The sequence below is a fragment of the Salmo trutta genome, unplaced genomic scaffold (genome assembly GCF_901001165.1).
Source record: "Salmo trutta unplaced genomic scaffold, fSalTru1.1, whole genome shotgun sequence".
Taxonomy (NCBI): Eukaryota; Metazoa; Chordata; class Actinopteri; order Salmoniformes; family Salmonidae; genus Salmo; species Salmo trutta.
Genome location: NW_021822911.1, coordinates 4,512,998 through 4,576,873, shown reverse-complemented (window position 1 = coordinate 4,576,873; position 63,876 = coordinate 4,512,998). Strand labels below are relative to the sequence as shown.

General features: G+C 43.9%; 1 protein-coding gene, 1 long non-coding RNA gene and 1 pseudogene across 2 annotated transcripts; all 3 read left to right on the top strand.

Moving 5' to 3' along the window:
• Positions 1-3,909: 3,909 nt before the first annotated feature.
• On the top strand, positions 3,910-11,349 carry LOC115186587 (uncharacterized). The gene is made up of 2 exons (XM_029746175.1): positions 3,910-3,923; positions 10,108-11,349. Exon 2 carries the CDS (start codon positions 10,180-10,182, stop codon positions 11,245-11,247), a length of 1,068 nt encoding a protein of 355 aa, XP_029602035.1. The 5' UTR covers positions 3,910-3,923; positions 10,108-10,179; the 3' UTR covers positions 11,248-11,349.
• Positions 11,350-41,164: 29,815 nt separating this feature from the next.
• On the top strand, positions 41,165-48,470 carry LOC115186604 (uncharacterized). Its single transcript, XR_003875792.1, has 3 exons — positions 41,165-41,520; positions 42,200-42,298; positions 48,413-48,470. It is a non-coding gene; the product is annotated as an uncharacterized LOC115186604 (long non-coding RNA).
• A 544-nt stretch (positions 48,471-49,014) lies between these two features.
• On the top strand, positions 49,015-51,659 carry LOC115186585 (NLR family CARD domain-containing protein 3-like; annotated as a pseudogene).
• Positions 51,660-63,876: the final 12,217 nt, after the last annotated feature.

Genomic DNA, 63,876 nt, shown 5'->3' with positions numbered 1-63,876 from the left:
TGGTATCAAACACGTGGTTTCCATGTGTTCCATTTCATTCACTCTGTTCCAGACATTATTATGAGCCGTCCTCCCCTCAGCAGCCTCCTCTGGTATGTACTGTCCTGTATGTGAGAGAGATCCAACAAGGAATTACAATGTATGCATTACTTTTAATACCTGCAAATGGCAAATAAACTACTGGAACTCCTTATGAATGTCTGCAGCTGACAAGAGGTGAAAATATTACCGGAATATTCTGCAAAATGTTGATGAAGACGTCACTCAAATCCACCCAAAACAACATGCAGTCTTTCCACAAGACTCCCATGAAGTTATAGTGTGACGTTATGAGTCGACGTTAAAGTAACATTCTCACAACATACCGCACTTGTTTTATCCTGTTTTAGATGTATCCTCTGTTTAAACATTTAAACTCTTACAATAACACTGTTAAAATACCAATGTGATCATTTCTTGTCTTTTATGTTGGAAAAACAAATTGTACAATTATATGTGGACATACGCTCCATAGTTGTACAAGTATACATGGATATATTGTACTTTTCATAATAAAACATACTTGAAACAAGAAAAAGCATGTTAATTGTGAAAACAATTTCGTTATTGATTTTTACATTGCTTCTCCCTGTCTCATGTTGACGTTTGTCATGAATCTTGACCTGGAGGCAGAACTGTGCGATTTCCTCTAGATATGTCAGCTGCAAAGTCAGAATTGGCTGTGGAAAATGTTGTTTTATGGTCTTAATTTAAGGGAAGGATTAGCAGTGTGGTTAGGGTTGAGGTTAGGATTCAAATCTGATTGTATTACTTTGTGCCTGTGCCAGCTAGTGAATACTTTGCTGAACTGCCTCCAGGGCAAGATTCATGACAATAAATGCCAACCTGCCTCCAGGGCAAGATTCATGACAATAAATGCCAACCTGCCTCCCAGTCGTCCCCTCCTTATCTTTACAAGGCTGCAGAACATGCAAGCTAGTGATGTGGGGGTTCTCTCATAACCCTCAGTCCCCAGGTGGGTAGATGGCAGGTTGAATAAAGAGAAGCTAGTGATGTGGGGGTTCTCTCATAACCCTCAGTCCCCAGGTGGGTAGATGGCAGGTTGAATAAAGAGAAGCTAGTGATGTGGGGGTTCTCTCATAACCCTCAGTCCCCAGGTGGGTAGATGGCAGGTTGAATAAAGAGAAGCTAGTGATGTGGGGGTTCTCTCATAACCCTCAGTCCTCAGGTGGGTAGATGGCAGGTTGAATAAAGAGAAGCTAGTGATGTGGGGGTTCTCTCATAACCCTCAGTCCCCAGGTGGGTAGATGGCAGGTTGAATAAAGAGAAGCTAGTGATGTGGGGGTTCTCTCATAACCCTCAGTCCCCAGGTGGGTAGATGGCAGGTTGAATAAAGAGAAGCTAGTGATGTGGGGGTTCTCTCATAACCCTCAGTCCCCAGGTGGGTAGATGGCAGGTTGAATAAAGAGAAGCTAGTGATGTGGGGGTTCTCTCATAACCCTCAGTCCCCAGGTGGGTAGATGGCAGGTTGAATAAAGAGAAGCTAGTGATGTGGGGGTTCTCTCATAACCCTCAGTCCCCAGGTGGGTAGATGGCAGGTTGAATAAAGAGAAGCTAGTGATGTGGGGGTTCTCTCATAACCCTCAGTCCCCAGGTGGGTAGATGGCAGGTTGAATAAAGAGAAGCTAGTGATGTGGGGGTTCTCTCATAACCCTCAGTCCCCAGGTGGGTAGATGGCAGGTTGAATATAGAGAAGCTAGTGATGTGGGGGTTCTCTCATAACCCTCAGTCCCCAGGTGGGTAGATGGCAGGTTGAATAAAGAGAAAACAATAGGCTACATAAAACAATCCATAAATGTATAATTATTATGTAATTAACACAAAACATTAAGGACACCTTTCCATGACAAACTGACCAGGCGTAACTCAATATTAGGAAGGTATCCTTAATATTTTGTCCACTCAGTGGCTCTGACCCTTTACATAACAGTCAATCCTCTTTACCAGGAAACCTTCTTTAAATTTCCCCAAATGTTTCCACACTGATGCTCTCACACAGCTGCTCCAGGTTCTCTTGGGTTGAGGAGTCATTCTCTTCTAACCTGATCACAGCTGCTCCAGGGCCTCTTGGGTTGAGGAGTCATTCTCTTCTAACCTAATCACAGCTGCTCCAGGGCCTCTTGGGTTGAGGAGTCATTCTCTTCTAACCTGATCACAGCTGCTCCAGGGCCTCTTGGGTTGAGGAGTCATTATCTTCTAACCTGATCACAGCTGCTCCAGGGCCTCTTGGGTTGAGGAGTCATTCTCTTCTAACCTGATCACAGCTGCTCCAGGGCCTCTTTGGTTGAGGAGTCATTCTCTTCTAACCTGATCACAGCTGCTCCAGGGCCTCTTGGGTTGAGGAGTCATTCTCTTCTAACCTAATCACAGCTGCTCCAGGGCCTCTTGGGTTGAGGAGTCATTCTCTTCTAACCTGATCACAGCTGCTCCAGGGCCTCTTGGGTTGAGGAGTCATTCTCTTCTAACCTGATCACAGCTGCTCCAGGGCCTCTTGGGTTGAGGAGTCATTCTCTTCTAACCTGATCACAGCTGCTCCAGGGCCTCTTGGGTTGAGGAGTCATTCTCTTCTAACCTGATCACAGCTGCTCCAGGGCCTCTTGTGTTGAGGAGTCATTCTCTTCTAACCTGATCACAGCTGCTCCAGGGCCTCTTGGGTTGAGGAGTCATTCTCTTCTAACCTGATCACAGCTGCTCCAGGGCCTCTTGGGTTGAGGAGTCATTCTCTTCTAACCTGATCACAGCTGCTCCAGGGCCTCTTGGCTTGAGGGGTCATTCTCTTCTAACCTGATCACAGCTGCTCCAGGGCCTCTTGGGTTGAGGAGTCATTCTCTTCTAACCTGATCACAGCTGCTCCAGGGCCTCTTGGGTTGAGGAGTCATTCTCTTCTAACCTGATCACAAACAAAGACAAGATTCAAACAAATAAACATGATGGTCCAACATAATAGGGGGGGTATAGGGAAGGTAGGGGAGAGGAGGGGGTATAGGGAAGGTAGGGGAGAGGAGGGGGTATAGGGAAGGTAGGGGAGAGGAGGGGGGTATATGGAAGGTAGGGGAGAGGGGGGTATAGGGAAGGTAGGGGAGAGGAGGGGGGTATAGGGAAGGTAGGGGAGAGGAGGGGGTATATGGAAGGTAGGGGAGAGGGGGGTATAGGGAAGGTAGGGGAGAGGAGGGGGGTATAGGGAAGGTAGGGGAGAGGAGGGGGTATAGGGAAGGTAGGGGAGAGGAGGGTGGTATAGGGAAGGTAGGGGAGAGGAGGTGGGTATAGGGAAGATAGGGGAGAGGAGGGGGGTATAGGGAAGTTAGGGGAGAGGAGGTGGGTATAGGGAAGGTAGGGGAGAGGAGGGGGGTATAGGGAAGGTAGGGGAGAGGAGGGGGGACTGCCTCCATGTCAGGTAAGCATCCTCCAAGTCTACCCTCACCAACTAACCAGACTGAGTGAGTTCTGAACATCCCTCTCTGTCCTCTGATGCTGCGTCCAAGTCTTCTTGGGTCTTTCGGGTGTCTCTGTCTTGACTCTTCAGTCAGTTTTTTCAGTTCTTTTCAAGGGCTTGCCTGAAAAACACAAAAAGATTGCACATGCACAAGAGTAACAACAAATCCACATGTTAGCAAGCAATGACATTACGGCATTCCCCTTGCTTTACGAAAGTAGACACAGTCTATTGAAAGTAGCCTATTGTCGCGAACTTACCAACTGAGTGAGATATCTGATCCAGAGACTTGTCTTTGTGTGCATGTTGTCCCATTTCTATTGACTTGTCTTTGTAATGCATGTAGTCCCATTTCTATTGACTTGTCTTTGTAATGCATGTAGTCCCATTTCTATTGACTTGTCTTTGTAATGCATGTAGTCCCATTTCTGTTGCTATCAGCAATTTGATAACTTTGTCAAGCTGCATGGTATTCTCCAGATAGCCTATAATATTCACATTGGGATGCAAATATCATGACCCATGAACTTAGCGACATGTCTTGTAAATGTAACATCTGGCAGAGCGTCGTCTGTTTTGTAGGTTTATTTGACCTGAGGATATTACGCTCCGCAGACAGAGGCAAAGTGCTGTAGACAGTCAGAACCCCTGATGGGTGTGTTGAACCACAGTGCTGTAGACAGACAGAACCCCTGATGGGTGTGTTGGACCACAGTGCTGTAGACAGACAGAACCCCTGATGGGTGTGTTGGACCACAGTGCTGTAGACAGACAGAACCCCTGATGGGTGTGTTGGACCACAGTGCTGTAGACAGACAGAACCCCTGATGGGTGTGTTGGACCACAGTGCTGTAGACAGACAGAACCCCTGATGGGTGTGTTGGACCACAGTGCTGTAGACAGACAGAACCCCTGATGGGTGTGTTGGACCACAGTGCTGTAGACAGACAGAACCCCTGATGGGTGTGTTGGACCACAGTGCTGTAGACAGACAGAACCCCTGATGGGTGTGATGGAACACAGTGCTGTAGACAGTCAGATCCCCTGATGGGTGTATTGGACCACAATGCTGTAGTCAGAACCCCTGATGGGTGTATTGGACCACAGTGCTGTAGACAGAACCCCTGATGGGTGTATTGGACCACAGTGCTGTAGACAGAACCCCTGATGGGTGTGTTGGACCACAGTGCTGTAGACAGAACCCCTGATGGGTGTATTGGACCACAGTGCTGTAGACAGTCAGATCCCCTGATGGGTGTGTTGGACCACAGTGCTGTAGTCAGAACCCGTGATGGGTGTGTTGGACCACAATGCTGTAGACAGTCAGAACCCCTGATGGGTGTATTGGACCACAGTGCTGTAGACAGAACCCCTGATGGGTGTATTGGACCACAGTGCTGTAGACAGAACCCCTGATGGGTGTGTTGGACCACAGTGCTGTAGACAGTCAGAACCCCTGATGGGTGTGTTGGACCACAGTGCTGTAGTCAGAACCCCTGATGGGTGTATTGGACCACAGTGCTGTAGACAGAACCCCTGATGGGTGTATTGGACCACAGTGCTGTAGACAGTCAGAACCCCTGATGGGTGTGTTGGACCACAGTGCTGTAGACAGAACCCCTGATGGGTGTGTTGGACCACAGTGCTGTAGACAGAACCCCTGATGGGTGTATTGGACCACAGTGCTGTAGACAGAACCCCTGATGTGTGTATTGGACCACAGTGCTGTAGACAGTCAGAACCCCTGATGGGTGTGTTGGACCACAGTGCTGTAGTCATAACCCCTGATGGGTGTGTTGGACCACAGTGCTGTAGACAGTCAGAACCCCTGATGGGTGTATTGGACCACAGTGCTGTAGACAGAACCCCTGATGGGTGTGTTGGACCACAGTGCAATAGACAGAACCCCTGATGGGTGTATTGGACCACAGTCCTGTAGACATAACCCCTGATGAGTGTGATGGACCACAGTGCTGTAGACAGAACCCCTGATGGGTGTGTTGGACCACAGTGCTGTAGACAGAACCCCTGATGGGTGTGATGGACCACAGTGCTGTAGACATAACCCCTGATGGGTGTATTGGACCACAGTGCTGTACACAGTCAGAACCCCTGATGGGTGTGTTGGACCACAGTGCTGTAGACATAACCCCTGATGGGTGTATTGGACCACAGTGCTGTACACAGTCAGAACCCCTGATGGGTGTGTTGGACCACAGTGCTGTAGTCAGAACCCCTGATGGGTGTGTTGGACCACAGTGCTGTAGACAGAACCCCTGATGGGTGTATTGGACCACAGTGCTGTAGACAGAACCCCTGATGGGTGTATTGGACCACAGTGCTGTACACAGTCAGAACCCCTGATGGGTGTGTTGGACGACAGTCTGGCAAAGACATAAGGGTTTTCTTTGGGAACTCCCACCTGGCTCCTATGTAGTATGAGGATGTCAATAGATGATACCATACGGTCTGTGAGAAGCACAGGAACTTTGTTCTCCCGATTGCTTGGGATTTCTTGCCGGGTGAAGCTTTCGCTTAGGGACTGCTCTAGTTTAGACAGGCTAGGGTAGACGTCTGGGCTCTAGTCTAGACAGACTAGCGTAGACGTCTGGACTCTAGTTTAGACAGGCTAGCGTAGACATCTGGACTCTAGTTTAGACAGGCTAGCGTAGACGTCTGGACTCTAGTTTAGACAGGCTAGCGTAGACGTCTGGGCTCTAGTTTAGACAGGCTAACGTAGACGTCTGGACTCTAGTTTAGACAGGCTAGCGTAGACGTCTGGGCTCTAGTCTAGACAGGCTAGTGTAGACGTCTGGGCTCTAGTTTAGACGTCTGGGCTCTAGTCTAGACAGGCTAGCGTAGACGTCTGGACTCTAGTTTAGACAGGCTAGCGTAGACGTCTGGACTCTAGTTTAGACGTCTGGGCTCTAGTTTAGACAGGCTAGCGTAGACGTCTGGACTCTAGTTTAGACAGGCTAGCGTAGACGTCTGGGCTCTAGTTTAGACAGGCTAGTGTAGACGTCTGGGCTCTAGTTTATACAGGCTAGTGTAGACGTCTGGGCTCTAGTTTAGACAGGCTAGCGTAGACGTCTGGGCTCTAGTTTAGACAGGCTAGCGTAGACGTCTGGGCTCTAGTCTAGACAGGCTAGTGTCGACGTCTGGACTCTAGTTTAGACAGGCTAGCGTAGACGTCTGGGCTCTAGTTTAGACAGGCTAGCGTAGACGTCTGGGCTCTAGTTTAGACAGGCTAACGTAGACGTCTGGGCTCTAGTTTAGACAGGCTAGCGTAGACGTCTGGGCTCTAGTTTAGACAGGCTAGCGTAGACGTCTGGGCTCTATTTTAGACAGGCTAGGGTAGACGTCTGGGCTCTAGTTTAGACAGGCTAGCGTAGACGTCTGTGCTCTAGTTTAGACAGGCTAGCGTAGACGTCTGGACTCTAGTTTAGACAGGCTAGCGTAGACGTCTGGGCTCTAGTTTAGACAGGCTAGCGTAGACGTCTGGACTCTAGTTTAGACAGGCTAGCGTAGACGTCTGGGCTCTAGTTTAGACAGGCTAGCGTAGACGTCTGGACTGTAGTTTAGACAGGCTAGCGTAGACGTCTGGACTCTAGTTTAGACAGGCTAGCGTAGACGTCTGGGCTCTAGTTTAGACAGGCTAGCGTAGACGTCTGGGCTCTAGTTTAGACAGGCTAGCGTAGACGTCTGGGCTCTAGTTTAGACAGGCTAGCGTAGACGTCTGGGCTCTAGTTTAGACAGGCTAGCGTAGACGTCTGGGCTCTAGTTTAGACAGGCTAGCGTAGACGTCTGGGCTCTAGTTTAGACAGGCTAGCGTAGACGTCTGGACTCTAGTTTAGACAGGCTAGCGTAGACGTCTGGGCTCTAGTTTAGACAGGCTAGCGTAGACGTCTGGGCTCTAGTTTAGACAGGCTAGCGTAGACGTCTGGGCTCTAGTTTAGACAGGCTAGCGTAGACGTCTGGGCTCTAGTTTAGACAGGCTAGCGTAGACGTCTGGGCTCTAGTTTAGACAGGCTAGCGTAGACCTCTGGGCTCTAGTTTAGACGTCTGGGCTCTAGTTTAGACGTCTGGGCTCTAGTTTAGACGTCTGGGCTCTAGTCTAGACAGGTTAGCGTATACCTCTGGGCTCTAGTTTAGACAGGCTAGTGTGTGTGGGAGCTCTGTTCCTTGATGTGTATGTTTGTAGCAGTAGCCTTGATGCTTCTCCCTCCCTCCTCCTATTGAACAGCATAATGTCTGTGAGCAGGCTATGATTCAGCCTTATCCAGCTATAGGATTGTTTTATAGTTGTTGTATTCCATCATCTTCCACACCCCTGAGATGAGAAGTAGTTTCCTTGAGAAGTTTCTTTACATCTTTTGAAATGGGAATGAAATCATCTTTGTTCTGCTGAGTTTGTTTAACCTCTCTGGGCTAGGTCCCACCTACTCAACAGCCAGTGGAATCCCGTGGAGCGATATTCAAATACCTTAGAAATGCTATTACTTCAATTTCTCAAACATATTACTATTTTACACCATTTTAAAGACAAGACTCTCGTTAATCTAACCACACTGTCCGATTTCAAAAAGGCTTTACAACGAAAGCAAAACATTAGATTATGTCAGCAGAGTACCCAGCCAGAAATAATCAGACACCCATTTTTCAAGCTAGCATATAATGTCACAAAACCCAAAACCACAGCTAAATGCAGCACTAACCTTTGATGATCTTCATCAGATGACACTCCTAGGACATTATGTTATACAATACATGCATGTTTTGTTCAATCAAGTTCATATTTATATCATAAACCAGCTTTTTACATTAGCATGTGACTAGCATGTGACTAGCATTCCCACCGAACGCTTCCGGTGAATTTACTAAATTACTCACGATAAACGTTCATAAAAAACATAACAATCATTTTAAGAATTATAGATACAGACCTCCTTTATGCAATCGCTATGTCCGATTTTAAAATAGCTTTTCGGTGAAAGCACATTTTGCAATATTCTGAGGAAATATCCCGGACATCACAGGCTAGCTATTTTGACACCCACCAAGTTTGGTACTCACCAAACTCAGATTTACTATAAGAAAAATTGGATTACCTTTGCTGTTCTTCGTCAGAATGCACTCCCATGACTTCTACTTCAATAACAAATGTTGGTTTGGTTCCAAATAATCCATAGTTATATCCAAATAGCTGCGTTTGTTCTTGCGTTCAAGACACTATCCGAAGGGTGACGCACCGGCGCATATCATGACAAAAAAATTCAAAATATTCCATTACCGTACTTCGAAGCATGTCAAACGCTGTTTAAAATCAATTTGTATGTGATTTTTCTCATAAAATAGCGATAATATTCCAACCGGGCGACGTTGTTTTCGTTCAAAGACTGAAAATGTAAAATGGACTCTTCACGGGCATGCGCGCGCCCGTTTCATTGTTCTCAGATCGACCACTATCCAAATGCGCTACTGTTTTTCAGCCAGGGACTGCAGAGTCATCATTCAATGTTCTGGCACCTTCTGAGAGCCTATGGGAGTCTTAGAAAATGTCACGTTACAGCAGAGATCCTCTGTTTTCGATAAAGAGGCTATAGAAGACCAAGAAATGGTCAGAGAGGGCACTTCCTGTATAGAATCTTCTCAGGTTTTGGCCTGCCATATGAGTTCTGTTATACTCACAGACACCATTCAAACAGTTTTAGAAACTTTAGGATGTTTCCTATCCAAATCAAACAATTATATGCATATTCTAGTTTCTGGGCAGGACTAAAACCAGATTAAATCGGGTACGTTTTTTATCCGGCCGTGAAAATACTGCCCCCTATCCTAAACAGGTTAAACCGCAGCCGTCGACACAGCAGTTCTTAAAAGAGGAAGTAAACATAGACAAAGCTATATTAAAATTGTCAGTCTAGAGCACCAGTGAAAGGGATTTCGAAATGGGAGAAGTTAGGAGCAATTTAAATAAGGACGGTATTTGGTATCATGATAAGTTACCAATACTACCTAAGTCATTGTTTAGAGATGCGGCAAGATTGACACATGGGCAGAGCCATGTGTCAACAGGGGGGATAGTAGAGCAGGTTCGGAAACACTTTGTGGCCTATTGGATAACGAACTACTTAAAAATGTTTTTATAATAGATAAGTATATTAAATGGGAAGAAGCGGTCCCAACTTACTGGGTGGACATGATTAGGGTAGTTGGTTAACTAGGATCTATCTCTTTAAATAATGGATTACATTTTGGCTGATCAGGTAAACCATATAGAATGCCAGAGTTAGGGAGGCCAGAACAGGTAGACATAGAAGTTGAAGATATACTAACAGAACACATGGTTAACCAAACCCGTATGTCCGAGACTTTGTGTCCAACAGGTGAATTACAGGAGAAGATGATTCACTCAATCCAACCAGGAGACTGGGTGTGGATCCAGTCCCTGAGGAGAAAAGAACTGGAAGCAGCCACGGTGGGAGGGTCCATACCAAGTGTTCCTGGCAATAGCCTTCAAGGTGAGAATAGCTGAAAGAGCTACCTGGGTTCATATCACACATTGCGGGAGGGTAAGACACACTGACACTGTCGAACAATCACAGAGTTAGGAGAAGAACCGAATACCAATAAGGTTCAGGGGTTACCTCTCTAACGAAGATTCCCTAACCCGCCCAATCCTCACTATGTGCGTTCATAGAAGTGAAAGTGTGGGTTGGCCTCTAGCTAGTGATATATTCTCCGGGAGGGGGTGGGGCTTTACAGGGGTACTGGTCAGTCTGAGCTGTCTGATTGTGGGAGCCATATTCCTAATACACCATGAACCACTCGAGAAGTCAGAAAGTGGTAACTTGACCCATAGTGTAGAAGATGAGGAGTTTTTATGGCCTCGGTACAAAAGGTCACTCGATCTGGATAAAAAGGAAGTGAGAGTAGAGTTAGGGAAGGATGTCTCAATAATGTTCTATGCAGACCAAATGGGGTCCCTAACCTCCTGGCAGTCTAGGACTCGGACTTCATGGGGAAGATATCTGTGTAGATCCCGGTGTCACTCATGGAATCAGGTCATAGCTCACACAGAGAGAGAAGGCTATGTCAATCCACACACCCAATATAGAAACAGATGGAGTATAGTAAAGGCCAGGGTTTTTGACTGCAATCCAGAGCAATGGAAGTATTGCTTGAAGATAGGAATGACCATTAAAAGCATAAAGAAAGAGGATTTAGGGTTATGGTATGTTGGCCTTGACCAGACCATTGTCGACACTGCGGTACCATTCCGAGTAGTAGAGGTTAGGACAGGAGATAGTTCTACCGCCAGCCAGAATACCAGTAGTACCCCTGATAAAACAGACATTACCCATGTAGTCATCCAGAGCCAAGGACCGGTGAGGATAGTTCAGACGAAAGATCTTAAGGAAGTGATTGAGGTGGAGACTTGGTTTGGGGATTCCAACCTATGGCTAGAATGGATTCAGTATACAGCTAGATCAGTAGCTAAAGAAGAAGGTTATGCCTGCGCAACAGCCAAACTTCAGTTGACAACCATCCCCTTTCTACTCGATGGAATTAATTTACCAAGGGGAATGGCCTGTATGGTAAAGCTGTTCATGAAGGCAAGGAAGACAGACAGTTGCACTGATCTGCATTATCTGTATCCTATGTGCCCATTAGATCCAGACTTCCCCCTTTCACAGTGGCAGGAGGAGACTATTATTGTGTGGCTCGACACAACACACACGGATGGAACGTAGGGGAAGTAAGAACATGCAATAGGACAGAGAATGTTACAACTGACGAGACAATGAGGGACCTGACTGGGTGGTTGAGTTCCGAGGACTTTAGTAAGATAAAAAGGCTGAGAGCGGATGTCTGGTGGTTGTGTGGAGGTATGAAGCTGTGGCCAAACCTGCCTGCAAATTGGACTGGTATTTGTGCATTGGTACAGTGAGCCATGCCCTTCACCCGTACACAACACAAAGACCTAGTGCCAGGTGAAAGAGAGGGGAGGAGTGCTCCGTCAGGGTCCTTTGACGATAGAATTTACATTGATAGCATTGGGGTTCCAAGGGGGGTGCCTGATGAGTTTAAAGCTAGGAATCAGATATGGGTTGGATTGGAATTAAGTCTTTTTTGGTGGTCGACTCTCAATAAAAATGTGGATTGGATAAATTACATTTATTATAACCAACAGCGTTTCATCAACTATACCAGAGAGGCAATTCAAGGGTTAGCAGAACAGACAGCTGTGACCACTTTGATGGTATTGCAGAATAGAATAGCTTTGGATATGCTTCTGGCTGAAAAGGGTGGTGTGTGTGTGATGTTTGGATCTGAATGCTGTACTTTCATCCCTGAGAACACAGCTCCAGATGGATTAGTTACCAAGGCCCTGGCCGGTCTAAACAATTGAAAATATTACCGGAATATTCTGCAAAATTGTTACGGATACAGGTAGTGTGTATCCTGTATGTGTGTTTCTTTTCTCTCCTTCTCCCCTCACAGGTGACAATCATCACTCTCCCATCAGTCATCAACCAGTCCCCAATCAGAAGACACCTGCTCCCCTTTCCTCACCCAATCACAGCCCCTTTCCCTTGGTTTAAAACCCCAGTCAGTTGTTTTCTCCCCAGCTCATTCTCACTCTGTGATCAATCTTTGTGTTCATTCTCTCTCTCGCTCTGTCCCTAGCTCTACATCGCTGTGTTGATCTCTTTTGTTTTGAAACTACATGTCACTTTGTCCATCCCACCTGTGAGTATTATTTTGTAAAAGTGTTGACTGTTTGTTTGTTTGGTGGGAAAAGGGGGTACCAAGACAAGTCGCCCATGGGCATACATTACCCGTAGGAATACTGTGTCTAAGTACCCTAGTTAGAACTGGGCGGACCACCCCCTGTATTTTTGGTTAGTTAGCTAGCTGTTGTGGAAATAAGCTAGTCTAGCTTAGGGGTGGTTTTGGATTATTGTTTCTTTGCTTGGGTCCCGCTCAGACCCTTTTCTCACACCCCCCTTTACCGTGTGTTTAAACAATAAACCTTTTGAGTTTGACGGTAGATTTCAGTTGTCTGTGGTTTTTGGTTCTCACTGTTACTTGTCACGATTATAATTTGCATGATTTATGTTACGGGTCTCGTATCCATCTCCCCCTAGACCGCTGGGCCAAAGGGATTCGTAACAAAAATGTTGATGAAGACGTCACTCAATCCACCCAAAACAACATGCAGTCTTTCCTCAAGACTCCCATGAAGTTATAGTGTGACGTTATGAGTCGACGTTAAAGTAACATTCTCACAACATACTGCACTTGTTTTATCCTGTTTTAGATGTATCTTCTGTTTAAACATTTAAACTCTTACAATAACACTGTTAAAATACCAATGTGATCATTTCTTGTCTTTTATGTTGGAAAAACAAATTGTACAATTATATATGGATATACGCTCCATAGTTGTACAAGTATACATGGTTATATTGTACTTTTCATAATAAAACATACTTGAAACAAGAAAAAGCATGTTAATTGTGAAAACAATTTCGTTATTGATTTTTACATTGCTTCTCCCTGTCTCATGTTGACGTTTGTCATGAATCTTGACCTGGAGGCAGAACTGTGCGATTTACTCTAGATATGTCAGCTGCAAAGTCAGAATTGGCTGTGGAAAATAATGTTGTTTTATGGTCTTAATTTAAGGGAAGGATTAGCAGTGTGGTTAGGGTTGAGGTTAGGATTAAAATCGGATTATATTACTTTGTGCCTGTGCCAGCTAGTGAATACTTTGCTGAACTGCCTACAGGCCAAGATTCATGACAATAAATGCCAACCTGCCTCCAGGACAAGATTCATGACAATAAATGCCAACCTGCCTCCCAGTCGTCCCCTCCTTATCTTTACAAGGCTGCAGAACATGCAAGATAGTGATGTGGGGGTTCTCTCATAACCCTCAGTCCCCAGGTGGGTAGATGGCAGGTTGTATAAAGAGAAGCTAGTGATGTGGGGGTTCTCTCATAACCCTCAGTCCCCAGGTGGGTAGATGGTAGGTTGAATATAGAGAAGCTAGTGATGTGGGGGTTCTCTCATAACACTCAGTCCCCAGGTGGGTAGATGGCAGGTTGAATAAAGAGAAGCTAGTGATGTGGGGGTTCTCTCATAACCCTCATTCCCCAGGTGGGTAGATGGCAGGTTGAATAAAGAGAAGCTAGTGATGTGGGGGTTCTCTCATAACCCTCAGTCCCCAGGTGGGTAGATGGCAGGTTGAATAAAGAGAAGCTAGTGATGTGGGGGTTCTCTCATAACCCTCAGTCCCCAGGTGGGTAGATGGCAGGTTGAATAAAGAGAAGCTAGTGATGTGGGGGTTCTCTCATAACCCTCAGTCCCCAGGTGGGTAGATGGCAGGTTGAATAAAGAGAAGCTAGTGATGTGGGGGTTCTCTCATAACCCTCAGTCCCCAGGTGGGTAGATGGCAGGTTGAATAAAGAGAAGCTAGTGATGTGGGGGTTCTCTCATAACCCTCAGTCCCCAGGTGGGTAGATGGCAGGTTGAATAAAGAGAAGCTAGTGATGTGGGGGTTCTCATAACCCTCAGTCCCCAGGTGGGTAGATGGTAGGTTGAATAAAGAGAAAAGAAAAGGCAACATAAAACAATCCATAAATGTATAATTATTATGTAATTTACACAAAACATTAAGGACACCTTTCTTTCCATGACAAACTGACAAGGTGTAACTTAATATTAGGAAGGTATCCTTAATATTTTGTCCACTCAGTGGCTCTGACCCTTTACGTAACAGTCAATCCTCTTTTCCAGGAAACCTACTTTAAATTTCCCCAAATGTTTCCACACTGCTGCTCTCTCACAGCTGCTCCAGGGCCTCTTGGGTTGAGGAGTCATTCTCTTCTAACCTGATCACAGCTGCTCCAGGGCCTCTTGGGTTGAGGAGTCATTCTCTTCTAACCTGATCACAGCTGCTCCAGGGCCTCTTTGGTTGAGGAGTCATTCTCTTCTAACCTGATCACAGCTGCTCCAGGGCCTCTTGGGTTGAGGAGTCATTCTCTTCTAACCTGATCACAGCTGCTCCAGGGCCTCTTGGGTTGAGGAGTCATTCTCTTCTAACCTGATCACAGCTGCTCCAGGGCATCTTGGGTTGAGGAGTCATTCTCTTCTAACCTAATCACAGCTGCTCCAGGGCCTCTTGGGTTGAGGAGTCATTCTCTTCTAACCTGATCACAGCTGCTCCAGGGCCTCTTGGATTGAGGAGTCATTCTCTTCTAACCTGATCACAGCTGCTCCAGGGCCTCTTGGGTTGAGGAGTCATTCTCTTCTAACCTGATCACAAACAAAGACAAGATTCAAACAAATAAACATGATGGTCCAACATAATAGGGGGTGGGGGTATAGGGAAGGTAGGGGAGAGGAGGGGGGTATAGGGAAGGTAGGGGGGAGGAGGGGGTATAGGGAAGGTAGGGGAGAGGAGGGGGGAGTATAGGGAAGGTAGGGGAGAGGAGGGGGTATAGGGAAGGTAGGGGAGAGGAGGGGGGAGTATAGGGAAGGTAGGGGAGAGGAGGGGGGTATAGGGAAGGTAGTTTAGAGGAGGGGGGTATAGGGAAGGTAGGTGAGAGGAGGGGGTATAGGGAAGGTAGGGGAGAGGAGGGGGTATAGGGAAGGTAGGGAAGAGGAGGGGGGTATAGGGAAGGTAGGGGAGAGGAGGGGGGTATAGGGAAGGTAGGGGGGAGGAGGGGGTATAGGGAAGGTAGGGGAGAGGAGGGGGGAGTATAGGGAAGGTAGGGGAGAGGAGGGGGTATAGGGAAGGTAGGGGAGAGGAGGGGGGAGTATAGGGAAGGTAGGGGAGAGGAGGGGGGTATAGGGAAGGTAGTTTAGAGGAGGGGGGTATAGGGAAGGTAGGTGAGAGGAGGGGGTATAGGGAAGGTAGGGGAGAGGAGGGGGTATAGGGAAGGTAGGGAAGAGGAGGGGGGTATAGGGAAGGTAGGGGAGAGGAGGGGGTATAGGGAAGGTAGGGGAGAGGAGGGGGGTATAGGGAAGGTATCAGAGAGGAGGGGGTATAGGGAAGGCAGAGGAGAGGAGGGCATAGGGAAGGTAGGGGAGAGGGGAGGGCATAGGGAAGTTAGGGGAGAGGAGGGGGTATAGGGAAGGTAGGGGAGAGGAGGGGGGGCATAGGGAAGGTAGGGGAGAGGAGGGGGGTATAGGGAAGGTAGGGGAGAGGAGGGGGGGTATAGGGAAGGTAGGGGAGAGGAGGGGGGGTATAGGGAAGGTAGGGGAGAGGAGGGGGTATAGGGAAGGTAGGGGAGAGGGGGGGTATAGGGAAGGTAGGGGAGAGGAGGGGGGGGCATAGGGAAGGTAGGGGAGAGGAGGGGGGTATAGGGAAGGTAGGGGAGAGGGGGTATAGGGAAGGTTAGGGAGAGGAGGGGGAATAGGGAAGGTAGGAGAGAGGAGGGGGTATAGGGAAGGTAGGGGAGAGGAGGGGGGTATAGGGAAGGTAGGGGAGAGGAGGGGGGTATAGGGAAGGTAGAGGAGAGGAGGGGGTATAGGGAAGGCAGGGGAGAGGAGGGGGTATAGGGAAGGTAGGGGAGAGGAGGGGGTATAGGGAAGGTAGGGGAGAGGAGGGGGGCATAGGGAAGGTAGGGGAGAGGAGGGGGGTATAGGGAAGGCAGGGGAGAGGAGGGGGGACTTCCTCCATGTCAGGTAAGCAGCCTCCAAGTCTACCCTCACCAACTGACCAGACTGAGTGAGTTCTGAACATCCCTCTCTGTCCTCTGATGCTGCGTCCAAGTCTTCTTGGGTCTTTCTGGTCTCTCTGTCTTGACTCTTTAGTGAGTTTTTTCAGTTCTTTCCCAGGCTGCCTGAAAAACACAAAAAGATGGCACATATATAAGAGTTATAAACTATCAAAATAAAGAGAATCCCACACTCCGTATATAAACTCCCAGTAATTTATTGGGTATTTACCAACGGTTCAGCATCACTGTGCCTTCTTCAGGGTGATGTCATCAATACTTGAACCAGGTTATGTAGACAAACAGTGCAATTAGTGCAACCAATGACAATAGAGAGGGGTGTGTCATAATGATTAAGTTAATTAGCATGAATTAATGAAACTGTTAAAAAAAACAATAGTCTATGGCAAATTAAATATAGTAGGCTATATTGAATATATATCCCCCTCAATGTAATCTGATTCATTATAATCTAGGATCAGGTCCCCCCCCTCTCCATGTAATCTGATTCATTATGATCTAGGATCAGGTCCCCCTCACCATGTAATCTGATTCATTATGATCTAGGATCAGGTCCCCCCTCTCCATGTAATCTGATTCATTATGATATAGGATCAGGTCCCTCCTCTCCATGTAATCTGATTCATTATGATCTAGGATCAGGTCCCCCCTCTCCATGTAATCTGATTCATTAAGATATAGTATCAGGTCCCCCCTCTCCATGTAATCTGATTCATTATGATATAGGATCAGGTCCCCCTCTCCATGTAATCTGATTCATTATGATATAGGATCAGGTCCCCCTCTCCATGTAATCTGATTCATTATGATATAGGATCAGGTCCCCCCTCTCCATGTAATCTGATTCATTATGATCTAGGATCATGTCCCCCTCACCATGTAATCTGATTCATTATGATCTAGGATCAGGTCCTCCTCTCCATGTAATCTGATTCATTATGATCTAGGATCAGGTCCTCCTCTTCATGTAATCTGATTCATTATGATCTAGGATCAGGTCCCCCTCTCCATGTAATCTGATTAATTATGATCTAGGATCAGGTCCCCCCTCTCCATGTAATCTGATTCATTATGATCTAGGATCAGGTCCCCCCTCTCCATGTAACCTCCCAGTCGATGGACCCACACAGAACTTTATATATACAGACTAGTTAACCACCTCCCAGTAGATGGACCCACACAGATCTTTCGGCAATGACTTTTTCATTAACCGAGTATTCCAGACACTGATGATGCTGCTGCTCATCACTCTCCTTTGGCTTTGATTGGCTACTTTTTGTCCGTTGTCCGTTGTCTGAAGAAGCCTATTGTGGTGAAATGTCAGGAGCGCATTTATTCAATGAACTTTTCATCTTTTTAGAAACTTTTAAATGAACAACATGGATTCTAACTGGGGACTCAGCTAAAACAAATACACTTTTTTTGTATTTTTGGGACCATATAAATTGATACCAACAGTGGACAATTCCCAGCAAAAGCATGGTGCTACAACTGTCAAGAGGAGAACAGGGGGAGTATTCCCCTTGGAGAACCCAGAGTGCAACACTGAAGAAAAACATATTGGAGAATAACAACAATCTCAATCTGAAGCTCTAAAGAAAAAATAGGAATTGTGAAAATCAGGACCACCATTCTTCCTCCTGTCCCACCTATTGTCCCTGTATGAATCAGGAACACCATTCTTCCTCCTGTCCACCTATTGTCCCTGTATGAATCAGGACCACCATTCTTCCTCCTGTCCACCTATTGTCCCTGTATGAATCAGGACCACCATTCTTCCTCCTGTCCACCTATTGTCCCTGTATGAATCAGGACCACCATTCTTCCTCCTGTCCACCTATTGTCCCTGTATGAATCAGGAACACCATTCTTCCTCCTGTCCACCTATTGTCCCTGTATGAATATTAGTTGGCATCTAATTGAAGAACATACTGCTTTATAGATCCCAGCCTGAACAAACAATTGTCTGGACCTTACTTTGAGCACTTGCACTGGGCCTCCATTGAGTCTCCATGTGTCAAGCAGTACAGAGAAACCCCCTCTAGATGACAGTAGAGGCTCTTGGATCTACCCTGTCTATCCACCAGTTTAGTGACCTTGTTCCATCAATATGTCCATACTACTTCACAACCCATTTGAGGTCTTGACCAGCAATGTCCCATTGGGCTCAAGCAAGCCGAGAGTGAGGTTCTAGAAAGAGGACTGACTTTCATACCAACTCCTAAACAGGTGGACTGGCTTTCATACCAACTCCTAAACAGGTGGACTGACTTTCATACCAACTCCTAAACAGGTGGACTGACTTTCATACCAACTCCTAAACAGGTGGACTGACTTTCATACCAACTCCTAAACAGGTGGACTGACTTTCATACCAACTCCTATACAGGTGGACTGACTTTCATACCAACTCCTAAACAGGTGGACTGCCTTTCATGCCAACTCCTAAACAGGTGGACTGACTTTCATACCAACTCCTAAACAGGTGGACTGACTTTCATACCAACTCCTATACAGGTGGACTGACTTTCATACCAACTCCTAAACAGGTGGACTGACTTTCATACCAACTCCTATACAGGTGGACTGACTTTCATACCAACTCCTAAACAGGTGGACTGCCTTTCATGCCAACTCCTAAACAGGTGGACTGACTTTCATACCAACTCCTAAACAGGTGGACTGACTTTCATACCAACTCCTAAACAGGTGGACTGACTTTCATACCAACTCCTAAACAGGTGGACTGACTTTCATGCCAACTCCTAAACAGGTGGACTGACTTTCATACCAACTCCTAAACAGGTGGACTGGGAGGAGCTCCGGAGGGGATCTACACGTCTATCATAGAAGATTGAAGTTATCAGATCATTGTGAATATGAAACAGATTTTTCTCAGATACTATTTCCAAACCCCTCACATTGGGAACCTCAGTTGGAGTCAGAAACTATACAGACTCTGTAGGGATGTGGCTTCCTTTTCACAATTCAGAACCAGACCTTTTTTATCAGCTTAACCTTACAAATGGTTAAAAATCAAGCTCTAGAAATTTAGTGATTAAACCAGCAGATAAGGGGCTCAGATTGTTGTAATGGATAAAGTGAATATCTTCTTGAAGCCAATAGACAATAGGATCATGTTAAACACTATGTTCCATTGTCCCACTCAACACAACCGGAAAACACAAAGATTAATCCAGGAGATAAACTGTATGAGGATAAGTACATTACAGATAAACAGATGGTCTGTCTTTTTGGGCCAGATTCTCCAAGGCCCTGGCAGTTTTACTTACTGCCTAAAATACATATCTCCTGAGACGTGGGCGGTTCCCTGCGGCTGACCAATAGGAAGTGATTGTGTCTCAGAGACGTGGGCGGTTCCCTGCAGCTGACCAATAGGAAGTGATTGTGTCTCAGAATCTTACTGTATTGCTGAATATATAGACTTTTAATGCTGAATATATAGACTTTAATATCAACCCTCTATCCCAGAAACACCCAGCTATGTTCAGGATACTGATGAATGAAGGGTTTATTACTATTGTAGTACTGACTTTAATATCAACCCTCTATCCCAGAAACACCCAGCTATGTTCAGGATACTGATGAATGAAGGGTTTATTACTATTGTAGTACTGACTTTAATATCAACCCTCTATCCCAGAAACACCCAGCTATGTTCAGGATACTGATGAATGAAGGGTTTATTACTATTGTAGTACTGACTTTAATATCAACCCTCTATCCCAGAAACACCCAGCTATGTTCAGGGTACTGATGAATGAAGGGTTTATTACTATTGTATTACTGACTTTATTATCAACCCTCTATCCCAGAAACACCCAGCTATGTTCAGGATACTGATGAATGAAGGGTTTATTACTATTGTAGTACTGACTTTATTATCAACCCTCTATCCCAGAAACACCCAGCTATGTTCAGGATACTGATGAATGAAGGGTTTATTACTATTGTAGTACTGACTTTAATATCAACCCTCTATCCCAGAAACACCCAGCTATGTTCAGGATACTGATGAATGAAGGGTTTATTACTATTGTAGTACTGACTTTAATATCAACCCTCTATCCCAGAAACACCCAGCTATGTTCAGGATACTGATGAATGAAGGGTTTATTACTATTGTAGTACTGACTTTAATATCAACCCTCTATCCCAGAAACACCCAGCTATGTTCAGGGTACTGATGAATGAAGGGTTTATTACTATTGTAGTACTGACTTTAATATCAACCCTCTATCCCAGAAACACCCAGCTATGTTCAGGATACTGATGAATGAAGGGTTTATTACTATTGTAGTACTCTTTTTATTAACTTAACTACTGACTTGTTCTATTGTTATTGCATTGTCAAGAGGTTAACCTGCAAGGAAGCATTTTAGTACATAATACTTGTATTGTACTTTATATTATTATAGATATTTTAGGGTTGCCATGGATTTCAAGCAGGCAATGCCATCAGGTCCAAACCCAAAACAAGGAAATTGTAGGAGACAGGCGTGTTGGGGTTTCCTGCCAGCGTGACCACCCGCTTCACTTCCTGAACATGAAAAAGGGTGAAAGGTGGGATGCAGTAATAATATAACAGTCATATGGAGTTTTTTTCAGTTCCTTTTTCAGTATTTTATTTCAGTGTTGATTAATTTAGTTAATTTAGTAAATTGTATTTAGTTATTTAGTGCAGATAATTATGTACTTCTTCTGTAGTTTGTCAAATGCAGTGAACCTGCTGAGAGATGAAGGAGGGGATGAGAGCCTTCCCTGTAGCTCAGTTGTAGCCCTGTAGCTCAGCTGGTGTTTGCAACGCCAGGGTTGAGGGTTCGATTCCCATGGGGGGCCAGCACAGAAAAACTAAAAACAATGTAAAAAAATGTATGAAATGTATGCATTCACTACTGTAAGTTGCTCTGGATAAGAGTGTCTGCTAAATGACTAAAATGTAAATGTAAAATGAGAGGCCAGAACATCAATCTCATCTTCATGGAGGACATTGATGCCAGATGCAGTGAACCTGCTGAGAGATGGATGAGAGGCCAGAAGATCAGTCTCATCTTCATGGAGGACATTGATGCCAGATGCAGTGAACCTGCTGAGAGATGGATGAGAGGCCAGAACATCAGTCTCATCTTCATGGAGGACATTGATGCCAGATGCAGTGAACCTGCTGAGAGATGAAGGAGGGGATGAGAGGCCAGAACATCAACCTCATCTTCATGGAGAACATTGATTCCAGATTCAGCTACATGTGCAAGTAATTAACCTTTTTTATTCAAGATCTCATTGACTTTAACATTTGAAAAGCAGTTTCTCCAACAATAGTTTTAACATGAACATTTTGTCCATAACTTTTTAGAGAAACTTTCCTGAATTGAAGCATGGGACCAAATTGGTTGTTCCAGTTTTCCATGCTGATGGACATGACTTGCCATGTCAGGTACTTGAACAGGATCATTTATATTATCAAAGTATTTAGAACCTTTCTGATGACAGAAAACTGAAGACGATGGAGAGGAAGAACAGCATCCTCCATCGATGGTCCCCCACCAGCAGCCTCTTCCAGACTGCACTCCACAGACTGCAGAGTAACAGATAGATGGTCCCCCACCAGCAGTCTCTTCCAGACTGCACTCCACAGACTGCAGAGTAACAGATTGATGGTCCCCCACCAGCAGTCTCTTCCAGACTGCACTCCACAGACTGCAGAGGAACAGATTGATGGTCCCCCACCAGCAGTCTCTTCCAGACTGCACTCCACAGACTGCAGAGGAACAGATTGATGGTCCCCCACCAGCAGTCTCTTCCAGACTGCACTCCACAGACTGCAGAGGAACAGATTGATGGTCCCCCACCAGCAGTCTCTTCCAGACTGCACTCCACAGACTGCAGAGTAACAGATTGATGGTCCCCCACCAGCAGTCTCTTCCAGACTGCACTCCACAGACTGCAGAGTAACAGATTGATGGTCCCCCACCAGCAGTCTCTTCCAGACTGCACTCCACAGACTGCAGAGGAACAGATTGATGGTCCCCCACCAGCAGTCTCTTCCAGACTGCACTCCACAGACTGCAGAGTAACAGATTGATGGTCCCCCACCAGCAGTCTCACCCAGACTGCACTCCACAGACTGCAGAGGAACAGATTGATGGTCCCCCACCAGCAGTCTCTTCCAGACTGCACTCCACAGACTGCAGAGGAACAGATTGATGGTCCCCCACCAGCAGTCTCTTCCAGACTGCACTCCACAGACTGCAGAGGAACAGATTGATGGTCCCCCACCAGCAGTCTCTTCCAGACTGCACTCCACAGACTGCAGAGTAACAGATTGATGGTCCCCCACCAGCAGTCTCTTCCAGACTGCACTCCACAGACTGCAGAGGAAGAGATTGATGGTCCCCCACCAGCAGTCTCTTCCAGACTGCACTCCACAGACTGCAGAGGAACAGATTGATGGTCCCCCACCAGCAGTCTCTTCCAGACTGCACTCCACAGACTGCAGAGGAACAGATTGATGGTCCCCCACCAGCAGTCTCTTCCAGACTGCACTCCACAGACTGCAGAGTAACAGATTGATGGTCCCTCACCAGCAGTCTCTTCCAGACTGCACTCCACAGACTGCAGAGGAACAGATTGATGGTCCCCCACCAGCAGTCTCTTCCAGACTGCACTCCACAGACTGCAGAGGAACAGATTGATGGTCCCCCACCAGCAGTCTCTTCCAGACTGCACTCCACAGACTGCAGAGGAACAGATTGATGGTCCCCCACCAGCAGTCTCTTCCAGACTGCACTCCACAGACTGCAGAGTAACAGATTGATGGTCCCCCACCAGCAGTCTCTTCCAGACTGCACTCCACAGACTGCAGAGGAACAGATTGATGGTCCCCCACCAGCAGTCTCTTCCAGACTGCACTCCACAGACTGCAGAGTAACAGATTGATGGTCCCCCACCAGCAGTCTCTTCCAGACTGCACTCCACAGACTGCAGAGTAACAGATTGATGGTCCCCCACCAGCAGTCTCTTCCAGACTGCACTCCACAGACTGCAGAGGAACAGATTGATGAATGTGGCCTAAAAATATGCAGGTTGTAGATATATATTCAACAATAGGAAAAAGTAAACTCATATCAGTTCTATGATAATTCTGGGTGTTCAAACACAATAATAATGTTTTTTTGTATCTGTTTCTGAACTTGGTTTCTGTTGCTAATGATCTATTGTTGGATGGTAGTCAGAGTAATTTTATAGCAGCTTTAGGTAATTTTTTATTTATTTTTTGTTTAGATTGGATTACCTTTAACATATTTTCTGTCTGTATTATCTGTTATCAATCGATGGTCAAGGTATTGATTATGTCACACTCTGACCTAGGAGAGCTGTGTTTTCTCTGTTTAGCTAGGCCAGGGTGTGATAGGTGGGTGGGCAATCTATGTTTAATTTTCTATGTTTTGGCCGGGTATGGTTTCCAATCAGAGGCAGGTGTATTTCGTTGTCTCTGATTGGAAGCCATACTTAGGCAGCCTGTTTTTCCTTTGTCCTTGTGGGTAATTATTTTCTGTTTAGTTCGTGAAACCTGACAGAACTGTTTTGCTGTCGTTTTGTTTGATTGTCAGTGTTCTGAGTAAAATAAATACAAGATGAACATCTTCCACGCTGCACCTTGGTCTACTCCTTGCCACAGCTGTGACAGATTATCTGTTATCAATCGATGGTCAAGGTATTGATTATCTGTTATTAATTGATGGTCAAGGTATTGATTATCTGTTATCAATAGATGGTCAAGGTATTGATTATCTGTTATCAATAGATGGTCAAGGTATTGATTATCTGTTATCAATAGATGGTCAAGGTATTGATTATCTGTTATCAATAGATGGTCACGGTATTGATTATCTGTTATCAATAGATGGTCAAGGTATTGCCAACTGCCTGTCCAAAAGGCCACGGTCGGTAGTAGCATAAAAACACATGTGAAGGACTACAACCTGAGGAGACGAGGTTTGTCCTCACAGCTCCTACAGGCCCTGGTGTATGAGGATGCAGTGCAGGTGGACAGCACTGATTGGTCCTGGAGAGCAAGAGGAGCAGAGGATGATGGGGAGGTGCACCTCAAGATAAGGCTCTTGGTACTCTTTGTGAAGAGAAGCGGTAGATTGACGATGATGTCTTCACTGCCAAGATGTTCTACTCACATGAGCAGGAACTGATCGTGGAGGCCTTACAACATTACACAGAGCAGGAACTGATCGTGGAGGCCTTACACCATTACACAGAGCAGGAACTGATCGTGGAGGCCTTACAACATTACACAGAGCAAGATGGATGTTGTCTTGGGGAAAGAACTGTCCTTGCTGGAAAGCTTGATGAGCTCCAGCACGCAGAAGGACAATGTGAATCATTCAGAAGGGCTTTTATTGAGGGCAGAAACTATGAAGAGGAAGAGGATGACTATTATGATGTCGAAGATGGTGATGACAACGATGGTGATATTGATGGAGGAACAGATGAATGAGGCTGAGGGTGATATTGATGGAGGAACAGATGAATGAGGCTGATGGTGATAACTACAACAACGATGGTGATATTGATGGAGGAACAGATGAATGAGGCTGAGGGTGATGACTACAACAACGATGGTGATATTGATGGAGGAACAGATGAATGAGGCTGAGGGTGATGACTACAACAACGATGGTGATATTGATGGAGGAATAGATGAATGAGGCTGAGGGTGATGACTACAACAACGATGGTGATATTGATGGAGGAACAGATGAATGAGGCTGAGGGTGATGACTACAACAACGATGGTGTTATTGATGGAGGAATAGATTAATGAGGCTGAGGGTGATGACTACAACAACGATGGTGATATTGATGGAGGAATAGATGAATGAGGCTGAGGGTGATGACTACAACAACGATGGTGATATTGATGGAGGAACAGATGAATGAGGCTGAGGGTGATGACTACAACAACGATGGTGATATTGATGGAGGAATAGATTAATGAGGCTGAGGGTGATGACTACAACAACGATGGTGATATTGATGGAGGAACAGATGAATGAGGCTGAGGGTGATGACTCCAACAACGATGGTGATATTGATGGAGGAACAGATGAATGAGGCTGAGGGTGATGACTACAACAACGATGGTGATATTGATGGAGGAACAGATGAATGAGGCTGAGGGTGATGACTACAACAACCATGGTGATATTGATGGAGGAATAGATGAATGAGGCTGAGGGTGATGACTACAACAACGATGGTGATATTGATGGAGGAACAGATGAATGAGGCTGAGGGTGATGACTACAACAACGATGGTGATATTGATGGAGGAATAGATTAATGAGGCTGAGGGTGATGACTACAACAACGATGGTGATATTGATGGAGGAACAGATGAATGAGGCTGAGGGTGATGACTACAACAACGATGGTGATATTGATGGAGGAACAGATGAATGAGGCTGAGGGTGATGACTACAACAACGATGGTGATATTGATGGAGGAACAGATGAATGAGGCTGAGGGTGATGACTACAACAACGATGGTGATATTGATGGAGGAACAGATGAATGAGGCGGAGGGTGATGACTACAACAACGATGGTGATATTGATGGAGGAATAGATGAATGAGGCTGATGGTGATGACTACAACAACGATGTTTATATTGATGGAGGAACAGATGAATGAGGCTGAGGGTGATGACTACAACAACGATGGTGATATTGATGGAGGAACAGATGAATGAGGCTGAGGGTGATGACTACAACAACGATGGTGATATTGATGGAGGAATAGATGAATGAGGCTGATGGTGATGACTACAACAACGATGGTGATATTGATGGAGGAATAGATTAATGAGGCTGAGGGTGATGACTACAACAACGATGGTGATATTGATGGAGGAATAGATGAATGAGGCTGAGGGTGATGACTACAACAACGATGGTGATATTGATGGAGGAATAGATGAATGAGGCTGATGGTGATATTGATGGAGGAACAGATGAATGAGGCTGAGGGTGATGACTACAACAACGATGGTGATATTGATGGAGGAATAGATGAATGAGGCTGAGGGTGATGACTACAACAACGATGGTGATATTGATGGAGGAACAGATGAATGAGGCTGATGGTGATGACTACAACAACGATGGTGATATTGATGGAGGAATAGATGAATGAGGCTGAGGGTGATGACTACAACAACGATGGTGATATTGATGGAGGAACAGATGAATGGGGCTGAGGGTGATGTCTACAACAACGATGGTGATATTGATGGAGGAACAGATGAATGAGGCTGAGGGTGATGACTACAACAACGATGGTGATATTGATGGAGGAATAGATGAATGAGGCTGATGGTGATGACTACAACAACGATGGTGATATTGATGGAGGAACAGATGAATGAGGCTGATGGTGATGACTACAACAACGATGGTGATATTGATGGAGGAACAGATGAATGAGGCTGAGGGTGATGACTACAACAACGATGGTGATATTGATGGAGGAACAGATGAATGAGGCTGAGGGTGATGACTACAACAACGATGGTGATATTGATGGAGGAATAGATGAATGAGGCTGAGGGTGATAACTACAACAACGATGGTGATATTGATGGAGGAACAGATGAATGAGGCTGAGGGTGATGACTACAACAACGATGGTGATATTGATGGAGGAATAGATGAATGAGGCTGAGGGTGATGACTACAACAACGATGGTGATATTGATGGAGGAACAGATAAATGAGGCTGATGACTACAACAACGATGGTGATATTGATGGAGGAATAGATGAATGAGGCTGAGGGTGATGACTACAACAACGATGGTGATATTGATGGAGGAACAGATGAATGAGGCTGATGGTGATGACTACAACAACGATGGTGATATTGATGGAGGAATAGATGAATGAGGCTGAGGGTGATGACTACAACAACGATGGTGATATTGATGGAGGAATAGATGAATGAGGCTGAGGGTGATGACTACAACAACGATGGTGATATTGATGGAGGAACAGATGAATGAGGCTGAGGGTGATGAATACAACAACGATGGTGATATTGATGGAGTAACAGATTAATCAGGCTGAGGGTGATGACTACAACAACGATGGTGATATTGATGGAGGAATAGATGAATGAGGCTGAGGGTGATGACTACAACAACGATGGTGATATTGATGGAGGAATAGATGAATGAGGCTGATGGTGATGACTACAACAACGATGGTGATATTGATGGAGGAATAGATGAATGAGGCTGAGGGTGATGACTACAACAACGATGGTGATATTGATGGAGGAACAGATGAATGGGGCTGATGGTGATGACTACAACAACCATGGTGATATTGATGGAGGAACAGATTAATGAGGCTGAGGGTGATGACAACAACAACGATGGTGATATTGATGGAGGAATAGATGAATGAGACTGATGGTGATGACTACAACAACGATGGTGATATTGATGGAGGAACAGATGAATGAGGCTGAGGGTGATGACTACAACAACGATGGTGATATTGATGGAGGAACAGATGAATGAGGCTGAGGGTGATGACTACAACAACGATGGTGATAGTGATGGAGGAATAGGTTAATGAGGCTGATGGTGATGACTACAACAACGATGGTGATATTGATGGAGGAATAGGTTAATGAGGCTGATGGTGATGACTACAACAACGATGGTGATATTGATGGAGGAATAGATGAATGAGGCTGATGGTGATGACTACAACAACGATGGTGATATTGATGGAGGAATAGATGAATGAGGCTGATGACTACAACAACGATGGTGATATTGATGGAGGAATAGATTAATGAGGCTGAGGGTGATGACTACAACAACGATGGTGATATTGATGGAGGAACAGATGAATGAGGCTGAGGGTGATGACTACAACAACGATGGTGATATTGATGGAGGATAGATTAATGAGGCTGAGGGTGATGACTACAACAACGATGGTGATATTGATGGAGGAACAGATGAATGAGGCTGAGGGTGATGACTACAACAACGATGGTAATATTGATGGAGGAACAGATGAATGAGGCTGAGGGTGATGACTACAACAACGATGGTGATATTGATGGAGGAATAGATGAATGAGGCTGAGGGTGATGACTACAACAACGATGGTGATATTGATGGAGGAATAGATGAATGAGGCTGAGGGTGATGACTACAACAACGATGGTGATATTGATGGAGGAATAGATGAATGAGGCTGATGGTGATGACTACAACAACGATGGTGATATTGATGGAGGAATAGATGAATGAGGCTGATGACTACAACAACGATGGTGATATTGATGGAGGAATAGATTAATGAGGCTGAGGGTGATGACTACAACAACGATGGTGATATTGATGGAGGAACAGATGAATGAGGCTGAGGGTGATGACTACAACAACGATGGTGATATTGATGGAGGATAGATTAATGAGGCTGAGGGTGATGACTACAACAACGATGGTGATATTGATGGAGGAACAGATGAATGAGGCTGAGGGTGATGACTACAACAACGATGGTAATATTGATGGAGGAACAGATGAATGAGGCTGAGGGTGATGACTACAACAACGATGGTGATATTGATGGAGGAATAGATGAATGAGGCTGAGGGTGATGACTACAACAACGATGGTGATATTGATGGAGGAATAGATGAATGAGGCTGATGGTGATGACTACAACAACGATGGTGATATTGATGGAGGAATAGATGAATGAGGCTGATGACTACAACAACGATGGTTATATTGATGGAGGAACAGATGAATGAGGCTGAGGGTGATGACTACAACAACGATGGTGATATTGATGGAGGAATAGATGAATGAGGCTGAGGGTGATGACTACAACAACGATGGTGATATTGATGGAGGAACAGATGAATGAGGCTGAGGGTGATGACTACAACAACGATGGTGATATTGATGGAGGAACAGATGAATGAGGCTGATGGTGATGACTACAACAACGATGGTGATATTGATGGAGGAACAGATTAATGAGGCTGAGGGTGATGACTACAACAACGATGGTGATATTGATGGAGGAACAGATGAATGAGGCTGATGGTGATATTGATGGAGGAACAGATGAATGAGGCTGAGGGTGATGACTACAACAACGATGGTGATATTGATGGAGGAACAGATTAATGAGGCTGATGGTGATGACTACAACAACGATGGTGATATTGATGGAGGAACAGATGAATGAGACTGAGGGTGTGTTGTTTTTAACATGTCCATTCTGTTTTAATTGATGTCATTGTATTCCTACCCTTTGTTTATAATGGTATGTTTTATTGATCTTTTGGGGTTGAAAGAAGCACATTTCTGTTTAATTGTTAGATGTGATACAGGCCAGTGTTGCATGTCATTTACTATTTATGTCATGGTTAGGAGAACCTGACTTGAGCCTGATATTCCCCAAGAGTCTAATGGAATAGACAGGTTTGCTTCCTCTAAAGTATTGTCTTTTTATTGACCTGTTAGTTGTGGAGTTTGTAAATATATTTTATTTAACCTTTATTTAACTAGGCAAGTCCATTTAGATTAGTGTGTAAATATTTTCATGTGAATATCTAGATCACCATCATCAATGTAGATTAGTGTGTAAATATTGTCATGTGAATATCTAGATCACCATCATCAATGTAGATTATTGTGTAAATATTGTCATGTGAATATCTAGATCACCATCATCAATGTAGATTATTGTGTAAATATTGTCATGTGAATATCTAGATCACCATCATCAATGTAGATTATTGTGTAAATATTGTCATGTGAATATCTAGATCGACATTGTCATCTTTAAATAAATTAATAACTTCTGCAGCTGATCCTGCCTGGCACCAGCAAAATGTAACCGTCCAATAATGGAATTAGTAACTAAGGATTGTAGCTTTAAGGTTTCAGTATGTAGCCTACAGAGAAACACATTCAGAGATCAAGCCTTGTCATTTCAGATAAATTCACTTTGCAGGAGAGGGAGACTGGAGGCCATGGTGGGGTCAAAGTAGCACATTTAATAAATAATTAGTCTAAACAAAAACATTGTCTCTATTGAACATGCCATACTAATAAAGGCATTTTAATCAATTATATGAAGAGTGCCTTGGTCCTCCTTTCTGTTTGATGACCTACTCACCCCTTTTACCAAAGAGCACCTTCTGTCTACCAACATTTACTATTGTGGACCTTAGTAGCGCTTCCCTTCCTCCTCTTTCTACTAAACCACAAAGGGGTTAGAACTACAATTCCGGCGCCATTTCCGGTTGCCGTCGCTGGACGCGATGCAACGTGAAACAGGGAGTTGTAGTTCTTCACAGAAAGCCCAGGTGTATTCAAACCATTACAGTTTTACATTTACATTTTAGTAATTTAGCAGACGCTCTTATCCAGAGCGACTTACAGTAGTGAATGCAGACATTTCATACATTTTTATTTTCCCGTACTGCGGGCTAAGGCCCATATAAAATAGTTTAACTGTCTGAGCTAGGCTATGTGGGGGCGAAGGTCCATATAAAATAACTTAACTGGCTGAGCTAGGCTGTGTGGGGGCGCAGGCCCATATAAATAACTTAACTGTCTGAGCTAGGCTGTGTGGGGGCGCAGGCCCAAAAAAAATAACTTAACTGGCTGAGCTAGGCTGTGTGGGGGCGAAGGTCCATATAAAATAACTTAACTGGCTGAGCTAGGCTGTGTGGGGGCGAAGGCACATATAAATAACTTAACTGTCTGAGCTAGGCTGTGTGGGGGCGAAGGTCCATATAAAATAACTTAACTGGCTGAGCTAGGCTATGTGGGGGCGAAGGCACATATAAATAACTTAACTGTCTGAGCTAGGCTATGTGGCTTAACAGCATCTTTCACAAGAAAACAAAATGGCCTGATAGAAGTGGGATTTGTATTTATTTATTAGGCCGACTTACAACTGCATCATGGCCAAAAAGGCAGCATCCTACATAAAACAATATTTGAATGAAAAAAAGGCGATGTCTTTATCTGAATGTCTGTATCGGGATAGCCTGATCCTTTATTGACAGAACAAACAGATGGCTCAATGGATTTCAATCAGCTCATTTTGAATTACAGCCTTATCCAGCGAGGGGTACTGCTTTCTTAGCAAGGGAGGAGAATTATCCACCAGGGAGGACTGTGAGAATATCACATTAAAACGAAATGATATCCTTGGGCATGCTGTAGTCTTCAAATCTGGAGGAGAAGTTGTCTGGTCCCTCTGCCTGTCGTTTCTTCAGTGTGCTGAAGAGCAGTAGCCTTCCAGATGACAAGTCCAAATCCAACAACTCAAGCTTCCTAGTAAAGGCCTCAAGATTTATCACCGTGTCCACGACTGTTTTCCTCTTCCTTGTCACTGCAGATTTAATTTAAATTACAGACTGTCGCCAAAAAAGCAACATCTGAGAGGAATTCCTCAATTTCCAAAATACAAAGGTGATCAGCTGCTGCCCTCATTTGGATTTTTCTGACAAAATCCACAACCTGGTCATGAAGCTCACAGAATGGCTCTAGGGCTTTTCCTTTACTCAGCCAGCGCACGTTGTAGTGAAGCAGGAGATCATCCTGGATGGACTCCTCTGGTTCTGTCACCAGCTTGCTTTTCCTTTACTCAGCCAGCGAACGTTGTTGTGAAGCAGGACATCATCCTGGATGGCCTCCTCTGGTTCTGTCACCAGCTTGCTTTTCCTTTACTCAGCCAGCACACGTTGTTGTGAAGCAGGAGATCATCCTGGATGGCCTCCTCTGGTTCTGTCACCAGCTTGCTTTTCCGTTACTCAGCCAGCACACGTTGTTGTGAAGCAGGAGATCATCCTGGATGGATTCCTCTGGTTCTGTCACCAGCTTGCGGAAAATACGGTGTTGTGTTGCTTGATGTCTCCCTGACAAAGTTTATTATGAGCATTACTTTATCCATCACATCCTTTAGCTCAGTGTTTAGTCTGGTACACAGCACACTCTGATGGATGAGACAATGTAAACCATGTTTAGTCTGGTACACAACACACTCTGATGGATGAGACAATGTAAACCATGTTTAGTCTGGTACACAACACACTCTGATGGATGAGACAATGTAAAACAACCTGCTGACCAGGCCAGTGTGTCTGTCCACCATAGCAGGAGTCCATCAGAAACCTCTGTCCACCATAGCAGGAGTCCATCAGAAACCTCTGTCCACCATAGCAGGATTCCCATCAGAAACCTCTGTCCACCATAGCAGGAGACCTTCAGAAACCTCTGTCCACCATAGCAGGAGTCCATCAGAAACCTCTGTCCACCATAGCAGGAGTCCTGTCAGAAACCTCTGTCCACCATAGCAGGAGTCCATCAGAAACCTCTGCCCACCATAGCAGGAGTCCATCAGAAACCTCTGTCCACCATAGCAGGTGTCCCATCAGAAACCTCTGTCCACCAAAGCAGGAGTCCATCAGAAACCTCTGTCCACCATAGCAGTAGCCCCGTCAGAAACCTCTGTCCACCACAGCAGGAGTCCCATCAGAAACCTCTGTCCACCATAGCAGGAGTCCATCAGAAACCTCTGTCCACCATAGCAGGAGTCCATCAGAAACCACTGCCCACCATAGCAGGAGTCCATCAGAAACCTCTGTCCATCATAGCAGGAGTCCATCAGAAACCTCTGTCCACCATAGCAGGAGTACATCAGAAACCTCTGTCCACCATAGCAGGAGTCCATCAGAAACCTCTGTCCACCATAGCAGGAGTCCCATCAGAAACCTCTGTCCACCATAGCAGGAGCCCATTCAGAAACCTCTGTCCACCATAGCAGGAGTCCCATCAGAAACCTCTGTCCACCATAGCAGGAGTCCATCAGAAACCTCTGTCCACCATAGCAGGAGTCCATCAGAAACCTCTGTCCACCATAGCAGGAGTCCATCAGAAACCTCTGTCCACTATAGCAGAAGTCCATCAGAAACCTCTCTCCACCATATCAGGAGTCCATCAGAAACCTCTGTCCACCATAGCAGGAGTCCATCAGAAACCTCTGCCCAACATAGCAGGAGTCCATCAGAAACCTCTGTCCACCATAGCAGGAGTCCATCAGAAACCTCTGTCTAACCTTAGCAGGAGTCCATCAGAAACCTCTGTCATCATAGCAAGAGTCAATCAGAAACCTCTGTCCACCATAGCAGGAGTCCATCAGAAACCTCTGTCCACCATAGCAGGAGTCCATCAGAAACCTCTGTCCACCATAGCAGGAGTCCCATCAGAAACCTCTGTCCACCATAGCATGAGTCCCATCAGAAACCTCTGTCCACCATAGCAGGAGTCCCATCAGAAACCTCTGTCCACCATAGTAGGAGTCCATCAGAAACCTCTGTCCACCATAGCAGGATTCCCATCAGAAACCTCTGTCCACCATAGCAGGAGACCTTCAGAAACCTCTGTCCACCATAGCAGGAGTCCATCAGAAACCTCTGTCCACCATAGCAGGAGTCCTGTCAGAAACCTCTGTCCACCATAGCAGGAGTCCATCAGAAACCTCTGCCCACCATAGCAGGAGTCCATCAGAAACCTCTGTCCACCATAGCAGGTGTCCCATCAGAAACCTCTGTCCACCAAAGCAGGAGTCCATCAGAAACCTCTGTCCACCATAGCAGTAGCCCCGTCAGAAACCTCTGTCCACCACAGCAGGAGTCCCATCAGAAACCTCTGTCCACCATAGCAGGAGTCCATTAGAAACCTCTGTCCACCATAGCAGGAGTCCATCAGAAACCACTGCCCACCATAGCAGGAGTCCATCAGAAACCTCTGTCCATCATAGCAGGAGTCCATCAGAAACCTCTGTCCACCATAGCAGGAGTACATCAGAAACCTCTGTCCACCATAGCAGGAGTCCATCAGAAACCTCTGTCCACCATAGCAGGAGTCCCATCAGAAACCTCTGTCCACCATAGCAGGAGCCCATTCAGAAACCTCTGTCCACCATAGCAGGAGTCCCATCAGAAACCTCTGTCCACCATAGCAGGAGTCCATCAGAAACCTCTGTCCACCATAGCAGGAGTCCATCAGAAACCTCTGTCCACCATAGCAGGAGTCCATAAGAAACCTCTGTCCACTATAGCAGAAGTCCATCAGAAACCTCTCTCCACCATATCAGGAGTCCATCAGAAACCTCTGTCCACCATAGCAGGAGTCCATCAGAAACCTCTGCCCAACATAGCAGGAGTCCATCAGAAACCTCTGTCCACCATAGCAGGAGTCCATCAGAAACCTCTGTCTACCATAGCAGGAGTCCATCAGAAACCTCTGTCATCATAGCAAGAGTCAATCAGAAACCTCTGTCCACCATAGCAGGAGTCCATCAGAAACCTCTGTCCACCATAGCAGGAGTCCATCAGAAACCTCTGTCCACCATAGCAGGAGTCCCATCAGAAACCTCTGTCCACCATAGCATGAGTCCCATCAGAAACCTCTGTCCACCATAGCAGGAGTCCCATCAGAAACCTCTGTCCACCATAGTAGGAGTCCATCAGAAACCTCTGTCCACCATAGCAGGAGTCCATCAAAAACCTCTGTCCACCATAGCAGGAGTCCATCAGAAACCTCTGTCCACCATAGCAGGAGCCCCATCAGAAACCTCTGTCCACCATAGCAGGAGTCCCATCAGAAACCTCTGTCCACCATAGCAGGAGTTTATCAGAAACCTCTGTCCACCATAGCAGGAGTCCATCAGAAACATCTGTCCACCATAGCAGGAGTCCATCAGAAACCTCTGTCTACCATAGCAGGAGTCCATCAGAAACCTCTGTCTACCATAGCAGGAGTCCATCAGAAACCTCCGTCCACCATAGCAGGAGTCCATCTGAAACCTCTGTCCACCATAGCAGGAGTCCCATCAGAAACCTCTGTCCACCATAGCAGGAGTCCATCAGAAACCTCTGTCCACCATAGCAGGAGTCCCATCAGAAACCTCTGTCCACCATAGCAGGAGCCCATCAGAAACCTCTGTCCACCATAGCAGGAGTCCATCAGAAACCTCTGTCCACCATAGCAGGAGTCCCATCAGAAACCTCTGTCCACCATAGCAGGAGTTTATCAGAAACCTCTGTCCACCATAGCAGGAGTCCATCAGAAACATCTGTCCACCATAGCAGGAGTCCATCAGAAACCTCTGTCTACCATAGCAGGAGTCCATCAGAAACCTCTGTCTACCATAGCAGGAGTCCATCAGAAACCTCCGTCCACCATAGCAGGAGTCCATCTGAAACCTCTGTCCACCATAGCAGGAGTCCCATCAGAAACCTCTGTCCACCATAGCAGGAGTCCATCAGAAACCTCTGTCCACCATAGCAGGAGTCCCATCAGAAACCTCTGTCTACCATAGCAGGAGTCCATCAGAAACCTCTGTCCACCATAGCAGGAGTCCATCAGAAACCTCTGTCCTCCATAGCAGGAATCCATCAGAAACCTCTGTCCACCATAGCAGGAGTCCCATCAGAAACCTCTGTCCACCATAGCAGGAGCCCATCAGAAACCTCTGTCCACCATAGCAGGAGTCCATCAGAAACCTCTGTCCACCATAGTAGGAGTCCCATCAGAAACCTCTGTCCACCATAGCACTAGTCCCATCAGAAACATCTGTCCACCATAGCAGGAGTCCATCAGAAACCTCTGTCTACCATAGCAGGAGTCCCATCAGAAACCTCTGTCCACCATAGCAGGAGTTTATCAGAAACCTCTGTCCACCATAGCAGGAGTCCATCAGAAACATCTGTCCACCATAGCAGGAGTCCATCAGAAACCTCTGTCTACCATAGCAGGAGTCCATCAGAAACCTCTGTCTACCATAGCAGGAGTCCATCAGAAACCTCCGTCCACCATAGCAGGAGTCCATCTGAAACCTCTGTCCACCATAGCAGGAGTCCCATCAGAAACCTCTGTCCACCATAGCAGGAGTCCATCAGAAACCTCTGTCCACCATAGCAGGAGTCCCATCAGAAACCTCTGTCCACCATAGCATGAGTCCCATCAGAAACCTCTGTCCACCATAGCAGGAGTCCATCAGAAACCTCTGTCCACCATAGCAGGAGTCCATCAGAAACCTCTGTCCACCATAGCAGGAGTCCATCAGAAACCCATGTCCACCATAGCAGGAGTCCATCGGAAACCTCTGTCCACCATAGCAGGAGTCCCATCAGAAACCTCTGTCCACCATAGCAGGAGTCCATCTGAAACCTCTGTCCACCACTGCAGGAGTCCCATCAGAAACCTCTGTCCACCATAGCAGGAGTCCCATCAGAAACCTCTGTCCACCATAGCAGGAGTCCATCAGAAACCTCTGTCCACCATAGCAGGAGTCCATCAGAAACCTCTGTCCACCATAGCATTAGTCCCATCAGAAACCTCTGTCCACCATAGCAGGAGTCCCATCAGAAACCTCTGTCCACCGTAGCAGGAGCCCCGTCGGAGACCTCAGAGTTGACTTCTTTGAATGACAAGCCATGCTGTGTAAACAATTCTTCCAGCATTGTGAATAGGATGTCCCTGGTGGTGTGTCCTTCCAGGGGAACGTCCCTGGTGGTGTGTCCTTCCAGGGGAACGTCCCCGGTGGTGTGTCCTTCCAGGGGAACGTCCCCGGTGGTGTGTCCTTCCAGGGGAACGTCCCCGGTGGTGTGTCCTTCCAAGGGAACGTCCCCAGTGGTGTGTCCTTCCAGGGGAACGTCCCCGGCGGTGTGTCCTTCCAGGGGAACGTCCCCGGTGGTGTGTCCTTCCAGGGGAACGTCCCCGGTGGTGTGTCCTTCCAGGGGAACGTCCCCGGCGGTGTGTCCTTCCAGGGGAACGTCCCCGGCGGTGTGTCCTTCCAGGGGAACGTCCCCGGCGGTGTGTCCTTCCAGGGGAACGTCCCCGGCGGTGTGTCCTTCCAGTTGAATCAGTGCCAGTAGCTGTTCTTTAAAGTCATTCCCATGAAAATAACGGACATATACACACAACTGTGCTACATCAGTGTTGTCAGTACTCTCATCAATAGCCAGGGGATAATGCTCAGCCTGATGGAGCCCCTCCAGAACAATCCTATGCACATCATCCGCCAGAGCACAGACACGGCGTCCGGCTGATGTCACAGACAGGGGCACCTGTTTGACAGACGCAATTATGCTATCCATAGACTTGTCTGTAGCCAATTCCTCCAAAACTGTCACCATGCATTTTTTAAACAGCTCTGCGTCTGTGAAGGGCATGTTGTGTTTGGTTAGAACCCAGGATGCTTTTAGGAAAGCACTTGTGACCTTCTGTTGTTGGGTCAAACCATGAAGGAGGATTCTACTGCGTGTTTGTAGCTTGTAGTTAATGCTTCAGTGTTTCTGAGGAGGATTCTACTGCCGTGTTTGTAGGTTGTAGTTAATGCTTCAGTGTTTCTGAGGAGGATTCTACTGCCGTGTTTGTAGCTTGTAGTTAATGCTTCAGTGTTTCTGAGGAGGATTCTACTGCCGTGTTTGTAGCTTGTAGTTAATGCTTCAGTGTTTCTGAGGAGGATTCTACTGCCGTGTTTGTAGCTTGTAGTTAATGCTTCAGTGTTTCTAAGGAGGATTCTACTGCCGTGTTTGTAGGTTGTAGTTAATGCTTCAGTGTTTCTGAGGAGGATTCTACTGCCGTGTTTGTAGGTTGTAGTGAATGCTTCAGTGTTTCTGAGGAGGATTCTACTGCCGTGTTTGTAGCTTGTAGTTAATGCTTCAGTGTTTCTAAGGAGGATTCTACTGCCGTGTTTGTAGGTTGTAGTTAATGCTTCAGTGTTTCTAAGGAGGATTCTACTGCCGTGTTTGTAGCTTGTAGTTAATGCTTCAGTGTTTCTAAGGAGGATTCTACTGCCGTGTTTGTAGCTTGTAGTTAATGCTTCAGTGTTTCTGAGGAGGATTCTACTGCCGTGTTTGTAGCTTGTAGTTAATGCTTCAGTGTTTCTGAGGAGGATTCTACTGCCGTGTTTGTAGCTTGTAGTTAATGCTTCAGTGTTTCTGAGGAGGATTCTACTGCCGTGTTTGTAGGTTGTAGTTAATGCTTCAGTGTTTCTGAGGAGGATTCTACTGCCGTGTTTGTAGGTTGTAGTTAATGCTTCAGTGTTTCTGCTTCAGGCCTCTGCCTGGGGCGGGAAGGCCACTTTGAAAGTACCATGTTTAGATTCATAATGCCGTCTGAGATTGAATTCTTTGCAAACAATGACATTTTCATTGCAAACAAGACACTCTGGCTTGGCATTGGAGAAAGATGGTCAGATGAATGCATAGCTCTCTGTCCGTTCTTCCCTGAAACTTTGATTTTCATTATCTACCTTTTGCTACTTTTTGAGAGCGACATGTTCTCTTGCTATCAAGCTCATTGTTCTGAATGAATGTTGATATTAATAAAGTAATGTAGACTACAGTAGGCTACGTAGACCTGTTTTTCCCCACCAATCAACACACAGAGAAATAAACCAAAAAATATAATTGAATAGAGATATTGGTGATTTTATGAACTTAATCAGATCTTGTAACGGCTGTCGTCGCAAGAAAACCAAGATGTGGCGGAGGTTGTGGATTCATTATAAATATTTAATAAAATGAACCACTATAAACAACACATCAAACAGCAACGATAGCTAACAGTCCTGTCTGGTCAAAACGAACGAGACAGAAAACAATCCCCCACAAAACCCAAAGGAAAAACATGCTCCTTATGTGTGACTCCCAATCAACAACAACGAACTTCAGCTGTGCCTGATTGGGAGCCACACACGGCCCAAAACAAAGAAATACAAAAAACCTAGAAAAAGAACATAGAACGCCCACCCAATGTAACACCTTGGCCTAACCAAAATAAAGAATAAAAAACCCCTCTCTATGGCCAGGGCGTTACAGTACCCCCCCCCCCCCCCCAAGGTGCGGACTCCGGCCGCAAAACCTGACACTGAAGGGGAGGGTCCGGGTGGGCCTTCTTACGGCGGCGGCTCAGGTGCGGGACGTGGCCTCTGTTCCACCATTGGCATCGCCTTCTTAGGTGGCGCACCTGGCTGCGCCCGGCTGGCGGGCGGCGATGGCTACGCCCGGCTGGCGGGCGGCGATGGCGGCTCCGGCGGCACTGACCCAGGATTCACCAGGCTGGGGAGATATGAAGGAGGCCTGGCCCTGGGCGCAGGCACAGGACTCACCAGTCTGGCGGGCGGCTTTGGCGGCTCCGGGCTGGCGGGCGGGCGGCTCTGGCAGCTCTGGCGGCTCTGCCCCAGGATTCACCAGGCTGGGGAGACATGAAGGAGGCCTGGCCCTGGGCACAGGCACAGGACTCACCAGGCTGGCGGGCGGCTCTGGCGGCTCCTGACTGGCGGGCGGCTCTGGCGGCTCCTGACTGGCGGGCGGCTCTGGCGGCTCCGGACTGGCGGGCAGCTCTGGCGGCTCTGGACTGGCAAGACCCACTGGAGGCCTAGTCCTGGGAGGTGGCACAGGACTGACCAGGATGGGGAGGCCCACTGGTGGCCTGGTCCTAGGAGGAGGCACAGGACGGACCAGGATGGGGAGACCCACTGGAGGCCTGGACCTAGGAGGAGGCACAGGACGGACCAGGATGGGGAGACCCACTGGTGGCCTGGACCTAGGAGGAGGCACAGGACGGACCAGGATGGGGAGACCCACTGGTGGCCTGGACCTAGGAGGAGGCACAGGACGGACCAGGATGGGGAGACCCACTGGAGGCCTGGACCGAGGAGGAGGCACAGGATAAACTGGTCTGTGGGGGAGCACTGGAGTTCTGGTATGTACGCTCGACATGCTTACTTTATGCATGCTTTACCCACACTCCAGGCTGAATGCCCACTTTGGCCCGGCACGGGCGGAGCGCAGGCATTGGGCGAACTGGACCCTCCCAGCGCTCTGGAGACACAGTGCGCAGCGCCGGCGCAGGATAACCTGGACCGAGGTGGCGCACTGGAGACCAGACGCGCTGAGCTGGCACCATCCACCCTGGCTCGATGCCTGCACTCGCATGGCACTTGCGGGGGGCTGGTATGTAGCGCACCGGGCTATGCACGCGCACTGGGGACACCATGCGCTCCACAGCATAACACGGTGTCTTACCAGTACCACGCTGCTTGGCTCAGGTCTACCGCCTGACTCCGTCAATCTCCCCGTGTGCCCCCCCCCAAATGTTTTTGGGGGCTGCCTCTCGTGTCTGTCACGCTCCCTTGCCTCGTACCAGCGCCTCTTAGCTATCGCCGCCTCGATCTCCCATTGCGGGCGGCGATACTCCCCAGCTTGAGCCCATGGTCCACCTTCATCCAGTAATTCCTCCCATCTCCAGGAATCCTGAACGTTCCTCTCCATTTTTTCCAACCTCCATGAGTCCCGATAGCTCTTCTCCTGGTTCCTCTCCTTCCTCCGCTGCTTGGTCCGTTTCTTGGTGGGGGATTCTGTAAGGGCTGTCGTGAGAGAGAGACCAAGGTGCAGCGGAGTGAGTGTTCATCATAAAAGGTTTTAATGATTAACGAACACTATACAAAAAGAAACCAAAAAACAACTAGCAACAGTTCTGTTACGAACACACTAAACAGAAAACAATTACCCACAAAACCCAAAGGAAAAACATGCTCCTTATGTGTGACTCCCAATCAACAACAACGAACTTCAGCTGTGCCTGATTGGGAGCCACACACAGCCCAAAACAAAGAAATACAAAAAACCTAGAAAAAGAACATAGAACGCCCACCCAATGTAACACCCTGGCCTAACCAAAATAAAGAACAAAAAACCCCTCTCTATGGCCAGGGCGTTACAGATCTAAATTATTTTATTGTCACTGAATGTACTATGTACTAATCAAATGTGTTAAACATGTTGTTAAATTTATAGTGTAGGCGTATTAATTGTGCTAATATTATATGCTAATTATGTTCTGGCCCAATCAGAAAAAAATTGTCCCGAAGCCAAATCTAGTTGACGAACCCTGTTTTATAGTATGCCATGGCCTTTTCTGGCCAACTGCTGTTATGTTTATGATATACTATGGTGTTGTGTCACTAGACTTTGACCAGATATTATTACATCCAAAGATCAACTGTACCTAGAACATAGATACAGAGCCACTTGTTATCAGGAAGGTGCTCTCTCAGAACAACGGAAAATATCTCAATGACTTGACATGTTCTGGTTGTGAATTCAGGCTACAAGGTAAGAATCTTCCCAGGGATTATTGTAAAGTGTGTAGGGAAATTAAATGTATGGTGTTATTTTAGTATAGTGACTGACAGTAAAACACTCAGATCTAAAAGTCCATTTCACCTGGGACAGTTATGTGACAGTTCAATCATACAAAATGGCGCAAACTGGGCGTAGGCAAGTCAAATTCAAAAACATATTGTTCATATATTCGTATATTGTGGTTATTTTACAATTTGTATATTTTTTATGTATAAGTTGTAAATCGTCTTTCAAAATATCATAAAATTTGTTTTCAAAATTACAATGAGCTCCTCTTTCCTGTGTAATTTGGTTTGAAACCACTGAACCTACTTTTCTTATTATGAACTGAATTCAGTAACAGAATAATAATATCATACCTGTTAAACTAAGCAACACACTAGAATGAGATAAATTATTAAAAGAGAAAGTGACTTATTAATATTATATTGTTGTTATTATTATTATTAGTTAAACTACATGGAGAAAAGGTGAAAAATATCAGTCACGACTACATGTTCATGTGATGCATTAAATCACCTGACTGTTTGGATGTATCTGTTAGTAAATGTTTTATTTCTAAGAGATAATGAATAAAATACAACAATTGACATTCAATAATTAGTTGTCACTGTGTTAATCACAACCAACGTGCTGGATCTCTGTTTAGGGGTCACTGCTCTAAAATGAGTCTCTCTTGGAAGAGAGAGGAGGAGGGCCCTGCCTCTAAAAGGAGTGTCTCTGGGGAACACGGCACCAAATCTAAGAGGTGAGATTAGTTTTGTAAAGAATTTATGAAGAGTTTATATCCAAAACACTATATCCACCATTTCTTCTCATTTGTGTTTTTTTCTTCAGAAATTAAGGATGATGGGTGTGTAAAATATTACTGTTCTAAGATTTAAAATTCATAGATTTTAGCGTATGACATTTTACTGAGAACATCACAGCAAGATGAAACAAATATTGTTGCATTCTCTAGATTCTGCATTCACCAGATTCTCACATTTCATTTGCATTATAGAGCCCCACAGTGGAGGTGTCATAATACCCATAACACCTTGTGGTCAAACAGGGAAATGGTACCAATAGTTTTATAGAGCCCCACATTGGAGGTGTTATAATACCCATAACACCTAGCGGTCAAACTGGGAAATGGTTCCAATAGTTTTATAGAGCCCCACAGTGGAGGTGTCATAGTACCCATAACACCTAGCGGTCAAACAGGGAAATGGTTCCAATAGTTTTATAGAGCCCCACAGTGGAGGTGTCATAATACCCATAACACCTTGTGGTCAAACAGGGAAATGGTTCCAATAGTTTTTCCAATAAAAAACATGAGCTGTCGCACACCCAGATAATGTTTATTTATGTGGAGGTTCTGACTAACGGCTAAACTATAAGCTATAAGCACACTCCATATATTAACTCCTAGTAATTTATTGGGTATTTACCAACGTTTCAGCATCACTGTGCCTTCTTCAGGGTGATGTCATGAATACTTGAACCAGGTTATGTAGACGAACAGTGCAGTTAGTGCCACCAAAGGCAATAGTGAGGGGTGTGTCATAATTGTTAAGTTAAATAGAATGAATTGAGTGAAACTTAAAAAAAACAATAGTTTGGCATATTGAATATATCAGGCTATTGTTATCATATAGAAACATAACTGATAATTGTACATAACATTAGCATCAACATACATTATTGTTTTATTCAATTTCACATATTTAATTGTTTCCTATTTCAATAAAAACATTTGTTAAATGTAATGTTTTGGTTCAACCATAATGCATAATGAGCATCATCAACAGGGGAACATATTGGATGTGCTCTGATAAGCTGTAGAAATAATATATCCATTTAAAACAGAGAACTGTTCATAAGGGCCTGAGATCAAAGTCAATATTCAGACCACTAGGGGTCTATGTTTTTAGACAGGATCTCCAGTAAGCCTCCCTTTGTAGTAGTAGGATCTCCATGTTACCTCCTCTCCTTGGTAGAGCAACATGCTCAATGCCTGTGTATTTGAGGGAGGAGATTGGATGGTCAGCTTCAACAAAGTGAGCTGCTATTGGACAGTCAATGTTCTTACACCTGATTGAGCTGCGGTGTTCAGCTATGCGTTGTTTTAATAGTCTTTTCGTTTGTCCTACGTAGGCTTTCCCACATGAACAGGTGATGAGATAGATTACTCCCTTGGTCTTGCATGAGATGATCCCTCTAACAGGGATTTTTCTACCTGTATGTTGATGTCTGAAGATGGATGTTTTTATAGTGCTGTTGCACTGTGCTCATGAGCCACGTTTGTAGTTCCCATTTGGAATGAGTGTCAAGAGTGTCTGAATGGGCTCAGAGGGCAGGTCAGATCTCACCAAACTATCTACAATATTGCGACCACGCTTTAGACCACCAGTGGGGGTTCCTTGAAGAGGTGTGTGATTGTTTTGTCTGACTGCAGACTATTCCAGTGCTTTTTCAGGATTGCTTTCGTTTTCTCAGAATACTTGGTGTACTTGGTGCAAAAGACGGTTGTTTTTCTTCTTTGGTTGAGTTTTTAGCAATTCCTCTGTTGGTTTTTGAGATATTTTCATCAAGAGTTCTGTCCTTTTAGCCTCTCATTTTGAATTTATCTGTAACTTCTTAGCATTGCTGTCAAAATCCAAACATTTTTCTACCATACAGTTTTCCCATAGGGAATTGTAGAAACACTTCAAATAAGGGATGTGTTTCGTATAGGATGGGGTGGCGCGGCGGTCCTTGTGGGCAAATTTTGTCATCAAAGTATGTCATTCTCTGGATTTATGGTGTTTTCAAGACAACTGGGAACTGGGAAGTTCTAATGATGACGTCAGTGATCTTCAGGTCGGAGCTCTAGAAAGAGGCCGAGATCCCCACTTGGAATTTCGAGTTGGATGACCGTTCAAACCGTATTTTCTTAGTTGGAGCTCGTTTTTTTCAGAGTTGTCCTGAACTCACTGAAGTCTGATATTTCCCAGGTTCCAGTTGTTTTGAACGTTGCAGAAGTCATGCTGGATTCACAGCATGGCCAATGTATTCAACCTTTTCTGTTCCTTGGTGTTGCATGTGAATGTTTATCCTTTTAAGTTTGGAAAAGAGACCCTTAACTTCTCAGGGCTGCCTGGGGGCTGCCTACAGGGCTGCCTACCGTCCCACCCACGGTTCACACTATTCAACAGCCAGTGAAATGTCAGGGCGCCAAATTCAAAACAACAAAATGTCATAATTCAAAGTTCTCAAACATATGACTATTTTACACCATTTTAAAGATACACTTCTCCTTAATGTAACCACGTTGTCCGATTTCAAAAAGGCTTTACGGCATAAGCATAAAGTTAGATTATGTTAGGACAGTGAAAACACAAGAAAAACCACACAGCCATTTTCCAAGCAAGGAGAGGGGTCACAAAAACCATAAATTCAGCTAGAATTATACACTAACCTTTGACGATCTTCATCAGATGACACTCCTAGGACTCAATGTTAGACAATACATGTATGTTTTGTTCGATAAAGTTCATATTTATATCCAAAAACAGCATTTTACATATATTTTGCCTCCAATACTTCCGGTGAATCAGCACAACATTTTACAAAAATACTCATCATAAACGTTGATAAAATATTAAACTGTTATTCAAGGAATTACAGATGAACATCTCCTTTATGCAACTGCTGTGACAGATTTCAAAAAAGCTTCATGGGGAAAGCACACTTTGCAATAATCTGAGTACTGCGCTCAGAAAAAGACATCAAGCAATACAGATACCCGCCATTTTAGAGTCATCTAAAATCGCATTCGAAATATTCACTTACCTTTGATGATCTTCATCAGAAGGCACTTCCAGGAATCCCAGGTCCACAATAAATATTGTTTTGTTCGATAAAGTCCATAATTTATGTCCAAATACCTCGTTGTTTGCGCGTTCAGTAAGCTACACCAAATGTAGGAAGCACGGCCAAAATGTCACGACGAAAGTTTAAAAAATATATATTTACGTTCGTTCAAACATGTCAAACGTTGTATAGCATCAATCTTTAGGGCCTTTTTAACTTAGAACTTCAATAATATTCCAACCGGACGATTCCAATGTCTTGAAAAACGTTATGGAACACAGCTACCTCATCACGTGAATGTGCGTCACAAAACCCATTTCATTTTCTGAGTCACCTAATTCCAGGTCCTCTTGTTCGCTCTGTGTTCACCGCAAAAGCCTGAAACTAGGTTCTAAAGACTGTTGACATCTAGTGGAAGCCTTAGGAAGTGCAAAATGAACCCTAAGTCACTGTGTGTTAGATAGGCAATGACTTGAAAAGACTACACGCATCAGATTTCCCACTTCCTGGTTGTATTTTTCTCAGGTTTTTGCCTTCCATATGAGTTATGTTATACTCACAGACATCATTAAAACAGTTTTAGAAACTTCAGAGTGTTTTCTATCCAAATATACTAATAATATGCATATCCTATCTTCTGAGCCCTAGTAGCAGGCAGTTTTATTTGGGCACATTTTTCATCCGAAATCGAAACTACTGCCCCCTATACCTTGACAGGTTAAACGCAGAATTGAACCAGTCCAATCAAAGCCATGATAGATATAACGTGATTTGACAATTTTATCTGTGGCCAATGACCTTGAGCCTTTTGGATGGGCACTTCTAATGTAACTCTATGGCAGCACCCAATGGGCTTGAATTTTTGAGCTCTCCCTGTAGATTTTGCGGTGACGTAGTGTCTCCATGAGTGACAGAACACTGAGCCAATCAAGGCACAACTACAGAACATTACCAACCCCTACGCTCAGTATTTTCCTCTGGCTGCCCCACCACCACAGAAAGCACTGAGCTAGGCTGAAACACCTGCATTTAGGAGCTGCCTAACTCAAGACAACAAAAAAGAGCATGTTTGTATGCAGCTTTATTATTATTTGTTTTACATTGTTTGCAAACTAATATGTGACACGTATTAACTAGGCAAGTCAGTACAAATTCTTATTTACAATGACGCCTACCCCGACCAAACCCAGACGACGCTGGGCCAATTGTGCGCCTCCCTATGGGACTCCCAATCACAAACGGATTCAAACCAGGTACTGGCAGTGTGTTAGACAACTGTGCCAGTCGGGTGCCAGTGTATATTGTATGTTGACTTTGACATGTTGTGGCTTTCGGATTTACAATATAAAAGAATATAAATATGAAGACTCGTATTTCACTTACCAGTCTAATGTAACGTTAGCAGGTAACGTTAGCGTTCTCTCCTTTAGCTGTTGTCTCAAAAAAAATGTATGCAAGAATATCGTCAAAAAATCTCTATACTTGGACATTGATTTAGCTTTTCCAGTATTAGTAGCCATATTGTAAGTTCAAAATTTGCAAAACACTTCGTTTTCATAACTTTCATAACTCACAGATATGCGTAACGCGCTTCGCCATATACTTGCATAAATGGCCAAAAGGAACTAGCCTCCTGGCGCGCAAGCAAGCAATTGGTGTGGGATAGGTGAGGCAGGTTTGAGATCTAATGAATTTACAAGAAAAATACACTTTATTTCTCAGCTGCCTCACCTACGTCTTTATGTGAATTAATAACTTTTAAATGCTAAATATTTCCCATAGATGGCAGCATAAGACCACGAAGCATCAGTTATAGGCTACAAGCAGCAATATGATTGACATAAAATAGCATGAAACCACAGACTATATGTCCCATGATTTTCTAAAATGGTCATTAATTACTTTAGTTAGGTATATATCTCGTATTAGGGCTGTGTTGCTTTTGGGAGAGCAAATAAACAGTGACTATAGCAGGTATTGAACCCCGGGTAAATAATCACTACTCAGAACCTCAACCTCAGTATACATACATTCTAAAACATCATCTTAATATCTGATATTGTGAGTAAACAACCTCGGAATAGAAAAGACGAGTGCATCTTCCAGCCCGCCAATAAATGACATAATTCAACCCTCCCGGTTAGTAAATTTACCTCAACATTTGACCTTTAAATTAAATTTACCTCCACATGCCCCTGGCTTGCTCGAGAAGGCAGAGCAGGTGGATGCTGATTGATGAATTAGAGAATAAATGTACAGGGAAAATAAGTTTTTCTCGACCAGAGGTGACTGAATTAATATTCAGGCTTAATGATAATCGTTATATTAATGAAGTGTAAAACATAAGCATAAAAACAGGTAATAATAAAAATGAATCATCGTTATATTACTTCACAGTAATCTGTTAAATGCTTTTTCAGTCCTTCCTCTTGCGTTAGCAGTGTGGAAAGGGACAGAAAGAAGCTCACACAGGAGTTTTCCTGTGAGGGGGAGTGGTGGTGTATCCAGGGAGAACTAAACTAATATTCTGAAATATCATTTGTGGTCTTATGCTGCCATCTATTGGAATTATGTAACAACTGCAGTAGTACTGAAAAATGTGTTATTCCTTACTAAAGTAGTAATTACTGAGAATTACTAGTTAATTTTATCACTTACAATCATAAAATAACAACTTATACCATAACAAACAATTAAACTGACATAAACCAAAATCACTATATATGTAGTTATTTAGTTAATAATTACCAAATTTAGCCGGTCGGTCACATTTGAGAGTGAGGGAGATATATAGCATTTTGCATAAAAAAACATTATTTTTGTCTCTCTGAAATGAAACCATCAAGTGATAGATTTTAAACAAATCCTTGTCTGTGAGAGATGTAATAATTAATACATCATTTCTTTAAACAATAAAAGCTCATTTCTGTAAAGTGATATATAGCATTTTGGAACTCTTCTTATGTTTCCCCATCTGAGATCAGAGTAGATGAGAGATGTAATGTTTGTCTCTGTTGTGTTGAAGCCCAATCAAGCAGGAGAGACCAGCCTCCCCTGTACCCAGCTGTGTGTCCATGAAGAGTGACCGGTCTATGGGTACACCTATAGAGTTTAGAGAGGGAGACTTTTCTACTGAACAAAGGTAAGAAGAACTCATGGGTCATGGTCAGTGAGTTAAACAACACTGTCTCTAGTAATTTCTCCTCTCCCATTTTCCCATTTATTTTGGTTGTTTTCATAATCCATAGGCTAATCCTTTAGTCCATTTTCATAGTCCTAAAACAGTGTGTGTGTGTGTGTGTGTGTGTGTGTGTGTGTGTGTGTGTGTGTGTGTGTGTGTGTGTGTGTGTGTGTGTGTGTGTACTCCCTGGATGAGGAGATGTAATCTCATGTTTTGCCCACAGAAACCAACAGGAGAGATCAGAGTCAGAGATTCTCAGTGGTCAGTCTTCCCAGAGTCATCAAACAGACCTGGACTCTATATTCAGTGTATGTGATCCTTTTATGAACATTTGTTTTTGTTTATCTCAAGTAAAGTTGATCTGTCAATTATTCATTATTGTGTTAATGAGAAAGCATTTCTTCTCTTGCTTAACTTATTTACTTGATTTATTTTAGTTGCTTGAAGAGAAAATTATGACATTTGTGAAGAACGAGCTGAAGATGTTCAAGAGGATTCTTAGTCCTGAACTCCCAGAAGTCTTTGAGAGTCAGAAGCAGGATGAGGAAGTGGTGGATGCTGAAGATGAGAAGCAGGAGAGCAGTGCCAGAGAGGGGGCTCTGAAGATCACACTGCACGTCCTGAGGAAAATGAACCAGAAGGAGCTCGCTGACACACTGGAGAAAAGTAAGATCTGTCTGCATCATGTTGAATGCTGTTGTATAACATTTAAAAGCTGTGGCTAAAGTACAGCTAAAGTAGCTGTGTAACTCAATGATATTGTAGCAGCCTTAACACAACACCTAGTGACCTCATCAAGTAGCAGAAGGGATGTTTTGAGTAATTTAGAGAGAGAGAGACAACATTAATAATACCATCAATAATACCAATAATAATATAATCAGTCACACCAGCCTGGAATGCATTATGAAAATATTTACACATTTATACAGACAGTTAAGAGAATAAATTATAATTTAAAACTTTATAACAGTCCTACAATACTGTAGTTATTAAAACAGACGTAATATTAATATCCTCTGTGTTATTTCTTCATTCAGATGAGCTTGCTGTGATTTGCCAACGTGAACTCAAATCTAATCTAAAGAAGAAGTTTCAATATGTATTTGAGGGGATCGCTAAACAAGGAAACCCAACACTTCTCAATAAGATCTACACAGAGCTCTACATCACAGAGGGTGGAACAGGAGAGGTCAATAATGAACATGAGCTGAGACAGATTGAGACAACAACCAGGAAACAAGCAAGACCAGAGACTGCAATCAAATGTAACGACATCTTCAAACCCTTAACTGGACAAGACAAACTTATCAGAACTGTGCTGACAAAGGGAGTCGCTGGCATTGGAAAAACAGTCTCTGTGCAGAAGTTCATTCTGGACTGGGCTGAAGGAAAAGCAAATCAGGATGTTCAATTTGTTTTTTCAGTCCCTTTCCGGCAGGTGAATTTGTTGAAAGGGGACAAACACACTTTGATTGCACTTCTTAATCACTTCTCAATGGAAACCAAACAATCAAGAATCTCCAACTACGACAAGTACAAAGTTCTGTTCATCTTTGATGGTCTGGATGAGTGCCGACTGCCCCTAGACTTCCATAAGAACAAGATCTGTTGTGACGTCACAGAGTCAACCTCAGTGGATGTTCTGCTGACAAATCTCATCAAGGGAAATCTGCTTCCCTCTGCTCTCCTCTGGATAACTACCCGACCTGCAGCAGCCAATAAGATCCCTTCAGAGTGTGTTGACCAGGTGACAGAGGTACGAGGGTTCAACGACCCACAGAAGGAGGAGTACTTCAGGAAGAGATTCAGGGATGAGGACCTGGCCAGCAGAATCATCTCACACATAAAGACATCAAGGAGCCTCCACATCATGTGCCACATTCCAGTCTTCTGTTGGATTTCTGCAACAGTCCTTGAACACATGCTGAAACATAAGAGAGAAGAGATGCCCAAGAATCTGACTGAGATGTACACACACCTTGTGGTGTTTCATACCAAACAGAAGAATGAAAAGTATCTTGGGAAAGAAGAGACAAATCCACACTTGAATAACGAGAGCATTCTGTCACTGGGAAAACTGGCTTTTCAACAGCTTGTGAATGGCAATCTGATTTTCTATGAAGAAGACCTGAAAGAGGCTGGCATTGATGTCAATGAAGCCTCAGTGTACTCAGGATTGTGCACACAGCTCTTTAAAGAGGAATGTGGGCTGTACCAGGACAAGGTGTACTGCTTCGTGCATCTGAGCATTCAGGAGTTTCTGGCTGCTGTATATGTGTTCCTCTCATTCATCAACAACAATGAGAATCTTATGGCCAAACCTCAATCAACATCCAGGAACCTTTCTGTGCTGTTCAGAGACAAGCATAAAGTTACTGTCTACAAGAGTGCTTTGGATAAAGCCTTACAAAGTGAGACAGGAAACCTGGACCTTTTCCTCCGCTTCCTTCTGGGCCTCTCACTGGAGTCCAATCAGAAGCACTTACGAGGTCTACTGACAAAGACAAGAAGCAGCTCACAGAGCCATGAAGAAACAGTCAAGTACATAAAGAAGAAGATCAGGAAGAATCTCTCTCCAGAGAGGAGCATCAATCTGTTCCACTGTCTGAATGAACTGAATGACCATTCTCTAGTAGAGGAGATCCAAAGCTACCTGAGCTCAGGAAGTCTCTCAGAACCCAACCTGTCACCTGCACAGTGGTCAGCTCTGGTCTTTGTGTTGCTGACTTCAGAAAAGAGCTGGATGTATTTGACCTGAAGAAATACTCCAGATCAGAGGAAGGTCTTCTGAGGCTGCTGCCAGTGGTCAAAGCCTCCAGAGCTGCTCTGTGAGTAAATAAAATGACATATAAGAAATTATCACCAGAAAAAAATATTTAGTTGAGTGAAAAATACGTGTTATATTATGTAAATAATATTATATTGAATAACATATTGAATCAGTGCATTGATTTTCACATTAGTTTAACATAATGACAATACAATTCCAGGAGACAGAAGATTAATCTATATGTTGTTTGAGAGAATAAACCAAATGCATCTACCATTGTCCTTCTACACTACTGGTGTTAAATTAACAGTGTGTTTGTGAAGTCATGATGATCTCGTTGCAGGCTGTCAGGCTGTGGAGTCACAGAGAAAGGCTGTGCTTCTCTGGTCTCAGCTCTGGAGTCAAACCCCTCACACCTGAGAGAGCTGGACCTGAGTAACAATGACCTAGACGATTCAGGAGTGAAGCTGCTCTCTGCTGGACTGGGGAATCCCCACTGTAAACTGGAGACTCTGAGGTCAGTATTCCTGTAGTTGGTCAACAAGTGATAACTGTTCACCAGATCCACATTTGTTTACCAGGCACACATAGTCCACACCATATGTGTTTGGACAGTGAAGCGTACAGTTTTGAAATTGGTGTTATACTCCAGCATTTTGGATAGAGATAGAATGTTTAATATTAGGTGTCAGTACAAAATGTTACCTTTTATTTGAGGTTAATGGTGAGAGGTTAGCATGTTTTGTTGTATCCTCTGTTATTGGTAATGGTGAGAGGTTAGCATGTTTTGTTGTAGCCTCTGTTATTGGTAATGGTGAGAGGTTAGCATGTTTTGTTGTAGCCTCTGTTATTGGTAATGGTGAGAGGTTAGCATGTTTTGTTGTAGCCTCTGTTATTGGTAATGGTGAGAGATTAGCATGTTTTGTTGTATCCTCTGTTATTGGTAATGGTGAGAGGTTAGCATGTTTTGTTGTAGCCTCTGTTATTGGTAATGGTGAGAGGTTAGCATGTTTTGTTGTATCCTCTGTTATTGGTAATGGTGAGAGGTTAGCATGTTTTGTTGTATCCTCTGTTATTGGTAATGGTGAGAGGTTAGCATGTTTTGTTGTAGCCTCTGTTATTGGTAATGGTGAGAGGTTAGCATGTTTTGTTGTAGCCTCTGTTATTGGTAATGGTGAGAGATTAGCATGTTTTGTTGTATCCTCTGTTATTGGTAATGGTGAGAGGTTAGCATGTTTTGTTGTAGCCTCTGTTATTGGTAATGGTGAGAGGTTAGCATGTTTTGTTGTATCCTCTGTTATTGGTAATGGTGAGAGGTTAGCATGTTTTGTTGTATCCTCTGTTATTGGTAATGGTGAGAGGTTAGCATGTTTTGTTGTAGCCTCTGTTATTGGTAATGGTGAAAGGTTAGCATGTTTTGTTGTATCCTCTGTTATTGGTAATGGTGAGAGGTTAGCATGTTTTGTTGTAGCCTCTGTTATTGGTAATGGTGAGAGGTTAGCATGTTTTGTTGTAGCCTCTGTTATTGGTAATGGTGAGAGGTTAGCATGTTTTGTTGTATCCTCTGTTATTGGTAATGGTGAGAGGTTAGCATGTTTTGTTGTATCCTCTGTTATTGGTAATGGTGAGAGGTTAGCATGTTTTGTTGTAGCCTCTGTTATTGGTAATGGTGAGAGGTTAGCATGTTTTGTTGTAGCCTCTGTTATTGGTAATGGTGAGAGATTAGCATGTTTTGTTGTATCCTCTGTTATTGGTAATGGTGAGAGGTTAGCATGTTTTGTTGTAGTCTCTGTTATTGGTAATGGTGAGAGGTTAGCATGTTTTGTTGTATCCTCTGTTATTGGTAATGGTGAGAGGTTAGCATGTTTTGTTGTATCCTCTGTTACTGGTAATGGTGAGAGGTTAGCATGTTTTGTTGTAGCCTCTGTTATTGGTAATGGTGAGAGGTTAGCATGTTTTGTTGTAGCCTCTGTTATTGGTAATGGTGAGAGATTAGCATGTTTTGTTGTATCCTCTGTTATTGGTAATGGTGAGAGTTTAGCATGTTTTTTTGTAGCCTCTGTTATTGGTAATGGTGAGAGGTTAGCATGTTTTGTTGTATCCTCTGTTATTGGTAATGGTGAGAGGTTAGCATGTTTTGTTGTATCCTCTGTTATTGGTAATGGTGAGAGGTTAGCATGTTTTGTTGTAGCCTCTGTTATTGGTAATGGTGAGAGGTTAGCATGTTTTGTTGTATCCTCTGTTATTGGTAATGGTGAGAGGTTAGCATGTTTTGTTGTAGCCTCTCTTATTGGTAATGGTGAGAGGTTAGCATGTTTTGTTGTAGCCTCTGTTATTGGTAATGGTGAGAGGTTAGCATGTTTTGTTGTATCCTCTGTTATTGGTAATGGTGAGAGGTTAGCATGTTTTGTTGTAGCCTCTGTTATTGGTAATGGTGAGAGGTTAGCATGTTTTGTTGTAGCCTCTGTTATTGGTAATGGTGAGAGGTTAGCATGTTTTGTTGTATCCTCTGTTATTGGTAATGGTGAGAGGTTAGCATGTTTTGTTGTAGCCTCTGTAACTTTCTCACTCATTATTATTCATGATTCATTCATGATCTTTCTCAAACATGCCAGTCACAGGCTTGATGTAGTCATTACGTTCAAAGAATATGGGACCAAATTTATACTTTTTGACTACTTTAATACACTATAAGTGGATTGGTCAGAATTAGAGGTCGACCGATTATGTTTTTTCAATGCCGATACTGATTATTGGAGTACCAAAAAAAGCAGATGCCGATTTTTATATAATTATGTATTTGTAATAATGACAAAAACAACAATACTGAATGAACACTTATTTTAACTTAATATAATACATAAATAAAATCTATTTAGTCTCAAATAAATAATGAAACATGTTCAATTTGCATTGAATAATGCGAGAAGAAAGTAAAAGTGCCATGTAAAAAAGCGTTTAAGTTTCTTGCATATGATGGTTCAATATTCCCAGTTCTTCAGTATTCCCAGTTAAGAAGTTTTAGGTTGTAGTTATTATAGGAATTATGACGCGTCGACTATTTCTCTCCATACCATTTGTATTTCATATAGCTTTGACTATTGGATGTTTTAATAGGTACTTTAGTATTGCCAGCCTAATCTCAGGAGTTCATAGGCTTGAAGTCATAAACAGCGCTGTGTGTCAAACATTGCTAAGAGCTGCTGGCAAACACAGTAAAGTTTGAATGAATGCTTATGAACCTGCTGCTGCCTACCACCGCTTAGTCAGACTGCTCTATCAAATATCAAATCATAGACTTAATTATAATATAATAAACACAGAAATACGAACCTTTGGTCATTTAATATGGTCAAATCCGGAAACTATAATTTCGAAAATAATATAATATATATAAATAAAATACGGAACCGTTCTGTATTTTATCGAATGGGTGGCAACCCGAAGTCTAAATATTGCTGTTACATTGTACAACCTTTAATGTTATGTCATAATTAGGTACAATTCTGGCAAATTAGGCAACGTGCCAGGAGGCCCAAACTGTTACATATACCCTGACTCTGCTTACACAAAGCAAGAGAAGTGACTCAATTTCCCTTGTTAATATTGCCTGCTAACATGAATTTATTTTAACTAAATATGCAGGTTTAAAAATATATACTTCTGTGTATTGATTTTAAGAAAGGCATTGATGTTTATGGTTAGGTACATTTGTGCAAAGATTGTGCTTTTTTCGGCAATGCGCTTTTGTTATTAAATCATCACCCGTTTGGCGAAGTTGAAGTAGGCTGTGATTCGATGATAAATTAACAGCCACCGCATTGATTATATGCAATGCAGGACAAGCTAGTTAACCTAGTAATATCATCAACCATGTGTAGTTATCTAGTGATTATGTGAAAAGTGATTGTTTTTTATAAGATAAGTTTAATGCTAGCTAGCAACTTACCTTGACTCCTTGCTTCACTCGCGTAACAGGTGGTCAGCCTGCCACTCAGTTTCCTCGTGGATTGCAATTTAATCGTCCAAAATCGGCGTCCAAAAAATGCAGATTAACGATTGTTCTGAAAACTTGAAATCGGCCCTAATTAATCGGCAATGCCAATTAATCGTCGACCTCTAGTCAGAATACTTATGACTTCGTCAAATAGGGGACTTGATACTTAACCTCTCTAGGGTCGTCCCGCCTACGTAACAGCCAGTGGAATCCTGTGGAGCGTTATTCAAATACCTTAGAAATGCTATTACATTATTATTATATTATTATTATGCTATTATTTCAAGCTAGCATATAATGTCACAAAAACACAGAAGACAGCTAAATGCAGCACTAACCTTTGATGATCTTCATCAGATGACAACCCTAGGACATTATGTTTTACAATACATGCATGTTTTGTTCAATCAAGTTCATATTTATATCAAAAAACAGCTTTTTACATTAGCATGTGACGTTCAGAACTAGCATACCCCCCGCAAACTTCCGGTGACTTTACTAAAAATGTACTAAATTACTCACGATAAACGTTCACAAAAAGCATAACAATTATTTTAAGAATAATAGATACAGAACTCCTCTATGCACTCGATATGTCCGATTTTAAAATAGCTTTTCGGTGAAAGCACATTTTGCAATATTCTAAGTAGATAGCCCGGCATCACAGGGCTAGCTATTTAGACACCCAGCAAGGTTAGCCTTCACCAAACTCCGATTTACTTTTAGAAAAGTTTGATTACCTTTGCTGTCTTCGTCAGAATGCACTCCCAGGACTTCTACTTCAATAACAAATGTTGGTTTGGTCCCAAATAATCCATTGTTATATCCAAACAGCGGCGTTTTGTTCGTGCGTTCAAGACACTAATATTTAGAAACTTTAGGGTGTTTTCTATCCAAAGCCAATAATAATATGCATATTCTAGTTACTGGGCAGAAGTAGTAACCAGATTAAATCGGGTACGTTTTTTATCCGGCCGTGTCAATACTGCCCCCTCCCCCCAACAGGTTAAACAAGTAATTTTTTTTCATTTCACTTCACCAATTGGACTATTTTGTCTATGTCCAAATAAAAATCAATTTAAATGACATGTTGGAATGCAACAAAATAGGAAAAACGCCAAGGGGATGAATACTTTTGCAAGGCACTGTACAGTCATGGCCAAAAGTTTTGAGAATGACACAAATATTAATTTTCACAAAGTCTGCTGCTTCAGTTTGTATGATGGCAATTTGCATATACTCCAGAATGTTATGAAGAGTGATCAGATGAATTGCAATTAATTGCTAAGTCCCTCTTTGCCATGCAAATGAACTGAATCCCCCAAAAACATTTCCACTGCATTTCAGCCCTGCCACATAAGGACCAGCTGACATCATGTCAGTGATTCTCTCGTTAACACAGGTGTGAGTATTGACGAGGACAAGGCTGGAGATCACTCTGTCATGCTGATTGAGTTTGAATAACAGACTGGAAGCTTCAAAAGGAGGGTGGTGCTTGGAATCATTGTTCTTCCTCTGTCAACCATGGTTACCTGCAAGGAAACACGTGCCGTCATCATTGCTTTGCACAAAAAGGGTTTCACAGTCAAGGACATTGCTGCCAGTAAGATTGCACCTAAATCAACCATTTATCGGATCATCAAGAACTTCAAGAAGAGCGGTTCAATTGTTATGAAGAAGGCTTCAGGGTGCCCAAGAAAGTCCAGCAAGCGCCAGGACCGTCTCCTAAAGTTGATTCAGCTGCGGGATCGGGGCACCACCAGTACAGTGCTTGCTCAGGAATGGTAGCAGGCAGGTGTGAGTACATCTGCACGCACAGTGAGGCGAATACTTTTGGAGGATGGACTGGTGTCAAGAAGGGCAGCAAAGAAGCCACTTCTCTCCAGGAAAAACATCAGGGATAGACTGATATTCTGCAAAAGGTACAGGGATTGGACTGCTGAGGACTGGGGTAAAGTCATTTTCTCTGATGAATCCCCTTTCCGATTGTTTGGGGCATCCGGAAAAAAGCTTGTCCGGAGAAGACAAGATGAGCGCTACCATCAGTCAGGTGTCATGCCAACAGTAAAGCATCCTGAGACCATTCATGTGTGGGGTTGCTTCTCAGCCAAGGGAGTGGGCTCACTCACAATTTTGCCTAAGAACACAGCCATGAATAAAGAATGGTACCAACACACCCTCCGAGAGCAACTTCTCCCAACCATCCAGGAACATTTTGGTGACGAACAATGCCTTTTCCAGCATGATGGAGCACTAACTAAGTCGCTCGGGGAACAAAAACATCGATATTTTGTGTCCATGGCCAGGAAACTCTCCAGACCTTAATCTCATTGAGAACTTGTGGTCAATCCTCAAGAGGCAGGTGGACAAACAAAAACCTACATATTCTGACAAACTCCAAGCATTGATTATGCAAGAATGGGCTGCCATGTCAGGATGTGGCCAGAAGTTAACCTCTTACATCTAGACGTTCCGCTAGCGGAACACCTGCTCCAATATCCAATGATGGGCGTTGCGCAAAATACAAAGTCCTCGAAAATCCAAAAACTTCAATTTTTCAAACATATGACTATTTTACAGCATTTTAAAGACAAGACTCTCCTTAATCTAACCACACTGTCCGATTTCAAAATGGCTTTACAACGAAAGCAAAACATTAGATTATGTCAGCAGAGTACGCAGCCAGAAATAATCAGACACCCATTTTTCAAGCTAGCATATAATGTCACAAAAATGTCACAAAAACCAAAACCACAGCTAAATGCAGCACTAACCTTTGATGATCTTCATCAGGTGACACTCCTAGGACATTATGTTATACAATACATGCATGTTTTGTTCAATCAAGTACATATTTATATCAAAAAACAGCTTTTTACATTAGCATGTGACGTTCAGAACTAGCATTCCCACCTAACACTTCCGGTGAATTTACTAAATTACTCACGATAAACGTTCACAAAAAACATAACAATTATTTGAAGAATTATAGATACAGAACTCCTTTATGCAATCGCGGTGTCCGATTTTAAAAAGCTTTTCGGTGAAAGCACATTTTGCAATATTCTGAAAAGATAGCTCGCCATCACCGGCTAGCTATTTTGACACCCACCAAGTTTGGTACTCACCAAACTCAGATTTACTATAAGAAAAATTGGATTTCCTTTGCTGTTCTTCGTCAGAATGCACTCCCAGGACTTCTACTTCAATAACAAATGTTGGTTTGGTTCCAAATAATCCATAGTTATATCCAAATAGCGGCGTTTTGTTCATGCGTTCAAGACACTATCCGAAGGGTAACGAAGGGTAACGCGCCCGGCGCGTTTCGTGACAAAAAAAATCTAAATATTCCATTACCGTACTTCGAAGCATGTCAAACGCTGTTTAAAATAAATTTTTATGCAATTTTTCTCGTAAAAAAGCGATAATATTCTGACCGGGAGTCGTTGTTTTCATTCAAAGACTGAAAATGAAAACATGGAGTCGACTTGTGCACGCGCGCCCCAGTCTCATTGTTCTCAGATCGACCACTATCCAAATGCTCTACTGTTTTTCAGCCATGGCCTGAAAAGTCATCATTCAACGTTCTGGCGCCTTCTGAGAGCCTATGGGAGCATTAGAAAATGTCACGTTACAGCAGAGATCCTCAGTTTTGGATAGAGATGGCAAAGAAGGCCAAGAAATGGTCAGACAGGTTACTTCCTGTACAGAATCTTCTCAGGTTTTGGCCTGCCATTTGAGTTCCGTTATACTCACAGACACCATTCAAACAGTTTTAGAAACTTTGGAATGTTTTCTATCCAAAGCTAATAATTATATGCATATTCTAGTTTCTAGGCAGGAGTAATAACCAGATTAAATCGGGTATGTTTTTTATCCGGCCGTGAAAATACTGCCCCCTATCCATAAAAAGTTAATTGACAGCATGCCAGGGCAGATTGCAGAGGTCTTGAAAAAGAAGGGTCAACACTGCAAATATTGACTCTTTGCATCAACTTCATGGAATTGTCAATAAAAGCCTTTAACACTTATGAAATGCTTGAAATTATACTTCAGTATTCCATAGTAACATCTGACAAAAATATCTAAAGACACTGAGGCAGCAAACTTTGTGGAAATTAATGTTTGTGTCATTCTCAAAGCTTTGGGCCACGACAGTAGATCTCCAATTTGAAGAAGTCTTAATTGTTTGGCAAATTCACTTATATTGTATTAAAGTAGTCATAAGTTTAGTATTTGGTCCCATATTCCATGCCTGCAGTGATTACATCAAGCTTGTGATTCTACAAACTTGTTGAATGCATTTGCAGTTTGTTTTGGTTGTATTTTGGATGATGTTTTTCCTAATAGAAACTGATTGGTGAATAATGTCCTGTCAGTTTGGAGTCACTTCACTTGTATTGTCAGTAAGAATAAGAATGAATCGAGAATGATGATGAATGAGAAAGTTAGAGGCACAAGGATCATACCCCCTCTGTTATTGGTAATTGTGAGATGTTAGCTGTTTTGTTGTAGCCTCTGTAACTTTCTCACTCATTAGTATTCATGATTCATTCATGATTTTTCTTAATCAAGGCATCATCAGGGTTAATTTAGTTGTGTTTAGAAACTTACTAAGGAAGAACGTTTCTCCAGTCATCATCCACCATTCAGTTACTATACAATACAACAAACAAACTGCAACTTTTGATCTGAAATCCAAAATGCTGGAGTTTAGAGACACATTTAAAATGTTAACTTCACTGTCAAAATAGATATGGTGTGGACTGTATACTCAATACAAACTAAATCTGATACCTCACTGTCTGTCTTTTGACTGATACTGCTTTTTAAACTGGTCTGGTCAGTCTACTCAAATATTTGTACTATACATTTTTCTATCTGCAAGCAATACTTTGATAATTTGTCATTTCTAATAATCATACATGAATTTATGAATAGATATGGCAGGTTTCAGGAAACTGATGTATTTGTATATGTTGAAAAAAATATACTGCCACTATTTTCACCACCAAAGAATAGCAGTGTGATTTTAATATGATTTGACTCTTTGCAGGCTGTCAGGCTGTCTAGTCACAGAGGAAGGCTGTGCTTCTCTGGTCTCAGCTCTGAGGTCAAACCCCTCACACCTGAGCGAGCTGGACCTGAGCTACAATCACCCAGGAGACTCAGGAGTCAGACTGCTCTCTGCTGGACTGGAGGATCCACACTGCAGACTGGAGAAACTCAAGTATGTAGAGGGTTTATGTCAATGTTCATATCAGACATGTTTGACTTATCAGGCTAGTTAAGACAAACATTCTGACCACCACTTGGACAAAGTTATACGCTAACTGTGAGTGTGTGTGTGTGTGAGTTCAGTGTGTGAGTTCACTGTGTGTGTGTGCAGTGTGTGTGTGTGTGTGTGTGTGTGTGTGTGTGTGTGTGTGTGTGTGTGTGTGTGTGTGTGTCCAGTGACAATCTCTCAATGACATACACACACAGTGGAAACACACACACTGGACACACACACAAACAAAGGACACACACACTGTACACACAAACTGGAATCACAGAAAAACATTCACTTGAAGTTATATGCTTACCATGTGTGTGTGTGTGTGTGTGTGTGTGTGTGTGTGTGTGTGTGTGTGTGTGTGTGTGTGTGTGTGTGTGTGTGTGTGTGTGTGTGTGAGTTCAGGTGTATCCCTCAATGACTGTCTGTTCTTCTGCTTACCGCTACAGTGTGGAGCATGGTGGAGAGAACAGAATGAAACCTGGGCTTAGAAAATGTGAGTGTTGACTGCTGTGAAGAATATGACTAAGAATAAGTCTTAATTCAAGTTAAGTCAAAGTCAAAGACCACCATCATTACTGACTTGGTCATGTTAAATATCATCTGTAGTTCTACAGAAGCACAAATCAGGGTCACCAAAGTTTACAAAGAGTTGCTTTGACAATGTTTGTGTGTGTGTGTGTGTGTGTGTGGGTGTGTGTGTGTGTGTGTGTGTAATTAATGTGAATAAGTGTGTTTTATATTACCATACAGTATAACATATGATCATTCAACAAGTCTCAAGTGACCTTAACTTCTCCTTTTGATACCTAGAAACATGTACATTAAATGAATTAGTGAAAAGTGAGTTAACATTCTAATGTGAATGATGATGATTTCTAATATTGTGTCTGGTTTCATCCATCAGATGTCTGTGATCTCACACTGGACCTAAACACAGTAAACAGACACCTCTCTCTGTCTGAGGAGAACAGAAAGGTGACATGTAGGACAGAGGAGCAGCCGTATCCTGATCACCCAGAGAGATTTGAGGACTATAGACAGGTGTTGTGTAGAGAGGGTCTGACTGGGCGCTGTTACTGGGAGGTAGAGTGGAGTGGGGGGGCTGATATAGGAGTGACATATAAAGGAATCAGCAGGACAGGATGGGGTGATGACTGTAGGATTGACTCTCTGATTGGAGCCAATAACAAGTCCTGGAGTCTGTTCTGCTCTGACGACAGTTACTCTGCCTGGCACAATAATCATCTCACTACCATAGACGTCCCCTCCTCCAGCTCCCACAGAGTAGGAGTGTATCTGGACTGGCCAGCCGGCACTCTGTCCTTCTATAGAGCCTCCTCTGACACACTGACCCTCCTGATCACATTCACCTCCACATTCACTGAGCCCCTCTATCCAGGGTTTAGGGTTCATTATGAATCCTCAGTGTCCCTGAAATAATAACCTGACACACACACACACACACACACACACACACACACACACACACACACACACACACACACAGGACACAAACTGGACGCACACTGGACACACACTGGACACAGACACACACACACACACTGGACACAGACACACACACTGGACACAGACACACACACTGGACACAGACACACACACACACACATACACGCTGGACACAGACACACTGGATATAAACACACACTGGATATACACACACTGGATATACACACACACACACTGGACACAAAATGGATACACACACACATTCTGGACACACACACACACACACACACACACACACACACACTGGACACACACATTAACACACACTGAAACACACAAACACACTGAACACACACACTGGACACACAAACACACTGAACACACACACTGGACACACAAACACACTGAACACACACACTGGACACACACACACACACACACACACACTGAACACACACACACACACACACACACACACACACTGGGCACATACTCACACACTGAAACACACACACACTGAACACACACACACTGTACACACACACACACACACACTCACTGGACACACACACACACACACTGGACACACACACACACACACACTGGGCACATACTCACACACTGAAACACACACACACTGGACACACACACACACACACACACACACACTAGACACACACACACACACACTGGATACACACAAACACACACACAAACACAAACACTGACACACACACACACAAACACACACAAAAACACACACACTGACACACATAAACACTGACACACACACACACTGAACACACACACACACTGGACAAACACACACTGGACACTCACACATGACAGGCTTGAAATATTTTCTGATGTTTTACCACTTTGCATTTTTCATGATATATTTTACTGTTTGTGTTTGTACCACAGGAGGTTGGTGGGACCTTATTTAGGGAGGACAGGCTTGTAATGGCTGGAGTGGAATAAGTGGAATGGTATCAAACACGTGGTTTCCATGTGTTCCATTTCATTCACTCTGTTCCAGACATTATTATGAGCCGTCCTCCCCTCAGCAGCCTCCTCTGGTATGTACTGTCCTGTATGTGAGAGAGATCCAACAAGGAATTACAATGTATGTATTACTTTTAATACCTGCAAATGGCAAATAAACTACTGGAACTCCTTATGAATGTCTGCAGCCGACAAGAGGTGAAAATATTACCAGAATATTCTGCAAAATGTTGATGAAGACGTCACTCGATCCACCCAAAATAACATGCAGTCTTTCCACAAGACTCCCATGAAGTTATAGTGTGACGTTATGAGTCGACGTTAAAGTAACATTCTCACAACATACTGCACTTGTTTTATCCTGTTTTAGATGTATCCTCTGTTTAAACAATTAAACTCTTACAATAACACTGTTAAAATACCAATGTGATCATTTCTTGTCTTTTATGTTGGAAAAACAAATTTTACAATTATATGTGGACATACGCTCCGTAGTTGTACAAGTATACATGGATATATTGTACTTTTCATAATAAAACATACTTGAAACAAGAAAAAGCATGTTAATTGTGAAAACAATTTCGTTATTGATTTTTACATTGCTTCTCCCTGTCTCATGTTGACGTTTGTCATGAATCTTGACCTGGAGGCAGAACTGTGCGATTTCCTCTAGATATGTCAGCTGCAAAGTCAGAATTAGCTGTGGAAAATGTTGTTTTATGGTCTTAATTTAGGGGAAGGATTAGCAGTGTGGTTAGGGTTGAGGTTAGGATTAAAATCGGATTGTA

Excerpts from the sequence above, each read along its gene's own strand:
- LOC115186587 (XM_029746175.1), top strand. The coding sequence starts at position 10,180 with ATGTGCGTTCATAGAAGTGAAAGTGTGGGTTGGCCTCTAGCTAGTGAT.